The following is a 72,089-nucleotide window of genomic DNA, read 5'->3' as shown; positions in this document are numbered from 1 at the left end:
TTTAAATGTTTTCCATTTTCACTGTTATAAGCAATGTTGTAATTATCATGCCTGTAGATAAATCTCACTGCACATCGACAATGACTTCCTTGGGATAAAATCTTAATTATGAATTTACTAGGGCAAAGGATAGGCAATTAATAGGCCAAATTTCTTTCAAAAGTGGGGAATACTTTGCATTCTCATGATTTATGAATGTGGAAAGTTTTCTTAAATATTGGCCAACACTATATTTAGTTTTAAAATTTTTTTGTCAGTATGCTAGGTAACACAAACACACATACTTTACTCATTTAGGTAGAACTATTTAATGTGCTTATTAAATTTTATAATTTTATCTTAAAATGCCCCTTCCTAGTCTTTCTAATTTCCTTATGTGCTAAGGCTGATAATTCTACATTGTATATGTTAAGAATACTGTTTTCCAATATCTTATCTACCTTTTAATTTTGCCCATTCTATATTTAGCATAGTGTTTAAGAGCACAAACTCAATATTTAGACTTCCTGCGTACAAATCTAGATAGCCTAATGGCTATCTGATCTTGAGTGAGTAACAGAACAACTCTATGCCTCAGTTCACTCACCTGTAAAATGGGGTCAATAGTAGTATATACCTCATATGGTTCTGAGGATTATATGGGATGGCACTTGAAAAGTGTCTAGCGCAATCTCTTAAGATCATGAGATAAGGTCATTAGCTATATTTACGTTACTGGTTAGTTGAAAGGGTGCAAAATGGGACAGAAACTTCACCTTCTGACCTACTTGAACTTATGTAAGGTTGGAAATTGCCGATGAGTGAAAAGATTTGTGTGTATTCCCAGGCATCTCTGAAAGTTGTGCCCCTGTCCTTCTTAGTCTTAAAGTGATGTTAAGGACAAGCTAAGTTCCTGGTAAGGCCCCTCCTGGGGAAGAGTTAGGAGGAACTGTATAGTAGGATGAATCTACAAGCCCTTTCACTTTTCTGTGTTGCCAATTGTTGAGGCTTAATCATTTTGCATGTTTTATGATGAAAGATGTTGGCCCTGAGTGGAGAGGCAGTCGGCCAAGATTTGGAAATTATTGTGACAGTAAAAGAGAAAAGTTGATTAGAAATACTACAATAAATAGTCTAAACAGTAGGCCTGGCCAATCAGAGTCATTGATGCAGAGATAGCAAGTCAAAAGCAGGCCGATTCTATAAATGAGGGAATTAGCGCAACTCCCACAGTGTTGCACAGAATGTCATTTGTGTTTTAGAAGCATTTTAAAGTTCCTAGAGATTATAGTGATATATCAGTTGAAGTGCTTTTAAAAAGCCATAAAGTCTGAATTGCCTTAATTAGGGTTAGGGATGAGATCACAAAAGTGCTCAAAATGGCTGAATTGTTAGGAAGAATAAAAGGCTAATTTATTCCTAGGAATGCCTGTTGGTATCTGAAACTTGGTACAATAACAAGGGCTCCTTATATTTGGATAGCAACTATATCTGAAAAGCTCACGGTCATGGTAATGCCACTTTATACTCCTATTCTATGCAAGATGACAGATAAATTCCTGTTTCTTAGATGAGACAGTAAGAATGCAGAGAGATTATGTAATTTAGAATCAGATAATAAATACATCAATGGTGTTGCTAGCAAGAGAACCCACAGGGTCCTAGTTTCTTTTAAACATAGATAATTCAGGATTTAGCAAGTGTGCTGGCTACCACGCTAACAATAGAACTAAACTGATCTGGCAACAATTTTTTTCCCACAAACCATTTATTAATAGAGGTTTGCCAATAAAGACATGGATATTTCCTACAATATGCAAGGCACAACCCACATGAAGAATGATTATTTTAGCTGATTGGGAAGTAGATGCTATCTGACGGCAAAGAATCCTCACTAGCTAATTTTAAAACCTTAGTAAGAAAGAGTTAATACACAATATTAAAAGAGTTCTTTTATCTTACAAGTAAGATAAAATGTGCATTTTCCAATTAAAGTATGGACCAAGAATATAAACAGGCAAGTCAAAAGGAAGCAATATAAATGAACATAGTCTATGAAAAGATGAACCATCTCATTAATAGTAAAATTTACTTAAAAAATTCTCTTTTTACTTATCAAAATTGGCATTTAAAATGATATATATACTTTCTTGATAAGACAGTGATGAAAAGCATGTAAATGGTGGAATGTAAGGCATTTAAAGAGGATAATTTAGTAATGAATATCAAAATCTTAAAATGTATTAATATTACCCTTTTAATTCAGTGATTTCATTTCTGTGTAGCTATTTTTGTGTCTTAGTTTGGTTTCCTCCAGGAGCCATCTCAGAGATAAAAAATCAAATGGAAGTCATTTATTTGGGAGGTGTAGAGACCACCAGGAGAGAATTAGGGAAGTGAAATAGGGAGGAGAAGACAGCTAATAAGTGATGCATTAACCACAGCAGGCTGTTGGGGCTGGGGCTTGATCCCATGAGGAAACTCTTGAAAATAATACAGATTTGTGCCTTAGAATTATCCAACCTAAGAGAAGAAGGAATTGGGGCATTTGTATACCAACTCTCGAGTGTCATTGGTTCAGAAGTGCACTTGGGGGCATTAATTCCCTGGACTTCCAGCTTGCTATGAGCTTGGGCTTAATGGCTTCCACAGTTCTGGAGAAAAACACTCAGCCAGAGATGCAGAGAGTGACAGTTGGAAACAAATTATGCTCTTCAAGAAATGGGCAAGTGACCATGTGCTGTATTAAGAAAATAATCAAATTGCAAATATATGTGTATAGATGTATATTTACAAATTTATTCATTATAACATATATTACACATTAGAAACAATGTAAGTGACCAACACTTGAGGATACCATAAATAATAATACATATAATAATATATAATTTCTAAATAATATTTAATTAATAAAAATTATGTTGTAGAAGAATATGCTAGCATTTTATTCAGAGAAATAGGCAGGTTACAATGCAGCATGTACAGTATGATTACATTTCAGTTGAAAAAAATTACAGGTATATAGAAAAAGATTTGGAAGGACACAAAGCAAGATATTAATAGTAACTCCCTTTGGGTAATGCGATAATGAATGAGCATTTCTTCTCCTCCTCCTCCTGTTTCTTCTTATCTGTTCTTATTTCAAATTTTCTTACTGTAAACACTTATTGCTTCTGCCATAAGAAAATAGTTATTTGCAGATTTAAAAGTGAGTCACCAATGAGTTAAAAATAAAATGATTAAAAATGCCTCACTGAGTCTAGAAAATTAATTTTTAAGTGAATTAATTACTATTTACTTTTGTGAACTCAGTCAAGATTATGTATATGAATGTAATCTTTTTTTTCCTTATAGTCTGACTGATCATGCTTGTCAATGATCAGATATGGTATATGACAGTAGGCTGGATTTCAGCATGTGTACTTCAAAATCAGCATTACTTATTCAATTCATTATGTTGGCAATACAGAACTCGAATTCTAATGAAAATGTTCAAATTCAGGCACAGAGAATTCTATTTTTAAAAAACAAGTACTCTAATAAGCAATTACTAGGAATGAAAAAGTAACATTGAAAAATGAAAATGTCTCAATGTGTTCCCAAAGACAGAAGTGCTGGACTATAAAATTCTGTCCTAAAAGGGATTTAGAACTGCCCAGTTTGAATTACTAAGAGACACCTTTAGAACAAAGATGAGCTGAAGGCAAACTCTTTATGTTTTGCAACCTGAAGGTGCTAGTCATGGATGCTAATACAAATCTAATCAAATGTTAAGTAAATTAATTGTCTAGCACAGTGCTTTATGTACAGTAGGTCCACAGAGATACTTATCCAATAAACTAACCTTAGCTGTGGCAAAAAGTCTGCTAATCATTTACTGACTTGTTGGATGGTTCACATTAGTCAAATTGCCAGTTCTTTTTTGCATGAAGTTGTTTTTTTTCCCCCAGAAATCGTTGTTCTAATCTCTTTTTAAGAGCTCATCAATAATGCGCCAGATCAAAATTTAGAACAGGCTGTGTAACAATTGGCATATGGGGGATGAAGAAAATTAATTTGATAGAAGAGAACAACCAGGCATCTTCTTCTCAATAATCCTTCCACTTCTGCGCAGGGAAGATTTAGGAGGTGGTGAGGAGGGGTGAGAAGCAGATTTTTAAAATCTGCCGTATTTTATTAACCTCAGAAAGAGCAAACTGATGTGATTAAAATGGACTTTTTCTGCCCCCCTTCCAACTTGATAGCCAGTCAATTGTTTGTCATATTGATTCTAGCTCTGCAGTTTTGCTCAAATTTATCTTTTCCCCTCCATTTTGGCTGCCTTTCTCAGGTCCAGGCTTCCATTAGGTGTTTATGGCTTTATTCTACTGGGCTCTAACCGTTTTTTTCTTTTCCCACCTCCTGTCCTTCCCTAATTCATATCTATGTTTTTAATATTGTTGCCAGGTTAACCTCCAAAAACACAGTTCTCATCTTCATTCTGTTGTTGGGTAACATTTCACATTCCATTCTATATTGAGATGGTTTGCAATTTTTGTGTTCACTTTTCGTAGATCAAGGCTAAACTTAGGTTATTGGTTCAGAACAGCAAGGCTGGAGACAGGATACTGGTAGTGCAAAAATCCATATAAGAAAACTTGGAGGTTCACTATCCATAGGGCAGTACTTTAAAACATAACATCCATATGGGGTGAGACCCTTGAGGAAAAGCATCACTGTGTTGTAGACTTTCTGTGCTTGAATTCAAGTTTCACAGTATAATCCTACTGATTCCAGAGAGTCCTCAATTATTAGTAACAGATCAGGAATAAGAATCTTGGATTTTACTACCAATGTCTTTTCACAATAACCACAGCAGATTGAAAGATGAAAGGCTCATTCATTAATTTATCCTACAAATGTTTACTGAATGTCTCCTTGTTCCAGGAATCCTGTTAGTACTTAATAGGTTCCTAATAAAGGTTGAACTGATAGAGTTTAAGGCTCATTTGTCCACACCCTTCCTTTCAAAATGTGATCAATTAAGTGAACTGATCAAGATCACATGACAACCTCTAAAATAGTTATCATTTATACAGAAGGTAGAAAGTTCTTTCGGTGTTTTGGCCTGGGACTGTTAGTACACAGGATCTTCCCTCCTTCTGGAAACTCCATCAGTTACCTTTTAGCTCCTGCACAGCTCATAGATTTCCTTCAAATGTAATTTCCTCAGGGAAGTCTTCCCTTATTCACTGAGATTAGGTTTAGCCCTCACAAAATAAATTTTATAACATCCTACTTTCCCTTAATGGCACTTATCAGAATGTTTAATTATATAATTAATTCATAGCTCCCTGACTAGACTTTAAATACACAAGACCTTGAGTTTTGCCCATTGCTTTACTTAATGCCTGGAACAAGAATGTTCTCAGTGGACATTTGTAGGATGAATATATTATTATAATAAATGGATCCATTCATCTCCTAATATCTTACCATTATGGCAAAAAGAGATTGTCAGTGAAACCAAACAATATTAGTCTGTTACCAATAATTGAGGCTTCTCTGGGGTCACCACAGTCATACTGTGAAGCTTGAGGTTATGTATAGAGTCTGTAATACAGTGTTCACGGGTCTTGCCTTGGTCCACCCTGGCATACTGAGGCATGGCACTATGGAAAATAAGCATCTGAATGTTTCTTTTATATGGATTTTTGCACTGCAAGCATCCTGCCCCCAGCCTTACTTTTATGAACCCAGATATCCTGAACTTTAGCCTTGATCTATGATAAGGTAAACACAAAAATTGTAAACACTCAGTAGAAGTGAAATGTTACTCAGTAATTGAATATTATCTAGCTTCCCAAAGAGATCCCTCATATAATAGAACATAACTGAACAAAAAAGTAACCATTAAGGGGAGAGTGAAAATGTGGGCCAGAGTGGTGAAGTCTGCATCCAATGCAGAACTTTTCTGTCTTTCTTCCCTGTGCCCCACTCCAGGCAGTAAGTTTTGCCCCAAATTTGTTTTATTCTATTTTATGAGCCCTCTACACAAAATCTCTTTCCATTGCCACTGTGGAATCGTTGTCTTCACATTTGTTAAACAATCTATGTACATGGTTTGCACAGGCAATGGGAAAGTAATATAAAATCTTAAGAGGTTTCAGCAGTGATTCTTGGTAAAGACCCTTTCAAGGCATTAGGTAACAAAGCAGTGAACAGTGCAGATGAGCTCCTGACTCTTGTGGGTCTCATGTTACCATTGGCCAGGGAGAGACAGTCCATAAACACATAGATCAATAAATAGGATAATTTCTTAGAGTGAAATATATCTTGTTGTCTTTACTTAGGATGCTATAACAAAATACCATAGACTGAATAGCTTATGAACAATAGAAATTTATTTCTTATAGTTCTGGAGCCCTGAAAGTCCAAGATCAAGGTGTCAGCAGATTCCATGTCTGGTGAGGGCTGCTTCTGTGTGGTCACATGGAAGAAGGGGCAAGGCAGCTAATTATTCATAAGCCTTCATAAGGGCACTAATTCCACTCATGAGGGCTCCGTGCTGATGATCTGACCACCTCACAAAGGCTGCACTTCCTAATTCCATCACCTTAATGATTAGGTTTTCAGCATATGAATCTGGGAGAATGCAAACATTCAGACCTTAGAAGCTGTGGATAAAACTGAACAGGGTAATGTGGTGGAGGGTGACTGGGGCTGCTGGTTGTTGCTTGATACTGAGAGTCAAGGAGGGTTTTTATTTTTTCATTGTTTGCAGAGGTGCCATTTGGGCCTCTACCCTTTTCCCCTACAGCAGTGATTCTCAAGTAGGGAAGATTTTGCCCCTGAAAGGACATTGGTAACATCTGGAGACCCTTTTGGTTGCCACAACTTGGGGAGGCGGGGTGGGGGCGGGTGTTGCTACCTACATCTAGCAAGTAGAGGTCAGGGATGCTGCTAAATACTCTACATTGCACAGAACAGTGTCCAATAAAGAATTATCCAAAATGTCGACAGTGCCAAGGTTAAGAAACCCTGATATATGGCTTATTCTCATCATAACAGCCAGATTGATTCTTTAAAATACTGGATCAAATCACATTAATCATCTGTTCTAAGCCCTTCTATGAATCGTTGTGTCTCCCAGACTCTTCTCTGGCTTCCCATTCTCCCTCATCCTCTATTTTATTGCCTTCTCTCACTACACTCCAGCCTCAGGCCTCTGCACTGGCTGTTACCGCTGCCTGAAATGTTCTTCCTTCAGGTATCGGAATGACTGTTGCTTCACCTCTGTCAAATCTTTGCTCACGTGTCACTTTTTCAATGGTCAAAATTACAGCCCTCCACTTCTGACTGCCTTTCCGTGCTCCCCCTCCTCCATAGCACTTATCAACTCACATGCTATAGAGTTCACTTACACAGCATGATTATTGTTTATTGTCTGTCTCCCCCACTAGAAAGTGAGCTCCATAAACTCAGGGATTTATGATCATTTCTGGCACATAATGGGTGCCTTGTGAATATTTGTTGAATGAATGAATGAAGGAAAAAGCAGAAACTTCAATGATAAAAATACGGCTGCCAAGAAAAGGCATGGGGAATAAATCAAGTGCTGAGGCCCTAAAAGTGAATGAGTTTGGTGTGCTTAAGGGACAATAAGAAAGCCAGTTGTTGGAGTACAGCAAATGAGGGGCAGAGCATGCAATAGGAATCAGAGAAGTTGTCATGGTCAGATAACGTACAGCCTTGTAGAACACAATAGCGTCCAGTTGTATTTTGTAAAGGAAGAACTTTTGTTTCACATTTAAAAAAGGATATATGTGTGCATCTATACACAGACACATATTCATCTGTTTGTTCATTTTTATATCCAACTTAGATTATAAACATGAATGATCCAAATGACTTTTATCCATATGTTTTGAACTCCGTGGTTTTCCTTGGTATACTTTCCATCAGCCACATAATACCTTTGAGATGCTCAAAAGTCTGACTACTTGCAAAGTATTTTAACACTGACCCATTTAAAAAATGTTTTTGAATTGACAAGTAAAAATTATATATATTTATAGTACACACCATGATGTTTTGAAATATGCATGTACTATGAAATGGCTAAAATCAAGCTATTTAACGTTTGTATTCCCTCACATATTTATCATTTTTTTGTAGTGAGAATACTTAAAATCTATTCTCAGTGATTTTTAATATACAATATATCGTTATTAACTGTAGTCACCATGATGTGCAGTATATCTCTTAAATATTTTCCTCCTGTCTAACTGAAATTTGTGTCCTTTAACCAACATTTCCCTAATTCCCTCACCCTCCAACCTCTGGTCACCACCATTTTACTCTCTGCTTCTGTGAGTTCAACTTTTGTACGTTCTACAGATGAGTGAGATCATGGGGTATTTGTCTTAATTTTCCTGGCTTATATTATTTAACAGTGTCTTCCAGGTTCATCCATGTTATGAAAAATGACAGAATCCTTTTTTTTAAAGGTGGAATAGAATTCCATGATGTATATATAATACATTTTCTTTATCTGTTTATCCATTGGTGGACACTTAAGTTGATTCCATATCTTGGATATTGTGAATAATGCTGCGATGAACTTGAGATTACAACGCTTACCCGTTTTTTAAAAATGTTCATCATTGCTTTATACTTTAGCTATTGTTTCAGAGGCTGTTAGTCCAAAGCAAATATATAATTTGGATCATGTAACACATAATTCTACTAATACCTGTGATTTCATCAGCAACTGATTATGCCATCTTCTGAATAAGATAGAAGGAATGAAGGCAGAAGTGAGATCTTCTGAATGGAGGTATAACAAGAGGAGTTAAAAATGCCTTGGCAAGGGAAGAAAAATAGCATGTTTTGGTCAATTAGTATGCAACAAGTACTTTGTTAAGTAGTTTGCATGTGTTCTCTCATTTCAACATTAAAAAGATGTGTTATCTCATTTCAACAATGAAGAAATTAAGCTTCAGAGAAGTGAAGGAACTTGCTCAAGGTCATGCATCTAGTAAGAAGCCTAGCTGGAATTGGAATGAAAATGTTTCTGGGTCTAAGACTGTATTAGTCTCCTGGCTGCTATAACAAAATACCATAAACTGGAGGGCTTAAATGACATACATTTATTTCTCTCAGCTTTGGAGGCTGGAAAGTCTAAGATCAAGGTACCTGCTGATTTGGTTCCTGGGAAGGCTCTCTTCCTGCTTGACTATCTTCTTGCTTTGTCTTCACATGATGGAGAGGGAAGAAAAGAGATCTTTCTTGTGTCGTTTCTTATAAAAGACCTCATGAGGGCTCCACCTTCATGACCTAATTGTCCCAAAGGCCCAATCTCCAAATGCCATCATACAGGGGGTGAGGGCTTCAACACATGAATTTTAGAGGAGCACAATTCAGTCCATAACAGATGCCAATGCTCTTCCATGATACTAAGCTGCATTCCTACTAGAAAAATAAAAAGAAGACAAGAAAAGAAAAAGAAAAAAGAAGAAGATACCCACTTCAATATTTTGCCAAATATTGGCCCTTGATGAATCACCCCTGAGCCTAGGCCTAGATTTATTACCTTTAATTAAGTCAGTTCCTAAGATCTTTAGTTACTGCTTAGATAGTTTCTTTCATATACTTTTGTGAAAGAGGTTTTCATATAGTCCGAATGAGCCCTTTTATTCCTCAGTTCTCTAAAAAGTCAGAGGTTGTCCTAATATAACTTTTTTTCTGCTTGTTATAAAGGAAACATCTGGAGGCCAAACTCTTATATTTGGGCTTTTGGTACAGTTTTAGTGTCTGATAATAAAAGCTAAGATTTATATTGTTGACTAAAGAAATTCAGCCATTGCCCTTATATATCAAATGGACAAAGGGGCATTTGCAGCAGCCTGTGTTGGTTACATTTTCAAGTCCTTCCACATAAAGATGCAGAGACAGAATAATTTACACTTTTTAAAAGCTCCTGCTGAATGAGTTGTATGAGTTTGGACTATGCCAAAGAATTGCCCATCGATCTAAATAAGGAGCTGAAATAAATGTTTTATTGTTTAGAAGAAAAGAAAGTTCCCTTTTCCTCTTCAAACTTCCTTTGGAGGGCTTAGATTTTTCATTAGATCTATAATATAAATTTGTTTTAACTATGAAAATAACCTCCTTTCTATTAGCATAGATGAAGATTCTCTATCGATATGGATTACATGAATTGACTGCAGCTGAAATGTTCTTACTCAGAGATCCTTACAGTATACAAGACTATAATTTAACATAGAGAAACACATGTTAGAACCAGTTTGAGACATCCTTCTCCTGCCTCCCAACAATTCTGTTTTGTTATTTATCGGGGTATCTGGAACTCTAAAAAAATCTGTGTGCTGTCTATGGGTATGCTAAGCCAATTTGTAAAAGATTTTTCCCCCCTCAAAAATCAATTTATATTGGGTAACATTCTGACTCCCTCATCAAAAATCTAAATTTCTGCAGGCCTTGAATGACATAATGGTACACAGAATCCCAAGGCTTATAGTAAAAGCACTGTAAGTTTGAGAATGCCATCTTCTCATCCTGGGGAGAAGATGAGTAGTATAAGCTTTCATATGTGAGAGTGTACTCTATTTCAGAATTGTTAGAGTTAATGCATTATCTGAAATAGTTGCCTTTGGTTTTGTGCCAATTTTAATTGCCTATTTGAGCAGAAATGCACTTTGAGTTATTTTTAGCTCCAGAGATTGGATTTAGAATTCAGTGGATTTACTTTTCACCAATACAAATAACAAGATCTGTTATATTTGCAGCAAGCAGAGGGTGCAACATTCTATTTTTAACTTCATTGGTTCATCAAAATGATGCATGGCACTGGTTTAAGAAGCAACCAGTCAAGGAAACACAGTCTATGAAAACACACTCCAAGGAAACACAGTCTGCCTCTACAAAAAAATCACCACAACCCAGCATTTGTAAAATTCCAGCTTGGTAAATTTACACATTATCGTTAAATCTGGGAGAAGGAATGAAATGTCTTCCTTGGAAAATATGGCAGTTGTCATCAGGCTCATCTATTTCTTTGCATGAGAAAGACTGCCACTCACGTGTATGTCACAGTCTATGCCTGTCAGATAGGTTTAGACAGTTGTGGGTTGCAGTGAAAGCCTGTCACTCTGCAGGATATTTTTTCAGTACTTCATTTATATAATTCTGTTTTATTAAAAAATAAAGAAAATGCCTTGTCAGAGTGGATTCTTCCCGAACTGCTCCGATACAACATTTATGCTCCAAGAAATTCTAGGTTTTTGTAAAAGCAGGCGTATCTACAAGACTTGGGAACCTGGGAAGTGAGCATGAGCCTGATTCAATGATGTGGTAAGGTGGGTAGGCTGTCAATGTGTCATTGGAAATGTATGGAATTGATCATGACACATATGGAGTGAATAGCAAAAGTTGGATATAAGAATTGCACTTCTGGAATGGTGGCAGGAGGAGCTCCGTAGACCTGTTCTCCAGGGAAACAACACTATTTTTAACCATGGCTGGTGAAAATTATTTTAGAAAAAACCCAGCCATTTATTTAAAAGGACTTTTTGTAAGAACAGTAAATCTGTGACACTTGAGTCATGATATGCTGCTTCTCACACAGTCCCCCAGCTCAGCATAAACGAAGATTGCAGACAAGAGCAGCTGATAGGCTGGGGGCTCCCTTCTTCTACCCTGTTTGATTATAAAGTCTCTGACCTGGTTCATTTTAGGTCAGATACCTGCTTTTAGGTTTTGACATTGTTAGCTTTTCTTTCTTCCTGTTCCTCTTTGAATAGAGAGAAATACATTGCAATATTTTAGGCTTAATGTTGCTAATGTAGAGAAGATAGTAGTTAAATTCAGTCAGCAAGATGATTTTATGTTGGCAATATAAGTGTTTCATTCTTCATGTTTGCATTTTTGATGTTGAAGATTGATGACATTGAGGGTTATGTTGGAATTGAATATAAAATGTAATACTCCAAGTAATGAAACTAAAATGGAGAATATGGTATGATTACTAAGATTTTGCTGAACATTTGGAAACATGGTAAAAGAATTAACTCTACTTGATCACTGGATCCATCATAACTGTTTCTGAATGGGGCTTTAGATATATCAGAAATAATTTTAACAAAAAATCTGCAATTTCAGAATAGTGACAGCGATCGAACCTGTCTGTGCCATAATGTGCAAAGTACCTACAGCTGTGTGGTATATTTTCTGATAATTCATACCTATAGAATTGTATAATATATTCTATTATTTAATTAACAGCATATATTATCTTTCCAGCTTCTTTAGAAAGCATGGTAATTAATATAATCAACTGTTCTATAAACTGCGATGCATTACAAATGGAATCCTATTATGGGGCAATTTCAGTGTCATCCTTTAAGCTTAGCAGACTTCTAAAGTGAAACACGTCAATTGCTCTTTCCTGATATAAAATTTGAGATTTTTAAAATGTTTCAATTTTGTGTAGCTAGCTCTTTTTAACTGTTGTCATTTTAGTTATTTGGCTCAAAGTATATAGAATTCATTAAAAATAATTTGTCATGTACTTAAACCACTAAAACAGGAGACCAAAGGGAACTCATTTGAATGAAGTTTAAGAAGTAAAATGAACTTACATGCAAACCAAAACATAATCTGTTATATTTTAAAAAGGAAAATGTCCTATTCATACATAGTTTCTCTTTTCCTTCTGTAGTACATATCCTATCTCTATCCTTTGGTTTTCAGGGAAAGGGAAACCAATATTTATTTTCTATTTTATGACAAATATTTCTTTAAACACATCTGAAAAATTCTATGAGGTAGGATTATCACACCCACTTTACATAATAGATAATTCTACCTAAACAAGATGAAGTAATAGCTAATTGGATCTCCAGCAATCTCACATAATAAAATTAACTAATTGTCAGTACAGTTCCCCCATATTTAAAAATAATTTAAGAAATTAAAGAGAGAATACAAAACATAAGAAAGGAGAAGGTAGTATTTAAAAAGAAAGTCATATTTGAAAAAAATACTAGAAATTATAAAAAATATAGTCATTTAAATTAAAAATGCAAAGGATTGATTAAATAGCAGATGAGACACAACTGAATTGATCAACACCCATGTGCACATATGGCAGTAAAACTCAATGGAAACCAAGCAGGTGGAGGGGGGGTGGGTCAATGTGCACCTAATGAGTACAATGCACTCTATCTTGATGATGGGCACACTTATAACTTTGACTCAAACTGCACAAAAGCAAATCATGTAACCAAAATGTTTGTACCCTCCTAATATTTTGAGATAAAAAAATAAATAAAAATTAAAAAATAGACCTGAAGAATTCAGGATAGTAACATGAATAGATAAAAAGAATCTAAAATATGTATTCAAAAATATAGAACATGTAGATGGAGAAGATAAAATATATGTTTAATAGAAGTTCCAGAAGAAGAAGAAAGAGAATGTGAGAGAAAAACATGCAAAGAGATCAACAGTTAATAATTTTCTGATGTATCCTCAACTTCATCAGTTATAAGCATTCACAAAGAGAAAAGCTCAAAAGCAACCTGAGTAAAAACCTCAAATTACCAACAAGGGGATGGCAATTGGACAGTAAAAGAACTTCTCAATGAAAGATACAGTGACAGAAGCCAGAACACAGTGAAATTATATTAATATTTTCAAAGTTCTAAAAGAATATACATAACCTCTAATTTTATAACCAGCTAAGCTAAGTGAATAATGAGGGTAAAAAACCATATTTTCAGGTTTTACTAAACTAGTAGACATCACTTAGAGGAATGTTGAAAGAATATACTTCAAAAAGAAGGAAACTGATCCCAGAACAGAAGATCTGAGATAAAAGAATGACTACTGAGTAAAATACATATATACTATATGCATACAATTTTTTAAAAAAGGTAAACATGAAGGTACATTGGTACTAACACTGATCTTATAAAACAACAACAATAACTGATGAGGTTTGGGCAAAAAGGTCAAGATGTAACTTGATGGTTGGACAAAAATTATATGACTTTATTTGAGATAAAAATAGCACTACAGGAGTGCCTGTTTCCCTCTTTAATTATTCACTGATTGATTAATTCAATAATTATTGATTTCACACTTATTATGTACCAGACATTCTTTAGAAACTTTTCACAGAGCTGGAAGAAAAACAAAATCTGTCAAAAATTCCCACCATCACAGAGTTCATATTTTAGTGAGTGGAGCCAGGATATAAATATAATTAAAATGTAGCATATATAGTATTTTCATCAGTGATAAGTACTCCTGGGGTGGTTAGGAGAGAAGGGTGATTGTATGTACAGGCAGAGCATTTTTAATCATGTGATCAGGCAAGGTCTCAAGGAGGAGGGAACGCTTGAACAGACTCTGAAGCGAACCCAGGAGTGAGGCATGTAGTTATTTATGAGAGGATTCTTCCAACACAAGGATGAAAATGTAAAGTCCCATAGGCAAGGTGGAAGCATGCAAGATACATTTAAAAATAACAAAAACATTCCAATGTGTCTGGACCAAAGGGAGTGAGGAAAAGGGAAGATGAGATCAGCAAGGCACAGAGGGGCCAGGCAGTACACGGCCATAGGCATCATGAACCTGCCTTTTACAATGAATGAAAGGGGAGCCAGCGATGGGTTTTGAGCAGAGGAGAGATGTCATCTCTTCTACATTTTAAAGCAGACGTCCCCAACATTTTTGGCATCAGGGACCAGTTTCATGGAAGATAATTTTTCTGCAAATGAGGGTGAAGGGGTGAGAGGAAGTTTGGGGATGATTCAAGCATATTACATTTATTGTGCAGTCAAACCTCTCTGCTAATGATAATCTCTATTTGCAGTTGCTCCCCAGTGCTAGCATTACCCTCAGCTCCACCTCAGATCATGAGGCATTAGATTCTCATAAGGAGTGTGCAACCTAGATCCCTCGCATGCACAGTTTACAGTAGAATCTAATGCCCCTGCTGATCTGACAGGATGACAGGAGGCAGAGCTTATCCAGTAATGCAAGTGATGGGGAGTGGCTGTAAATACAGATGAAGCTTCTTCCCTGGCTTGCTTGCCCACTGCTCACCTCCTGTTGTGCAGCCTGGTCCTAGAAGTCCACAGATCAGTATTGGTCCACGACCAGGGGGTTGAGGACCACAGTTTTCAAGGGATCACTGTGCTATAACAAGGCAAGAATAAAAACAGGGAAACCAGTTAACTACTGCAAATAATCCAGAAGAAAGGTGATGGTGACTTGGATGTGGCAATGGAGGAGGTGAGAATTGTCTTGATTCTGGATATGTTTTGAAGTTGGAGGATATCCAGAGTGATTTGATGTAGAGAATGAAAGAAAAAGAGGTGTCAAAAGCAACCTCTTGGTTGAACAATGGGAAAAATGTAATTAACAATTGTGAGGAACACAATTGACGCGGGGGTGTGTGTGAGAGAGAGAAGAGAGAATACAAACTGGAAGGGAAAAGATCAAGAGTTCAGTTTACGATAGCTGGAGGTAGGTGATAATCCCTTAAAATGGATTCCATGCTGGATGACTCATAGATAAAAGTTTTAATGAATTAAATCAGCTTGATTTAAAAAAATGTATATAGTATTCTAAAGATATTTAGATTGGTATTACTTTTTCCAACATGTTTTATTGAATTTAATGAATATGACAAGGAACGAGAGGAAGAAAGACAGGGCAGGGGGCCAGAAAAGTAGAGGATTACAAGGAAAGAGAGGGAAAGAGAATCTCTAGTTCGACAAGCTCCTTCCTTGAGCTCCTGAGGCACCCACACAGATGGGTGGTGGCCCTTCCTCATGATTCTGAGCCCCAGGTCTGTGGAGATCTTTCTTTGAAACACTAGATTCTGATAACTCCAAATACAATACTTCTACTTCCTCCTCTAATCCAAGGCAGTGGTAGCTGTTTTCTAGTTATTATCTTTGTGGTTTTGCATTTTAAGTCTTCCAAAACCTGTTTCATCAATTCGCTGCGTTAAATTCTTTTTTTAAAATGCCTTGTATGGTTTCTGTTTTTGTGACTGGACTCTGGCTGATACACTCTATATATGTGATACAAACCCATCACAATATAAAACAAGCACATCCCTTTTCATTATTCTTAAAATTGATAGTCTTCAATTTTCCTCCACTGGCCATTTATTAAGAGGCAGTTTGCATAACAGACATATTGCATTCTATACCGATTGTATAATAGCTTTTAAAATATTTGAGCCATAACACAGCAACTATGTTAAAACAATGGATAGATATTACAACTGAGCTTTTAACTTTATTCCTTTTGTAAATTTTGGCATGTGAAATTTTTTAACATAGTATGGGGCTCACATTTTCCTAATGATACACAGTATTTTTGAACAGCTCTCAGGAGTTGAAATGCTATGTGGTTTTACATTTAAATGTGGACTTTTTGAGGGGGAAGACATCTCTCCCTTCTGTGGAGCTGAGTGACTGTTTTATTTCTTTGAAGTTGTTTTAAAATTCTCTTTATTTAATTAAATCTGACTTTCTTTTCTATGCAACTTTGAAAGAAAGAGTTGTTGATGTTCCTATAAATCTGCATTCTTCTTTAATGTACCCCATTAAATCCTGGTAATAAGGGAATCATTCCTACTGAAAAGTTAATCTTTCTAGATGGAATATAAATATTTAAAATTATACAAATTGCTATTTGGGATTTTGTGGAAAGATAACATTAAACACACAAAATCTTACAAGCTATGGGAAAATGGCTAGGCCTACATAAAACTTATAGTAGGTTTCCAAGTTAATTATAGCCAGGACCTTATTTAAAAACCCATGATAGTGAAATAACTTGCTTCTGACATCCTTTTGGTACTCAGGAGGACCCCCTATTTGATGTCATAAGAATTGGTCAAAACTAAAAGCATTAATCCAACAAATTCTTTATTTCTTTTTTTTTGACACCAAATTTACCAGTTGCTTTCAATGAATTAACCCAATTAACTAAATCTATTGTCATATAGATCTGGCAAAAAAAAAAGTCAAGATTTTACTAGAGTTTTAATTTCACACATTCTGTACCATTTTGGGGGTAGGAGTTATGATACTGTTTTAAATAGATCTCTGTGGCCTTAATTATCATAACTACACAAAAGGGATAATTTTCACAGTCTTTATTTCTTGTCTACAAAGATAAGCTCTTCTAGATTCCTAGGCTATGAAGACTGCCTGGCTATAGGGATACATCAGTTACAGCACGTGCTATTGGTTGCCTGTTCAGCAACAATTTAAACGTTTTCACTTAGTCTGAAAACCTGATTTTTATATATTTCAGGCAATAAAGTTATCCAATGAAAAAAAAGTACATGAGGCAAAACTTACAAGGATATGAGCCCTAGCGATGTGGCCATAATTTTGTGAGTATTAAAGGGTAAGAAACCAACATGCTGAGGCTCATTGTGAATGACAGAGTAGTAAGACAGAGAGACTTTGGGCTTTGGTGGTATTGCAGAACCACTGCAACAACCCTGGAACTTCCCTACTCTCAGGGCTCTTGACATACTAGATTATTAATATTTACTATTTAAATTGCTTTTCCTTGGCCATTCTTTGTTAGAACCAACTTCGAAAGAGTCTATTATATGACTGTATTTTAAAAAATTTATATGAATCCAAGGGGTACAGTGCAGTTGTTTTACATGGATATATTGCATAGTGGTGAAGTCTGGCCTTTGAGTATAACCACTCCTGAATGATGTTCATTGTGTTATATTGTAATTGATAATTTCTTATCCTTTGATTACAGGGCCAAACTAATGGCCAAAGCTGTTTATATCTCCTTTGCTGTCCATGTGTAAAAGTTATGTTACAATCCCCCAAGTACAAAACCCAACATCTGTCTTTTGCTTGCCCCCAATAGGGGACATCTCCACCTAACAATTTCCCGTTGCTATGGGAATAGAGGCTGTGGGCTATGCTGTCCCTTCATGTCTTCTGCCTATTGACCAAACCTGGTGCTTCACTATGTAGCCCTTCATGATGTAGCATGTCCTTTTCTCTTAAAATATAAGCAATATACTCTACTTTCAATGGCATTGACCTCTTCATGTCATCACTTAATCTTTTAATTAAAATCCTGTGGTTATAATTGAGACAGGTTACACAGCAAGCAGGATGACTCAGGGTTTGATGAAGGGACATGCCTCTAAATCGTTCTGTGCTTACTAACTAGATTCACCAAGCAGTGCTGTCTGGGAAGGCATGGCTGGCACCTGTGCTTTAACCACTACTGTGTTATGCTGTGTCTGCATGCTGCATGCTGCTATGGCGTTCCAACCTAAATTGTAAGAGGAACTCTAGGGCATGTGCCTCTATGGTACACCTCATATAATGTAATTGGGTTTTAGGGAAGGCTTAGCCACCTTCTGGGAAATAGAACTAGATCTATGAGGTCCCATTTGATGTCCTAGCTTGCACCAGGAAGGGGCAACTAGTTTGATTGAATAACATACAAGGCAAAGGATCTTTAAAAGGGGTAGAGGAGAGTCTTTCACTAGAAGTACTGAGTTGGGGGCAATTCAGGTCCACTGACCCAAAAACACTGAGATCGGTGTAAGGGTCACTTAGCCAGATTGGGTTTCTTTCTCCCTGTAAGCAAATTATTGCACTGGCCTGCCCTTTTGGAGGGCATCCCTTGGACAGAATTCACACATAGTATCCCCCAGGGAGTTATAGGGGCCTGCTGACAATGTGGTGAGGAGCACCCTCACAGAAGCCATAGCACCCAAAAGACTTAAATGTAGAGCCAAAGGCAAATCTCTGTGTTGTTGCTTGCCCTTTGCTGTCAGTTTGTCTCCTGATCTGGTAGGGTATGAGTGATACCATCCTTGGAGAATAGTGGCTCAATGCTTAATGAAAGAGGAAAAGGGGAAGGAACATTTTGTTCCCACTCTCCCTAAGACACCTGAGGATGTACTCTTAGCTCATCTGAGATTGCAAATCTCTTGGCCAATGTGCTTGGGCACTCTTAAGTGCTGCTTAGCAACATTCTAAGAGTCTCATCCTTAAAACTGAATTGTTACAAAGCAACATGAAAGGTAAAGCTGAAGTTACCATTACTATCCTAGATATAGACCCCAGCCCTTCTGATGTTGATTGGAATATGAGAGAGAGAGAGAGTGAGAGAGAGAGAGAGAGAGAGAGAGAGAGAGAGAGAGGTAGAGGCCTTTCAGGACCACTAGGAGTTTATCAGATAAACAACCCAAGAAAATAAAAGAGGGGCAAGAATATCTTGTAGTCATAAATTTTATTTTAAAAATTAAGTGGAGTAAAGAGATAGTGAGTGCCCTGAGGCTAGAGTGCTATTTTGTACAGTGCCTTTTAAGAGGTAACAATAAACAAATACTTACATAAGTAAGGCTAGGAACTAGGCATCTATCTGGGAAGAGCATTTCAGGTAGAGAAATTAGCATACGTAAAGACTTGATTTGTGATCTTTCTGTCTTTTGGATGAATTTGCCTCTCAGGACTGCTTTAACTGTATCGCACAGCTTTTGATAACTGTGTCCCCTTTATCATTTAGTTCAAAGAATCTTTTGATTTCCATCTTAGTTTTCTCCATAACCTGACTACCATTCAGCAGTAGGTTGTTTAGTTTCCATGACTTTGAGTAGAGATGGGTGTTTCTGTTGGAATTGATTTCTACTTTCATTCCACTGTGGTCAGAGAAGACGCATGGTATAAGTTCTGTTTTTTCAAATTTGTTGAGACATGCTTTGTGGCCTAGGATATGGTCAATCCTAGAAAATGTCCCATGAGCTGATAAGAAGAATATATATTCAGTGGTTTGTGGGTAGAATGTTCTGTAAATGTCTGTTAGGCCCATTTATTCTAGTGTTCTGTTTAGATCCATTGTTTCTTTATTTATTTTCTGTTTGGAGCATCTGTCATGTTCTGTCAGGGGTTGTTGAAGTTCCCGGTTATGACAGTGCTGCTGTTTATCATGTTGTTTAGATCAAGTAAGATTTGCTTAATGAATCTGGGCACACCTGTGTTCAGTGCATAAATATTTATAATTGTTATGTCTTCTTGTTGAATTGTTCCCTTCACCATTATATAATGACTATCTTTGTCTTTCATTACTTTTGTTGAGTTGAAGACTCAGTTATCTGATAAGAGAGCTGCTGCACCTGCTTTCTTTTGGTTTCCATTTGCACGGAATATTGCTTTCTATCCCTTCACTTTGCATCTGAATTAATCCTTGTGGGATAGATGTGTTTCCTGGAGACAGCAGATACTTGGCTTGTATATATTTATCCATTCAATGAGCCTATGTCTCCTTAGTGTACAGTTCAAGTCATTCACATTTATGGAAAGGATTGATAAGTGGGATGGATTTGTGTTCATCCTGCTGAATAGAACTCTGTTGCTTTGTTTTATCTCTGGAGCCATTGTGGGGCAGAGGCGATCAAACTGTTGCTCTTTGCTGATGGATCCATATGATCTTTATATCTAGATAACCCCAAAGATTCTGCCAAGAGACTACTGCAATTGATAAACAAATTCAGCAGTCTCAGGTTATAAAATCAGTATATACAAATCAGCAGTATTCACACATGCCAACAACAGTCAAGTTGAGAACTAAATCAAAGACTCAATACATTAAAAAATAGCAACAAAGAAAATAAAATACCTATGAACATATTTAACTAAGGAGATGAAAAACTTCTACAGGGCAAACTACAAAACACTGAGGAAGGAAATAGCAGAGAATGTAAATAGGTGGAAAACCATACTATGCTCATGTGTCAGCAGAATCAACATTGTTAAAATGCCTATACCACCCAAAGTGATCTACAGATTCAATATAATCCTTATTAAAATACCAACATCATTATTTGTAGATCTAGAAAAAACAACCCTATGCTTCATATGGAACCAGAGAAGACCCTGTATAGCAAAACCAAACTTAAGCAAACAGAACAAATTTGGAGGCATCAATTTACCAGACTTCAAGCTATATTATAAGGCTATAGTAACCAGAACAGCATGGTACTGGCACAAGAACAGAGACAGGTGCCAGTGGAACAGGACTGAGAACCCAGATATAAAACCATCCTCATATAGTTATCTGATCTTTGACAAAGCAGACAAAAACATACACTGGAGAAAAGAACCCCTATTCAATAAATGGTGCTAGGAAAATTGGATAGCCCCATATAGAAGACTGAATCAGAATTTGCACCTCTTACCGCTTACAAAAATCAACTCATCATGGGTAACAGACTTAAACCTAAGGCATTAAACCTTAAGAATTCTAGAAGCAAATGTTGGAAAAACTCTTATAGATATTGGCCTAGACAAAGAATTTATGACGAAGACCCCAAAAGCAATTACAGCAACAACAAAAATAAATAAATGGGACCCAGTCAAATATTTTTTATAGTTATAACAAATTATTTTATTTTTATCTATTTTTATTTCAGGGTATTATGAGTATACAAACATTTTGGTTACATTTTATGACTTTGCCTCACTCAAGTGAGGATTAGCTTCTATCAAAAAATCCCAAACAACAAATGCTCATGAGGATGTGGAGAGACAGGAACACTCTTACACTGCTGGTGGGACTGAAAATTAGTGTAACCTCTGTGGAAAAGAATTTGGGATACCCCAAAGAGCTAAAAATAGAAATACCATTCAATCCAGCAATAGCACTATTAGACATCTACCCAAAAGAGCAAAAGACATTCTATAATAAAGACATCTGCATCTGAATGTTTATGGCAGCACAATTTACTATTGCAAGGATGTGGAAACAACCCAAGTGTCTGTCAATTTATGAGTGGATTATCAAAATTTGGTATATGTATACAATGGAATATTACTCAATTATAGGAAACAACAGTGATCTAGGACCTCTTATATTTTCCTGGATAGAGCTTGAGCCCATCCTCCGAATTGAGGGAACCGAATCAAATTAAAAAGTTTCTGCACAGCCAAGGAAACTATTGCTAAAGTGAATAGACAACCTACAGAATGGGAGAAAATATCTGCATGTTCCACATCCAATAAAGCCTGATAACTAGAATCTATATAGAACTCAGGAAAATCAGCAAGAACAAAACAAACAACCCCGTTAATAAGAGGGCAAAGGACATGGACAGAAACCTATCAAAATAAGATAGACTTATGGGCAAGAAACGTATGAAAAAATGCTCAATATTTCTAATCATCAGGGAAATGCAAATCAAAACCACAATAAGGTATCACTTAACTCCAGTAAGAATGGCCTTTATCAAAAAGTCCCAAAACAGTAAATGTTGGCATGGATGCAGAGAGACAGGAACACTCATACACTGCTGGTGGGACTGCAAACTAGTGCAACCTCTGTGGAAAGCAATATGGAGGTACCTTAAACAGATACAAGTAGACCTACCATTTGATCCAGCAATCCCATTATTGGGCATCTACCCAAAAGAACAAAGACATTCTATAACAAAGACATCTGCACCCGAATGTTTATAGCAGCACAATTCACAATTGCAAAGATATAGAAACAACCCAAGTGCCCATCAATACAGAAATGGATTAAGAAAATGTGGTATATGTATGCCATGGAGTACTACTTATCTATAAAAAAAAATAGTGAACTACCTGTTGTATTATCCCGGATAGAGCTGGAGTCCATTCTTCTAAGTGAAGTATCACAAGAATGGAAAAACAAACACCACATGTACCCACCATTAAATTAAAACTAATTGTTCAACACTTATGTGTACATATGGAAAGTAACATTCATACGGTGTCAGGCAGATGGGAGTGGGGAGGAGTGGATGGGTAAATTCACACCTAATGGATGTGGTGCATGCTCTCTGGGGGATGGGCATGCTTGTAGCTCTGACTTGGGTGGTGCAAAGGCAATGTATGTTTCCAAAGCATTTCTATCATTGTAATACTCTGAAATTAAATATAAAGGAAAAACAAAAGACTTCAGATTTAGGTATAGCTGGAGCCATGGAATGAAGGGACAGGTGAGAGAAGACAAGATTCAGGAGTATGACTAGTGTAAGGGTTAAATGATATAATATACACAAAGCACTTAGCACAATGCCTTGTGTGTAGTAAATAATAAATGTTAACTATTATCCATTCCATTTTTTCCAACTTAGAACATACAATCTTGGTATTGGTTTAATCCACTGCATAATTCATTGGTCCACATTTTCTATGCAAAGTGGCTCCTTAGCCAAACTCTGTTGTCTTAGATTCAACCTTCTACAACTTTTTCCCCTGTCATTCATATGATAATCCTGACATTCACAGTTAATAGCTGAGCTTTTAATCTCACCAATGACATTTATTACACTCGTTAGAAAAAATGCAAATCCCCTTGAAGTCTGCATAGTTTTCCAATGACTTCTCTTCTTTATGGATCAGAGAGGTATATGTATGTTAATGTTCTAACCATTAGTATATTATGCCTAAAATTATTCACCAAAAAATGTGAAATATGGAAAGATATCCAAGACACATTAAGTGAAAAGAGTAGGTTGTTTAACCATATGCAGAGTATCCGTTATTTTAAAAACAAACAGTGTGTGTTTATGTATGCATGAAAAGATGCTAAAATGGTCTTGACTGGGAATTTTAGAGCTGAGTTCTGAGAGATGAGGAGAATAGATTTATACTTCCATATCTACATTGAAGTGGTTGACCATCAATGTAGGATATGATATATAATATAATGGGGGTGGCAAAAAAAATTCCTCCCAGGATTAGCCTATAACCCATGTCATGCCTTGGCTACGTAACAGACTCTTAGAAAGCTATGAGTTCTTGAGAGCAGTCAGAGTATGACTGATTTGGGACAGACTTGTGAGTGTACTGAGTGATTCCTGCATCCTGCTGAGAAGCAGTGCGGGACAGGCCTTCCCAACCTTGAAGCCAGGTGAAAGATTCTTTAAGAGAAAAATCTCGAGGGCTGGGCTTGTGTCGTTGAGATTTTTATGATGCAAGACCTGACATGTGACTCCTGCCTGAAGTGGTCTGTGGCAGTAGAGAAAGAGACAGAACTACACTCCAGACTTTGGCGGGAAATATGCATATGTAGACCCCAAGAGATAAAAGGAGGAGGGGATTCTCAAATGTCACCCAGAGAGACCACTTGGAGTGACAAGGAGGTCCCACAGAAGGGTGGGCCATCTGAAAACTGAAGCAGCAGGAGTAGGCATCAAGGAAGCTGCAATTAGAAATCCCCCAGAAGAGAGTCTAATTTAGATATAAATAAGCTTTCACTAAACCATCACTGAGGACTCCAATACAGATGATAACATCAGTCAAGCACGACCTTTCTTGACCCAAACTCCTTCTTTCCTTACTTCACTTATGGAGAAGGCTGAGAAGGCCTGGTGGTTAAAGGGAGGAATAGAAGAATTAGATGGGTAAATAATGAAGAGTCCACTACGCCCAAGGAGGAGGAGAGAAGCTTTAATTGTATGAGAGATAGCATTGATACAGACTGGATTTTATAATATTGTGTTAAAGGGTGGATTTAGAAAGGTAAAATCAGCCCTTTTTGCCCTTCCTTTGGCTCTCCCTTTGCTGAGACAATGGGTCTGGTTGTCATCTGTGGTGTATGTATCATGCTCTGTAAACCTGTGTCTTCCTCTTGTCCTATAATCCTATCTTTCTCTCCTTAATAAACCTCATTTTCATGCTTGCCTTAAAAAAAAAAAGTAAAACCAAAACTCCCGTACAAATGCAAAATGAAGCTTTTTCTAAGATTACTGTACATTTAATTTATAAATGAATAAGAAAAAATAGTAATATAGCCAGGTATAAGTTTTAAGAATACATATAACAAATGGTTCATTGTATGTCATCAGTCTTTATCATGTGCTCATGCCCATAGTTAGGGACAGATAAGCGCTAAGGACAGTGAATACAGTAAAAATTCAGGGGAAGGAAAAAGTACTTGAAGGCAGATAGATCTGGTCAGACTCTATAGAACAGGTACAGAGTGAGCTTGAGATAAACCAAGGGAAAACGGAGTGGTTCTTAGCAGGAATGGTTAAAATAGAGACTTAAAGATCATGTTTCCTGGCACTGAGGAAAAATTTAATTGCAACAGGATGAAGATTTTAGGAGTAATATGAAATGATGTTGAAAGTGTAGGTGAGAAGGGTGACACCTGCTTTGCTCAGCATTTTATTTCTAGCCTCTGGCTAGAGTAGTTGACATTTAGTATGTGATTAATAAATATTTTTAGTATGAATGATTGTTTGCATTATTCTAAAGTGAAAAAGGCCACTGAAGCTTTGGATCAGCCAACTAAGCAGAATGCTATTTTGGAAATATTATTAGAATAGTGGTCAGAGGCATTGGAATAAGAAAGATAGGGTTTGAAATACTGAGAGCCTGAAATGAGGGTATGGGACTCTGAAAATGCAAAGAAAGAAGCCTAAGTAAGGTATAAAATTTAAATAGGAGGAGTTAGTCGATATATACGTGTGTGTGTGTGTGTGTATATATATATACACACACACACACACACATTCAGACACATGCATATATATATGTGCTACTGTTGGCTAAAGTAAGCTGTGCTAAATTGTTCCTTTTTATTTTCGTTATAGGCCAAATATTTCAATTCATGTGATATTATTTGTAATATATCAATGTAAATATAAAGATTCCTCATATTTTTTGTAACTACTTAGCATCCAAGCTCTGTAGCAAAAGACAGTATAACAGAGTGAGTTCAAACGATTTGTAATTTCCACTTTTATCACTTGATATGTATTCTCATTAATTTTTTATTCATGTGTAAATCATCCCTATTCTTGGAGATTCCCCTTTTCCCTGGTTTTCAATTTCCATATGTAGGAAGCTCTACTGGAAAACCACTATTGGCCTCTCATCTGATGAGTGCTATGTTGCTCTGCCCACGTCTCCCCTTTAGGACCAAGGCTTTCATTTCTTCAACTGCAAGGCTGTTGACTGTCGACAGGTCACAGCCAAGTCACACTACAATAACAGTCTGCAACTGAAGGGAGCAGCCTTTTCCAAGTTATGTCACCTTCCAGGCTCAGCCTGCATCCAGTGACTAGTCAACATAGGGATACAAAGCCCAGACCTCTTGCCTCAACATAAGACAACTGTGGAGGGGCCTTTTGCTCCAGAGCTCCTTGGGGAATCTGCAGAAAACTCTGTTGCAATTGTATAACAGTTCAACTTCTCCCCGGCCCAATCCTGTGTCTCTCAAACCACACAGGTGTTGAGCCTCAGAGTATTTCCTGATAGACCTCCTACAGGTAAATCTTCATCTCAGAGTCTCTTTCCAGAGGACCAGACCTAAGACCGGGAACGTTTCTGACAGGTGAATAAGTAAGAAGGAAGGAGGCTTGCACGTACTGCTGAGCCCTTGGAAGATTCCCCTCATGGATCTTCCTGTCTTGAGGAAGCCTGTGTTCAGGCCTGGCTGTTGCTTTACCACTGAAGGGGCCTAACCCTCTGGGAGACAAGCATTGTGTAGTGAGGCCTGAGACTGGGTGGGGCTGGCTTGTTCCAGATTTAAAGTCATGTTCTTTGATCAGCTTGGTACATAATAATAATAATGATATTTTGATCTCCATATATCTGATTGCTTCATCCATCTTATAATTCTGAACTCAGGTATGACAAGACATTTGTGTAACTTATTGGGCACCTAAAACTCTAATGAATAGCTACATCAGGATTACCATGGTAATTAAATGAGATAATGCACTTAAATGTCTTAGCAAAGCACCTGGTATTTAATAAATGCTAAATAAATGTTAACTGTATTTAAAATAACATGACGTACAGCCACTTATATTTTAAAATTCATTCAGTTTATTCAAATCCAGATCATGTTGAATAGTCTTTGGAAGTCTTGACAGTAGTATGAAAAAATGAAGACAAAGGGGGGAATTGATATATTAAAACTTGAATTTTGGTCAACAGCCCCCAGACCAACCTAGATCTACCCACCTGACAATCCATTCACTTGCCTGTAATCTTCAATGTCTGCAGAAAAATAATTTGTATGTTTTGTCTGTGTGCTTATTAATAGCGCACATATTCGTAAGCCTTTCCAGACACGAGAATAAGTGTCTGAGATAATAATCTCTCTCTAAGTCTTTGAATCTTATTCATTCTTTTATTCACCTACCATGGAATGATCACTTACTCTGAGCCAAGCCTTGGGTTAAGTAAATCTTGCAAATACTATTCATTTAATCCTCCCAGGAAGATAACTCCTGTGCTACAACTGTCTCCAAATAGCATTGTTGAAATTATTCTATCTGGAGGCCTTAATAAAGGGAATGCACATCTTGACACAATTTAAAAACAATTATGTGCAAAAGCAGAGTAACGGGTTGCATCCATTTTCAGTGAGCATCCTTCTGCATGGAATTGGATAATAGGAATAATGCCAGCACTGAACTGTGAGGAGGGCTGATTTTAAAATCTACCCATGTGTAGAAATCTGGGTCATCACAAGAATACAATGTGAATCTTGAAATAATATAGGCCTTAGATGAAATCAAACACTAGCTATATGAATATTATTAGCTTTTCAAACACTTGAACATTATTGTGAATTAAGTAAAATAATGTATTTAGTATAGTGAATTGTCTGATAAAAAGTACTCCCTCAATGAAAGATATTGGTACTACTAGTAGTGGTAATAATAATAATGATAGCACTAATGATAGTTGTAAATATACCTGCAAAATAAAATTTACTTGTGGCAGATCCTGCTCAATAGTTACCATCTTTCTTTTCTTTTTTTTAAAAAGAGAATTCTTAAAAAAAATGTGTACAGTTAGCAGGCAGATGTTCTAGATCTCAGGAAAGTTAGCCTTTCTCACCCACCAGCTCAAGAATATCATCAGTATGACATTTGTTAAAATGTTGTCAATCTTCTTTATTTTTTGGCAATAATGACTGATAAGCAGTGACATTATGTAATTCAAGATAATTGTCATAGGATATTGAAGTGACCATTGATAAATGATCCTCCTTGTTACGGTGATTTCTACAAACATTGCAGCACTTTCTGCCACCCCAGTCTTTGGCTAGGTAAGCAGCTTCGCTGTGCTCTGTAGTTTTCCAGAAGTACTCTACTTTTGGAAGATCATATGGAGTCTATTAAATAACTTTGCCTCTGCAGGTTCATATCTGCCTAGATTAGAAGAGACCTCTTTGCAGGAAAGGTCCTTCCTGATTTACTCTGGAAGAAGAATAGGAGGTGCTGGAGTTCAAGATACCTCCCTTCTCTGCTTCTGTTCTCCACTGATACTGGCTGGGTGAGGGACAAGGTACACTTGGATTGCTGAGGCTGTCTCAGAGAAGGTGGGCTAGAATCCAAGGACTGGTGGACAACTAATGTTTACCTACTTGTCCTTACAGGGCAGGGCCAGACAGTCCTTATACCCGTGCTACCAAACCAGCTACTATTGGGGGCTCACTCTCAATGAGCCCTTTCTTTCATTCATCTCCTTTCTTCCTGCTCAGACTTCTGAGGCTGCAGAGAGAACATTGGTCCAAGGCTCACAGAGCTGCTATAAGTTAAAGCTATTGGTGAGTTTACAGAAATTTCTACTTATTGGGACTGTAAGTCACAGAATAAATATCAACTAGTTGGGGAAGTTGTTGGAATAGTTGATATGATTTATTACAATAAATTATGGCTGAGATAGTGACGTCCCTTCAGTAGTGACAGCTCTGTCAAAATTACATCAACAATTTCTAAAAGTCAACAAATGATTTGGAAATTATTGGAGGATATGACAAATGTATGTCACTTTGAAAATAGGTTACTTAGAGTTAAAAATAAATATATATTTAAATTGTTGAATCACATATTTGTATGCTTACTGTATTACCATCCTGGTTTGTATTTACTTGAAATATCATCTTTGCTTGCAAATAAGCATTTTTCTAACATATGAATTTTGATGGAAAAAAAGGAAGAATTATTTCATCCCAGGAGTAGGTTTAAAGAGTTGAATCTTTAGTAGAATTTTTGATTCTGGTAACAGATAAAAGCCAAATTCCATCCACATCGGTGAATTTCTGCATCTTTTGTAAATTGTCTTGTCACCACACTCCTTGCTGAGGCCTATGTCAAGTTTATTTGAACTTGTCTCGTGCTCAATCCAAAGTGAATGAGAAGACACAAAATCACATTTTCTATTAAATGTGAAGCACAGACATTGGTGGAATTCAATTACGAAATAAGCCGCCAGGGAAATTTTCCAGGTTTCATTCACCCTTAAATGAAAGAATTTCCATCACAAGTATAGCCTTTTTTGTAAGTAACCTTTGCCTTTTCCTGGATGCCAAGACTAATGTAGCTCAGATGTTACTTGTTGGGAAAACATTGCAGGCTGGTAATTTTATCTTTAACATCATTCTAGACTTTTTCCAAAAAATAATCTTTGTGGCATTAATTGTCTTTTTGAGATTTATTCAACTTAGTAATGTACATTATGATTAGATTCTATCGGCTATTATTCATATTGAAGAGAAATTTGGAAAGACTAAAAATAGCTAAATTTCTTTATGACCTTTCTTTATATAGACACTGTGGAGTATGGGTTTTCATTTTGGGTTCTGTCAAGTCCCTGTGATCCTTCCTGACTTCTTAAGGAACTTATGCATTCATACCAGACATTGAATCTCTGCTTTTATCTATTTATATATTAGGGTTCCACAGAAGATTAAACACTATTTTACTTAATAGTCAAGTTTATATATCTATGTACATATGTAAATATATACATTTATTGCATTCTAATATATACACTTATAGCATTCAATAAAACTTCCTATTTTAAGTGTGCAGTTTGTGAGTTTTTACAAATATATATAACTATATAACTACCACCCCAAACATAATAGCATTTCCATTGCCCTCAAAATTCCCCATGTGTGTTGCAGTCAATCTTTACCACTACTGGCTTTAGAAACCACTCTTCACCTTTCAGTTACTGCAGATTAGATTTTCCTGTTCAAGAATTTGTTATAAATGAGATGAAATAGTATGCATTCTTTTGTGCTGGCTTATTTCTCTCACCCATTTTTCTTTCCACATTCATCCAAGTGTTGCATGTGTGAGTAATTTTTTTTAAATTGACAAGTGTATAACAGTGTGTGAATATTGCCACAATGTGTTTAGCCATTTGCTGACTCATGAACATTAGTGCTTTTTTCAGTTTTTAGCTATTATGAATAAAGTTGTAATGGACATTTATGTAAAAGTCTTGATGTGGAGGTATTTTTTAAAATTTGGAGGGTGAATACTTAGAAATATCATAGCTGGGTAAAATGGTAATTATAGGTTTACCCTTATAAGAAACTGCCAAACTGTTTTCCAAAATGATTATTCCATTTTTATAATAATTCCTAACAGTTCCAGTTGTTCTAAATCCTCCCCAAGACATGATACTATAGACCTTGTTAATTTTAATCATTCTAATGGGTATGTAGACCTATCTTATTGTAGTTTTTTAATTGTTTGCATTTCCTTGATGATTAGTGAAATTGAGCATCTTTTCATGTACTTATTGACCATCTGTATATCTTCTTTGGAGAAATGTGTATTCAACTCCTTTGCCAATTGGGTTGTTTGTTTTTTAATTATTGCATTTTAGGAATTCACTGTATATTCTGGATATTAATATGTTATCAGATATATGATTTGAAAATATTTTCTCCCATTTGGTGAGTTGCCATTGTTGATATTATCTTTTGATGCACAAACTTTTAAATTTTAATGAAGTTCAACTTGCCTATTTATTCTTTGGTTGCTTGTGCCTTTGGTGTCCTATCCAAGAAATCATTGTAAAATCCAATGTTGTAAAGTTTTTGTTCTATATTTTCTTCTAAGATTTTTATAGTTTTAGGTCTTACATTTAGGTCTTTGATCCGTTATTAGTTAATTTTTATATATGGTGTTAGGTAAGGGTCCAAGTTTATTCTTTTCCATGTGAATATATAGTTTTGCTAGCATTTGGAAAAAGTATTTACTGAAAAACATTTGTTGAAAAAACTGTCTTTTTCCCATTGAATGGTCTTGGCATCCTCAGCAAAGACCATTTGACCTAATATGTGAGGGTTTATTTTCAGGCTGTCTATTCTATTCCATTGATATATATGTCTGTCTTCAGTACCACGCTGTTTTGATTACTGTAAGTTTGTAGTAAGTTTTGAAGTCAGAAAATGTGGGTCTTTCAGCTTTGTTCTTTGTCTTTCAAAAGTGAGATTATAATGTCTTGGTACGGGTCTCTTTGAGTTGTTCTTCCTTGGATCTCTTACTGCCATCCATTTTGTTAATTGCTTTCTGACTGTTTTATATTTCTTTTGTTCCATTTTCTTTTTTTGCTGTCTTCCTTTCTTGACCTTGATTATGTACAAAAACTCTAGACTTTTACATGCCTTTCCCCATTTTATATTATTGATGTCACAATTTACATCTTTTACATTTATGTATCCATTAAAAATTATTGTACCTAGTTATTTTCAAAATTTGTCTTTTAGCTTTTATTTCAGAGTTAAAAGGGATTTGTGCACCACAATTGCAGTATGAGAATATTGTGAATTTAACTATATTCTTACCCTTCCTTTGAGTTTTATACTTATATGTATGTTTTCTTTTTCTTAGTGTTCTTTTGTTTCAACGTGAAGAGCTAACTTTAGCATTTCTTGTAAGGAAGATATAGTGGTGATGAACTCCCACAGCTTTGGTTTACCTGTAAGTCGTTACATTTTCTTTATTTCTGAAGGGCAGCCTTGTCAGGTATAGTGTTCTTGATTGGAACTTTTTTCTTTCAGTACTTTGAATATATCATCCTACTCTCTACTTGCCCGCAAGATTTGTTGAAAAATCTGCTGATAGTCTTATGGAAGTCCTCTTGTCTGTTACAAATTGCGTTTTCTCTTACTGCTTTCAAAATTTTGTCTTTGACTTTTGAGCATTTAATCATAATGTGTCTCAGTGAAGATCTCTTTATATTTAATCTATTTGGGCTTCATGGATCTGGATATTCATTTCCTTCTCTGAATTTGGGAATTTTTTGACATTGTTTCTTTAAATAATTTTTTTGCCTCTTTCTTTTTCTCTGAAACTCCTGGGATGTGCATAATGCATATATTATTAATAATTCTTTTGATGGTATCACATAATGCCAGCAGGCTTTCTTTACTCTTTTTCTTTTTTCCTTTTTAGTCCTCTGATTGGGTAATTTTAAATAGTCTGTCTTCAAACTTACTGATTCTTTCTTCTACCTGATTGAGTGTACTGTGGAAGCTCTTTATGAAATTTTTCAATTCAACCGTTGTGTCATTTAGGTCAGGAATTTCTGATTTCTATTTGATTCTTTTTTTTATGGTTGTTATCTCTTTGGTTGATGTTCCCTTTTTGCTCATGAATTATTTTCCTGATTCCGTTTAGTTGTCTGTCTGTGTTCTTTTGTGGCTCAGTCAGTTTCTGTAAGGTGATTATTTTGAATTATTTTTTCAGCAGTGTGTAAATCTTCATTTCTTTTGCATTGGATATCAGTGTTTTGTTTTTTTGGTGGTATAATGTTTCCCTGTTCATGATTCTTCTGGGTATGCATTGGTGTTTGCACATTTGAAGAAGCAGACATTTATTCCAGTCTTTACAGACTGGCTTTGGCAGGGAAAGCTCTTCACCTGTCAGCGTATCTAGAGATTATGGGAAGGCCATCTGGCATGATTCATAATTGGGATTGAAAAGGCTGGCCTAGTGTTTGGGTAAGACAATTGTATTAAAGTTTTTTTCTAGTAGTTCTGTCATCAGGTCTTTTCCAGAATCAATTTATGCTGATTTTATTATTATTTTTTACTTTGAATGGGTTACACTTTCCTGTTTCTTTGTATGCCTTGTGATTTTTTTTTTTTATTTATTGAAAACTGGACATTTGAAGCTAATAATGTGGTAACTCTGGAAATCAAATTCTCCCTTTCCCCAGGGTTTGCTGGTTTTTTGTTGTTGTTGTTGTTGTTGTGCTTGTTTTTATTTTTTTGATTGTTGTAGTTTGGCTCTATGTCAAAGATCAGCCTTAGGTAGAAACTTAAGTTCTTCTCAGTTTTTTTTCTGAGCCCATGTCTTTCCATGAATATGCATGGTAACTTTCTAATCTCCCCCATATATCCAATTGCTTTTGAATGTTCTAGTCTATAATTTCTGGCTTCCAACCGAGGGAAAAGAAAAATGAAAGGAAGGGTAGAAGGGCTCTAGCCCTTTAAATTTGCAACAATGGGAGGAAGTACAAGAATAATGGCTACCACCTCTTTGACTTCTCTGTAATCTGAAGCAGATATCAGTGAACAGAGAACAGACTCCCAAAATTTGGAGGACAGGGCACATTTTGCCCACCCTGGCTCTCAAAAACTGTGTGCAAGTATTCCAGGATCATACGCATAGCAACACAGGGTTGGGGATGGAGGATGGGTGGCTGCAACTGTGTTAAGAACTCCATATTATCCTCCAAATTTGTTATTTTTCAGAATTAGTTTAGCTAATATATGTTCTTTGCATTTCCATGCAAAAAGTCTGCAGAGATTTTTATTGGGATTATTATCAGATATGTAACAAATTGTTTATTTGTCCAATTTTATCATTTTGGGGCCCATTGCTTATTTTTTATAGATTCATGTTCCTATCTGGTATTATTTTCTTCTGCTGAAAGATTTTCTTTCGTTATTTCTTGTAGGCCAGATCTGCTGGCAATGAATTCTCTTGGCTTTTGTTTGTCTGTCAAAGTCTTTATTTCACCTTCATTTTGAAGGATATTTTTGGCTGATATAATTTTTCAGTGCTTTTTGTATGTTTTTCTATTGTCATTTACCTTGTATTTTTTTGGGCTATGTTAATCATTCTCATTGATATTTCTTTGTATATAATTTTCCCTTTTCTATAGCTGCTTTTAAGAGCTTCCTTTATTAGTGGTTTATTTTCCTTGGTGTTCATTGAGAGGCTTATACATGAGAGTTTATAGTTTTTATAAATATTGAAAATTTCAGGCATTTTTGCCTCAAATATTTTTTTCTGTTCTTTTCCTTTCTTTTTTAGAACTCCACTTTTATGGATATTAAACTGCTTGATGTTTTTCCACTGGTCACTGAGGATCTATTCATTTTTTTCTTACCACTTTTAAGAATTATGTTTGTATTTTTGTGGGAACACTTAACATGAAATCTACCCTATGAACAAATTTTTAAGTGCAAAAGACAGTATAGTCAATTGTATGTACAATATTGTATGTAAGATCTCTAGAATATATTTATCTTGTATAATTGAAACTTTATGCCCTTTGAATAGCAACTCTCCATTTCCTGCTTCCCCCAACTTTTAGCAATCACCTAGCAAACAGAGAGTAGTAGTTCTATGAATCTGACTACTTTAGATATCTTACATAAGTGGAATTATGTAGTATTTATATTTCTGTGACTGACTCATTTCACTTAGAATTATGTCTTCCAGGTTCATCTGTGTCACATATGGCAAAATTTCCTTCTTTTTTAAGGCTGAATAATATTCCATTGTATGTATATATCACATTATCTTTATTCATTTGTCTGTTGATGGACACTTAGGTTGTTTTCACATCTTGCCTATTGCAAATAATGCTGCAGTGAACATGGAAATGCAGATATCTCTTTAACATGCTAATTTTATTTACGTTGGATATATACTCAGTAAATTATATATCCAATTTGAGATGTATAATTGCTGCATCATCATATCATAGTTCTACTGTAAATTTTTTGAGAAATCTCCATACTATTTTCCATAATGGCTGTACTAATTTTCATCCCCATCAATTTTCCACAAGGATTCCAATTTCTTCACATACTTGTAAGCATGTCACTGTTGTGTTTTTTCTTCCATTATTTACTTTTAATAATAGTCATCCTAACAGGTATGAGGTTATATCTCATTGTAGTTTTGATTTGGATTTATCTGATAGTTAATAATATTAAATATCTTTATATACACCAGTTGGCCATTTGTATGTTTCCTTTGTCAAAATGTCTATTCAAGTCCTTTGCCCATTTTTTTAATCAGGTTATTTATTTACTTTTTGTTACTGAGTCCTGTGAGTTCCTTTATATTTTACATATTAACTCCTTTCATATACATGGTTTGGAAATATTTTCTCCCATTTTATAGATTGCATTTTCACTCTGCTGATTGTTTCTGTTGCTGTGTAGAAGCTTTTTAGTTTGGTGTTGTCTCATTTGTCTATTTTTGCTTTTGTTAGTTGTGCTTTTGATGTTATATCCAAAAAATAATTGCTTAGCCCAATGTCATGAAGCTTTTCTCCTATGTTTTGTTCTAGGAGTTTTACAGTTTCAGTTCTTACATTTAAATCTTTAATCCATTTTATGTTTATATCTCCATGTGGCATAAGATAAGGGCCTAATTTTATTCTTTTATATGTGGATATCCAGTTTTCCTAAAACCATTTATTGAAAAAGCTATTTTTTGTTTTTTCTTGGCACCCTTATTGAAGACCAGATGGCCATGTATGCATGGGTTTATTTTGGGGCTCTCTATACTGTTCCATTGGTCTATATGTATGTTTTTATGCCAGTACCATGCTGTTTTAATTTCTATGTCTTTGTAATATATTTTAAAATAAAGAAGTGTGATACCTCTAGCTTTGTTTTTTCTTTCTCACTGGTGCTTTGGCTACTCATTGTCTTTTGTGGTTTCATATAAATTTTAGGATTTTTTTAGGTTGCTTTGGGGAGTATGGACATTTGTACAATATTACGTCTTCCAATTTATGAACACAAATGTCTTTCCCCTCATTTGTGACTTCTGTAATTGTTGATTATTTTCATCAGCGTTAGGTAGTTTTCAAGTCTTTTATCTCCTCAGTTAAGTTTATTCCTAAGGTTTTTTTTTTGATGCTTTTGTAAATAGAATTAACAATTTCTTAATTTACTTTTTTGATAATTTGTTGTTAGTAAATAGACATAACTGATTTCTGAATGTTGATTTTGTATCCTGTAACTTTACTGAACTTGTTTATTAGTTCTAACAGGTTTTTTTTTTTTATCTTCAGTGTTTTCTACATATAAGATCATGTCTCTGAAAACATATAATTTTACATCTTCCTTTATGATTTTGATGCTTATTGTTTCATTTTCTTGCTCAATTACTCTGGCTAGGTCTTTCAGTATTATGTTAAATAGAAGTATGGGGAGTGGACATCCTTGCCTTGTACCTAATCTTAGGGAACAAGTTCTCAGTTTTTCACTGTTAAATATGATGTTAGATGTGTTTCTACCAATTCATAATTGTATGCACTGGAAATAACTTATGGGATAAAAAAGATATTATGAAACCGACATGGAGATAAAGAATCATCCAGAAATAGACACAAAAATGTGTGTGTATGTGGCAGGGTGGGAGGTGTAAGGGTTGAGGAAAAGTACTGCAAATCTAATAGTGTCTGGAATCAGGCATACTGGTACAGAATCAGTTAAATATTCTAGGGAAACTAACTTTGTTGTGGCTATCTTGAGAATAAAATCCATTAATGAATTTGCTTCTGGACTATTTGTTCTATAATTTTAAGTGATTCTGTCAGTTGGAACCTCACTTGATGATGTAGTTGACCTTTAGTAAACCTCAGTGTACTCACTAATGTATTGAAAGAATTACTGGTAATGCATCCTCATGATAGATTAACACACTGTCATGAGCCACTGGGATAGAGTTATGTTCTTCTGAAGGACTGTCTAGGGAACAATAGGTCTTGAAGATGATTCCGTTTAATTATAGTCTGGAAAGTGCAATGATACCATGTACTATTTTAACCTTTTACATATAGGACAATTTGGAGATAGTCCTAGCATGGAGGAGTTAATATCTGTGGCCCCTTGAAAGAGATTGTCTTGTTCTCTGGAGTTTTGCAATAGGAAAGAGCTCATTTGGAATTACCTAGCTTTGAATATGTTCAGTAATCAATTTTGTTTTTTAAATTAGCAAATAACAATTGTGTGTGTGTGTATTACAACACTTAGTAATCAATTTGAGTGTGCTCTGTGCCTAGCAGTGGATTACAAGGATGTAACAGAGGTGTATATATTGGATGCGGTACAGTGTGTTAGTTTTATTCTATTTGCTAAGGGGTATGGGATGGAGAAATGGGGCTGACTAAATAATTCAGGAGTAAGACTGGGGGTGATGAACAGATTTCATTTTGTGTTCATTTCTGATAATTTGGTGGCAGTTACCTAAAAGGCTGTTTTGAAAGTATTCTGAGGTAATAGCCAGGCTCTGCAGGAAAGTATGCCATGATCAATTAATTAACGTTGGCTGCTCTGAGCCTGGGTAGAGCAGAGGAAAATAGAAACACTTTTTTTTGGCATCCCTTACAAGTGGAAATTAAGATGGCTATAATTTATATTATGAGAAAAGAGGGACAAAGTCATGGAGGCATGGGAAGAAAAGGGTCATATTTCTGTACTACACTGTCCTTGAGAATTCAGCTCTACTAAGTACAACAAGGGCCTGGAAAGAAGAAGAGATGCATATGTGCATTGGTGAGAAGAATAGAGAGAGTGTGGATGGCTTTATTGAATGAAAAGATATCAAAGTGAGGGTTTAAATTTCTTTGGAAGTGATTTTTGTGCATAGAAAATACTATGTTTGGTTATTTTAAAGTAATATTCAATTTATTAAAATTATCAATTCATAAACTTTATTTCTCCTTAAGATTCTTAGCTTACCTTATTATTCTATGGATAAATCTAGCACATAGCAAGTTTTGACTATCATTTTGATTAGTTTTGCTTTGTTTGCAAACTTTTCAAATATTTTAAACTGAATTCATCCTATTTCTTTTTTAAACAGTTCAAGTATATGAACAACAACCAAAACTTTTAGAAATACTTAAAAATTCCAGAAAAAAACTAACAAATTACATATGGTGACTTTAAAACCATTTACAAATATTAAATACCATTGTACTTTCAAACAGAAATATAACTCTATGATCAGTTACTCAATGAACACAAGGATAATCTGTTAGATCCTTTGAAATGTCACATTCTTTTAAACATTAGAGGCATTTAAACATAAAATATAGACTTCCAAGTTTAAGTTACATCCTTAGCTTATCATTTTGTAGCTCTTTTGGCTTAAAAGCGTATAAAGAGTGCTGTAAATATAAGAATTTCAAAAAACATATGGACAGTGAGCCATATGGCAGGTAGATATGAAATCTTACATGGGATAACAAGATGTGAAATAGAAAAGATAGCTGTCCCAAGATCCCGTGGGGTCATAAGTAACTAGGTTTCCATGAAACACAGTTTACAAACGTAACTTTTGTGCCAAAATTGTGCTATAACTATTAAAAATGACGGGGATGGAGTCTCGGCCCCTGGGACTTACTTTTTTTTTAAATTGAGGTAAAATTCACTTATCGTAGAATTAACTATTTTAAAGTGTACAATTCATTGGCATTTAGTATGTTCACAAAGTTATTCAACCATCACTTATACCTAGTGGCAAAACATTTTCAGTATCTGAAAAGGACACCCTAAAGCCATTAAGCAGTTACTCCCCATCCACTCCCCCAGCCTCTGGGATCATCCTTCCCCCAGTCTTTTCATCAACTATGCTTCTTTCTATCTCTCTGGGTTTACCTATTTTGGGTATTTCATATAAATTCAATTATAAAATACAATATGTGGCTTTTTGTATCTAGCTTCCTTCACTTAATAGTTTTGAGACTCATCCATGTTGTAGCATGTATCTATCTGTACTTTATTCCTTTTTATGGCTGAATAATATTCCATTGTGTACACATAGCACATGTTACTCATACATTCATCGGTTGATAAACATTTGTGTTGTTTCCACTTTTTAGCTATTGTGAATAGCACTGCCATAAACATTTGCACACAAGTTTTTTGGTTTATATACCTGTTGTTAACTACTTATTTTTGAGAAGATAAATAACTTATTTGGATTTTACAGTTAATACCAGAATTGGGATATGAATCAAAATCTTGCAGTCCGAAATCCACGTTTTTTCCAGAGAGAACAGTATGTCCCAAGGGCAAAACAGGCAGATAAATATCCACTGTCTTACAAGAGGATATGAAAGCTGCCTACTTGCTTACATAAAATAATTAAACGAAATTTTGTTATTTATCACATTCTAAAGAGGTCTATGATTAGGGAGGGATAGAAAAGGGTTAGAGAGGAAAAGGATATGACTGATTATAAATTATCCTCACATTTATAGATGGGCACTGTTTCGTCCACAGTCTTTCAAATTACCTAGGGTGACTTCTGCCTTATAAACATTATTGGCTAATATGTTAGTTAGTTTTAGCTTAGAAATTATTTGGAGGAAATAGGCTCTGAGAGCAAACAACACTGTGTTCTGTTGGTGTCCTTTTGTAAACGATTCCCTCTAGTGGTTTGAAAGTTTTGTCACTGTTGACAACATTTCTGTCTTCAAAACTGTAAGCAAGAGAGGCCCAGGGTATTTATTATTGATAGTAGTCAAAATCGTGACAACAATAATTCTGGATGTTTCTGGCTGTCACCAGGTGAGGGTGAGTTTTAAAAATATTTATCAGATCAGGATACATCCTGGCTTTACATTTTAATTAGAATAAACTCCACACTCTTTTCTATGCCTTTTAAAACCCTGAAGGCATGAAGCCTTCCTGTTGCTACAAACTTTTGCTGGAATGTCAACATAAGTGAAATATGAGCCTTTCTGTCTTCGCCATTGTTTTATCTCCAGTGCCTGAAATAGTGCCTAGTAAATGGTGGGTGCTCAGTAAAGGTGTGTGAATGACTGACTGAATGTCTTCTCATTCTACTCTTCTCCCAATAAAACTTTCTCCTCTCTTCTTTCAGTACCTTGTTTACATCAAACTCACCAACCCCAAATCAGGGTCTTGGCATTTATAATTCCCTCCAGCAGGAGTTTTCTCCCCAAGCCCTTCACATGTAGGGAAAACTTCTTCACATCCCTCAGGGGCCCAGGCTCCAAGAAGAGAGTGTAAAACAACCCTTCCCTCCTTCATTGTTCTCTGTCACATCACTCTGCATATTTCCTTCACAGTCACAGTTTGCAATCACTTATTGCTGTATTTGGTAACTTGTTTCTTGTTTGATTTCCTCCAAGATGGCAAAATGACAAAAGTCATTGCCCAAGTCTTGCCTATTCCTCAAAGTATGTTACATACCTGATGCAGTGTGTACCATGCTATAGTCCCTCATTAAGAATGTATTGAATGAATGAGCAAATAGCATAATATTGAGTGATTTTCAAAGTTTGTTTAAGTCTATTGGACTTACTAGTGCAACAGTCTATTAAGTCTGACTTAAACTTTGTTTGTTGGATTGTCACAACAGTCCCATTTCAGTGACCCAAGTATTTCTGATTTTATAATAAGTCTCTTTTGGGTCAGCATATCCATGAGTAAGAATAGGACAGAATTAGCTCTCGTGGCCTTCCTTTGCAATACTGTTGGGATGGATCATTTGATGGAAGGTATCCTAAGTACCTACGAAACTGCCTATATTTAAATAATATGAGGCCATAAAGCAGGAACTGTGATAAAAGTCTCATTTCTACAGAAGTAGAGACATAGCTAAAAGTTAACCAGGCATTGTTCCCTAACTTCCATTCCTGTAGTTGCTTACTGCTGTAACTGCTTACTGTGTCATGTAATGTGTCATGTATTCTTGACAGGGCAAGATTTGTGACATCTCCAATTGCTTCTGTAGATAACATTACTACTATAAAACCTAAGACTAGTCTTTTAGATAACTTTCAGTCTCTGCACTGGGAGTGAGGCAGGCTGATTTCAGCTGGTCCAGTGGCAGCCACACGTGGGAATTGATCCAACAGGTCCTGCGACCCTCTACCCAGGAACTGTCTCAGCCAAGAAGGCAATTCTGTTTTCCAAACCTATGAGTTCATCCCCAGCCAATCAGCAGACCCAATTTCCTAGCCCTTTGTTAGCCAAGCCACATTTAAAAATCGTAGCCCCCAAATTCTCAGGGAGATAGATTTGAGAAATTTTTCCTGTCTCCTCACTTGGCTCCTTGCGATATTAAACTCTTTCTCTGCTGCAACTCCTGCTGTCTCTGTGTATTGGCCTCTGTCTGGAGAGTGGGCAAGCAACCGGCTGAGTGGTAACAGCTAAATGGGGAGAGTTTCTTTCTTTCCTTGGCAGCACAAAACTTCAGTCTGTTTAAGAAAGACCTAAACCTAATGGCCTGAGATGCCCTAATTTTTAGTATTGAACTAACGAGCAGTAAGGGAAGGACTGGAAGTCCTTGATTTCTCTCCCCCCAATTTCGCTTTTTTTCTGTAAGAAAGCCCCCATACTGAGGCTGCAATTTGATGTTATCTAGGTTGGAGACAGCTTAGGTAAATGCAAAGAGCCTGAACTTTGGAGTTAGAACCCGATTTGAATTTGAGTTCAGCCACTCACTAGGAAGGGAACCCCGGACAACTGATTAAACCTTTTTGTACTTCAGAGTCCTTATCTAAAATGCATGGAGAGTAATGTGTACCATGCAGAATTGTGGAATCATGAAATTTAGGCCAAAGTGAAGGCCCCTGATAAATGGTGAAGATGCAGGATGAGGGATGGAGTGCAGTGGGGAGAGATACATTCCAGGAAATGAAAACAGAATGTGAAAAGACTCTGAGGTATGACAGAAATAATGGCCTATTAGAAAAATGGAAAAGGTGGTGGTGCTTGATCTAAACCAGGAAGCAAAGAGATGAGTGATAGGAGATGATGCTGCAGGGGCAGGAAAAGCAAATCATGACGGGGCTTAGGGTAATAAGGGTCCAGAAAATGGTCCCTGCATGTTGTTTTTGACCATAGCATAGCAAGTATCCCATGATACTTGAACTGCTGAGTTAGGTTTTGAACTCAGATCTTCTTGGCTTCAGAGTTTCACCCTTTTCCTGTAAACTACCCTATCACTCCAAATACATATCAACTTACCTAGATAAGCATTTGCCCTTTAATAAGGACCTTTCATGCTTAGTTCACTAGCTGTATGACCTCGGGTAAATTATTCAACCTTGCTATATATCTCTAGGACTATTGTGAGAATCAAATGAGATGTAAATACTTGGTACAAAGTATATACTCAATAACTATGAACTATAATAATGTTTTGTTTTAGGTGTAAGGTTAGGACAGATATAAGAGGCTTTAGCTAGCAAGCTGATAAGGGACCTATTTTTGTCAGAAGTGCATCTTTCTGTGTTTCTCACTTGAATTCTACCAAGCAAGCTGTTCCAATGGGGGCAGAAAGTCAAGAGATTTATGTCCTAATCTCACTTCCACTGGAAATTCACTTAGTCTTCCTGGACCAGTTATTTATCACTGATTCTCAGTTTCCCCATCTGTAATAGGGATTGGAGATTTTAGTACAAGTCTCTCTTTGGGATGCTATGAGGTCAAATAAGCTAAAAGGGATTAGAGCCCTTAGAAAGAAAATGCTAATATAACTTTAAGGAAGCTGGTGTCATTTTTAATGTTGTGGTTGAAAGGTGATGGATTTACCCAGCAAATTCCCCTTAGTAATTTGCACCATAACAGCAACATAAAATGGCCCTGAAAAAGTCTAGACATAGCTGGTCTCCCTGGTATCAGAACAGCTGAAGAAATGTCAATTAAGATAAATACCCCAAGGCAAAAAAGCCATTAGCTTTGAATCTAGGAAGAATCTAAATATCTTCCTCAGAACTCAGAATAGTTGTACATAAATTTTCTTCACTGCGTGCCTGTCACTTGGAGACAAGAATGCACTGCTTCCATTTTATGAAAGGAGAGTCTGAAACACAGAAAGGTTAAATGATTTGCCCAAGGTCACACTGTGAGTAGCCATAAGAATCTATTCGACACTGACCCTTGAGTCCAGTGCTTTACAGATTGATATGGGAATTCATTGGACTTTTCTATTAAGCCATGTCACAGACCATCATGGCAGGATAATTCTGAGATCTGTTTCCATTTAATCTACTAGTCACAGTCATTTACGTGATGAGCTTGCTATTTGCCAGTTACAATGCTATTTTAATGTTATGCAAATACTTGCTTTAGATCAAGTTGTGAAAGAGCCCAAGTTTGCTTTGCTGCTCAGGAACCCAACACCCCAGGTATTCCTGGCTTCCATTGTGCCCACTATTTCTTTATATCAAGCCCTGCTTTAGTTATTTCTTCCCTAGTTCTTTTATGTCCTAGCTTATCTGTCCGATGTTCTGTTCCCCAGGACCTATGGATGAATTCTTCTTAACATGATAATGGAGGTAATAGGTACCTGGCTGAACTACAACAAAAACTTTCTGGGCCTCAGATTTTTTATCCCTAAGGAGCATTTTATTTTTATATCCTCTGTGAATTTGCTGTTCTGAAAAAATTAGCTATTATGCCAACTGCATATATTAAGTAATAATTAATTTGTTTTCCCATTTTAATTAAGCAGGGACTTACACAGCTGCCAGATAGAGCTTCCGATCAGCATGAGATATAAGCTATGTGAACACCCTGAGATGATTATATCCAGTGAAAACCAAGAAAATTTCCAGCCTTGCCATATGTAAATGGAGAGCTTCAATTAGGCTTTAAAAATATCAAAAATTTGCTCTTGAAAATCTATTTTCCTCTGTTAAAAAAAAATACTTCAATTTTAGAGAACATAGGCTAGAAACCACTGACTTAACCTAAATCGCAGCTCTTGGGTTAAATTTTAAGATAAAACAATTTAGGTGGTTGCAAGGACTAGAGGAATGACTTTTATTTATTTTAAGTTTTTGGATAGGACACTTTCAGAATGACTTTGGTAACTTTAGGATGGGCTCCACATTAGCTAAATATCCAAGAAACATTTTTACCATGACACACAAATATTTGCAGGCACCTGCTAACTGCCAGAAATTAATGGGTTCAAGAGAAATGTATGTCTGCTCTTTGCCTCAATAAGATGACAGTGAGGGCTTTAAGCATTTCTTATTTAAGATCCTCTTTTGTTTTCTAACTTCTATTGCTGAATAAATGTGGTACAAAATATGTGATCAAAGAAAATGATGAGCAAAATGAAGAAATAAAATGGAAACTTCATTACCAAGAAAGAACCATAGAAAATTTCCTTCTAAAAATTTTCCACTGAGCTTCAGAAAAAGTTTAGTTTCAACCTTGATTAGGATTTCCTTTAGCATTGCTACAAGAAATGTTTATGCAATTTTTTTTTCTATCTAGACTGTTAATTTGTGAGAAAGACAATATTTTCTATCTCAAGTTTGATATATGGGAATGAAACACCATCATATCCCACACCAGCTGTTCCTTCTAAATTGCCTATTTTTCTCCTCTCCATCCTCCTAAGTCCTCAGATTTTTCCCCATTTAGTGGTGTACCACATTGTCAGATTTATTATCCAGGTATATCATATCATATTCACACTGTGACTCAAAAATACTGTTTCCATTAAGTATAGACTAGGCTCTTCAGCTGGACATAGAAGACCTATGATAATTAACCTCCAGCCTTAAATTCTTAGTCAGTTTAAATCAGAAAAATGCTTTTCCTTGTGACCCCTTATGGCATTTTGAATTTCTCTTACATGTTGCCTTAAATCATATCCAGGTGCTTATTTTATCTCTTCTACTAAATAGACTCCTTTAAGTGGGGGACTTTGTATAAGTCTATATTCACCAAAGGCCTAGATTAGAACTTTATAAAGAGAGAGTCCCAGGTTATAGGCAACTAATGAGTACGTGAATTAATTCAGTCCTCAGTTCTTAATATTGAGAAACTAAAGTACATATTTCTTTCTCAGTATTCAATGTATTATGAGTATATGTTTTGGGCCATAAGACATTTAGAAGAAAGGATCTGATTCCATTGAAAATGGTGATGGCGCTAATGAGGGCATTTAATTTTTTTTTTGTTTTGTTTAATAAAAAACTCGCCAAAAACAGTGGGAAGGAGAGAGAAAAGTTGCCATGACAACCTCCAACGCTGTACCTCTGAAGATTCAGCTTATACATTTAAAAAATGTGCCTTCATTTATTCTTTCCATAGAGATAGGGACTTAGTTAACTGCTAAAAGTTTTATGGAGGAGGTTTTAATGATACCTGTCAATTTCAGGTAAAGTAAAGAGGACAAAAAGCTTATCATAGCTGTTGAAATGCACTTAGACTTTTGTACTTTTTGACTTACCTGATTAAACATGTACGATGACTCATGGGGAGTGGGGTGGGGCTCAGATGTAGCCTAGAAGGTTTGCACTAGGCTGACCTAACATCATCTTCTGAACACAATTCCAACCCGATCACATTTTAAGCTGAAAAGAAAAGGAAATGAACCTTGGTAAAATCAAGTAGAATTGATCATCAAAGGCAATTTATTTTGGGTGGAGGAAAAGTAAAAATTCAATAAGTTGACAGATGTCTTTCAAGAGAAGCAGGGTATGTGAGGGGTGAAACCTGAAGTGGAACTTAGTTAAGAATTTCACCTGCTCTGGTATTTACTAGCCATATGGAATTGAAGATGTTATCTAATTTTCTACAAGCTTGTATTTGTTCACGTATAAAGTGAGGGCAAGTATCTACTTCAATGGGGTGTTGTGACATTTAAAAGATTAGAACAAGGATATGGTATACAATAAGAGCTCAGAAAATGTTAGGTGGTGATGAAGGCAGCGGTGATGATGACAGTGATTTCTTTCTGTGCATAGCACTATGTTATGGACCTAGGGTGGATCAGAAAGCTCTTACATAGAGATGGCTCAAGGAGATAGTGATTAAATTTGAGATATAAAACAGTCAAATGTTACCACTTAAATAACAGTAAGGTGCAAACTCCATAAGAAAACATCAAGGCCCCTGATTATGACTCCTCCTCTCCATCTCTTGCTCATCCCCTGCTGCTACCGTCAAGAGAAGCCAAACTAAAGCCATACCCGATACTTTCCCTCCTTTGAGCCATCATGTACCAAGCTCTCATTCCTCCTTCCTTTACACACACCGCTTCTTGGCATGACCTTCCCCTCCTCATCTATCTGCTGCCCCATCCTTCAGGCCTCAGCATTTGTAAAACTGCCCTAGATCTCTTTTCTGTCCTGGGTACTTAACATTAATCTCTATTAGGAAGCATTTCTTTTCACCAACATTTTTGATGCATGTGGCAGACACTAATAGGTACTGGGATACAAAGCTCAGGCAATCATGATATCTGCCCCCAGGGATATTTTTGTTTTTGTTGTTACCATTTTTTGCCCTAAACAGATTTGATGCATTTCTTTATCCTTTTTTTCTCACTCCAAAGGCTGAGTACGGGATCTGATATTTAGTAGATACTAAATGTTGATAAAATAAAATAAAGAGGTAAGGGGCACTGTGGTGCAGAGAGAACTTGAGCTAGAGATAGTCTTATGGTAGGAAGCAAGGAGAATTCTTATTATTTAAGTTAGATGGTAGAAGATGGAAATGACCTAAACAGAGACATTCATTAGGACATGGCTCTGCTCAATTTTAATGGATGAATAGTGGAATACTTCTTTCTCACAAACAAGTGGGCATAACAAATCTATGTTGTCCCATTTAATCTTGTATGCAACATTGGAAAGCAGAGGGACACAAGCCAATGGCTGCATAGAGAGACTATTACATGTATTTGAATGTGTCTTGATTCCATTTCAGAGCCAATTATATTTTTAGAATATTCATTGTTTTTATAATCAAGTAGAAGTTATTCTTCTATTTGTGTAGACAATGGAGGGGCGAATAAGATTAAAAGTCAATGTTTTTTATGCACAGTAAGTGACTGAATTGTACTTCTATTGCTTTATGCACAGTAAGCGATTATAAGTCTTTTAACAGAGAGGGGTATCCCAATAGAGAAAGAACAAGTCCTAATATTTGAAACACCAGATGTCTCCCTGGGGAAAGTGTCTCCTCCCAAGAAGAGTGGGTCTTTCATTTCTTGCCACTTGTGTGATGCTTATTTTTTTGTTGTTAATTTATTGATGAACTATTCAATAATATCAAAATATTTATTGATCCCACAGGCTGCACAAGACACCATGCCAGGCTTTAGGGATGAGGTGGGCTGGATGAAGTCTGTGCAGAGAAATTTAATGTAGATGACCAGTATTTCCAAAAGAAGATAATAGCAGATGTAAGGTTAGTCCGCTGTGTATACCCAGCCACAAAAATCTATTTATTCCCAGCCCATCTTTTCCAACCCCCAAAGCAATTTTACACCAAAGATGTGACCTATTTTGAACCTGAGTGGTTGGATGCATTTATCGTCGTTCTCTGTGTGAAAAAAGCATTCTGTTGGAGAGTTGTGAGAAACTCTTCCCAGACAAGAGGAAAAGTAATGACATCATCTCTCTCTCTGCCTCTCCCCCCCTCCTTTTCCCTCTCCCTCTCCCTCTCCCTCTCTCTCTCTCTCTCTCTCTCTCTCTCTCTCTCACTATCTCTACTACGAGACAAAAGAAAAATAAACCATTTTCCTTTCTTCCTATTTTATCAAATCTGGTGCTGTTACTTGCTATCAACAGAACTCATCCATTCTATCCTTAAGAAACCTTAACTAATGTCATCTCAAAAGAACCCAAGTAATGCAATTGTAGGAATTTGCAAGAGGCTTTAGGTTCTGCTTCTAGGAGACCTGTCCTAGGGGCAAAGTCCTATATGATCTGGCCACTGCATACCTTGTTAATCTCATTTCCTACTACTTCTTAAAATTTTTATACCAGCAGTGCTGGCTTCCTTGCTGTTTCTTTGCATGCTAAGCACCTGCCATTCTCAGGGTCTTAATACCTATTCTGCCCTCAACCTGAATTCTTGATTCTCTTAATAGCCACTAGACTTACTTCCTCACTTCATGAACATTTGTAATCAAATGCCACCTGTTTAGAGAAGCCTCTCTGAATTCTGAATGTCATTCTATCTAATGTAGTGCACTCTGCCCTTCTATCTCCTTGTTCTTCCTTATTTTTTCATATATCCTATTACGAGGTATGATCTGACATTGTACTATATATTTACTTCTTTATTTGTGTATTGTCTGCCACCCTGAATAGAATATAAACACCAAAATGATAGGGAATTTTCTATTCCATTTGCTGCAATATCCCCAGTGCTTATAACAATGTCAGGTACATGGTAGGTGTTCAGTAAAGAATATTATTTTATGACATTCAGTCTGCTCAATAAGTTGTGAACCTTGATTTCACACCAAAATCCATCTGGCTCCAAAGATCTTGTTTTCAGTCTTGAACCATGTCACTGCACATTCGTTCTTCCCAGTTCCTTCATTTGCCAAGTCACTTATTCCAACTCACTTGACATCAGAATTCCAGTGGGGCTAAAATTCTTGAAATTCCTATGTATTATTTAAGGCAATGCTATCTGCTATAAGTAATGGAATCCACAATTTCAGTGGCTTAACACAATAAAATTTATTTTTTGCTCACATAAAGCCCAATGAGTAGGGTTTGAGGAAAATGAGTTGGTGTTTTGTTCTATGTAGTCATTCAGAGTCCTAGGCTGATGGAGGCAGTCCATTCTTAACATGAGGCTTCTAAGGTTTCCCTGAGGTTCAATGAACCAGCACAATTAGAAGATGAGAGGGTGTGAAAAATATCACGCAGTATTTTTTTTATCTGCCAGGTCTAGAAGTGGTGTACATCACTTCCTCTGGCATTGAATTGGCCAGTAGTCAGTTATATTGCCCCAAATTAATGCAAGGCAAGTTATAAAATGTAGCACTTTGTCTGCCAGCCTATTCCTAGTGATAACTCTATACATGTAAGGAAGCAGGAGTCTTTGATGGACAACAAATTGTATCTACCACTCTCAACTGCCTCCAGTTATTCATGTGCACCTTTCTTTCCAAGACAGAACACACCATCCTTTCCCATGGAGGAAATATAATGTTCCATTTAGTTACTGCATTGAGATCACCCTAAAAACAGAATCTACCACTATTTGACTAACCTTGAGCCAGAAAAAAGAAGTGATGTAGGAGCTCTCTAATCCTGTGAGTTTTGTGGAGGAGCAAAGAGATTCTTGTCCACAATCTTCACTCCACTTGGGATGAATTTCTCTTTTGTAGTCATTATCTCTGTAAGCTTGAGACCCTGGCATTTCCCAGTAATATTTTTTTTCCTTTTACAAGAACAGATGACACTAAAAGTCCTAACCAGTGTCTTCCCAAGCAAAATATTCAAAAATTACCTTACCTCTCTAATTGATACTCTGTTTCTGATTATAATGCTTGCCAATCTTTGCTTAAAGTTTGTTTAGAAATATTTCTTGTTTTCTCCTTTGCTATATCACTACATACTAATTAGTGAAAAATATGTCCTTTGTATTTCAAATAAGACAAAGGGGAGTCATTATTTTGTTGAAACACATCACCTGCTGTTACTAGGGGAAGTGGCTACAGGCTGTGTGTTAGAATTCTCAGACATCCTCCCATTGCCAAGTGAGTTAGCGCCAGATCTAGCATTGAAGGATCCACTGGATAATTCAGTTGTCGTTTTTATGTTGACAGCAGTGAAGGAAATAGTTTTCACTTAGCCTTATATTTGATAATGAGTAAATTAGAGTGAAATCCTGTGATGATCGATGTTTTATGTTTTAGTATCCTGAAAATTTAGTTTCATTTTGATTGTAAGATTAATGCCTTTGGGAGGCATTGTGAAAAAGTTTTTTACATATATATACACACACACACACACAAACACACACACATGTGTGCACATACATACACACATGTATGTTCATTCTTTTGGCCATTATTATAGTAGATTATTACATCAATGAAACCCAACTAATGATACCTACCAATATCATCAATATCCTTACCCTTGTCCCCTCCTAAATTGACTCTGGGCTTGGTCCTTTGACTAGATTTGGCCAATAGGACACCAATAAACATAACATAAACAACAACCTATTAAGTTTTTGAATGTTGAGGATCACCCTTTGGAATGTTGTTACCACCAAGTTTGAAACCTAGGCTATCCTCCTGAAGAGGCCACACTGACTTACCAAAGTTTTTTGGCTGACAGACCCAGCTAGCCAATTGACATGTAGCTGAGGCCACATTGGACCATACAGATCCAGTTCAGTATCCAGATGATTACAGCTTCATGAAGGACTCCAGGAAAGACCCACCAAAAATCTTCCCAGCTGAAACTGCAGATTATTGAGCAAATAATTATATGAATCCTCTGAGTTTTGGGAGTTTGTTATATAGCAATAGATAACTGATACAGTTATGGCATATTTATCTGGATAAGATATATTCCAAACACGATAATTCTCAACATCTTTATTGCAACAACCCTAATCCTAGTCTCTGTCATCTGTCAATGGCTTCTTGCCACACTCAAATTAATTAAGAAACCAAGTCATTTGCTGCAGAGACTTCTGACTTCTACCTATGTTCTTTCGTCACTCTGTTTAAGTTTTCTGAGATATCCCATCTCCCTAACTAATTTCATCCTACTTTTTGTTCCCCACTTTGCACTATCTGCCCTTGATACCATGGTATTCTCAAGTTTCTTCCAGCTCTGTTGAAAGTTCAGACTTAGAAGTGTGGTTGAGTCAGAGGAGTAATTCAACAACCATAAGTAAATCTTACTTTGTAGAATGTAAAATCCATCCCTACCTCCTCCTCTCTCCCAATTACAGGAGAAGTACTTGTAATGAGAGAAAGAGCCTCCTTTCCTTTCTACTTGACATGGATATGGATTTAAAATTACAGAATTGAGAATCTCTTATAAATCGTCCTCTAACCCTCTCCTTAAATGTACAAAGAAATTGAGGCCAAGAGTGATTTTCATCACTCTTCTCATTGTTCAATGTCATTGTTTCATTCAGTCATTCACTCTTTCCTTGAACAAGGGTGGAAGCCTCCTAAGACAGTTTATATTCTCCACTAAAAAATATTGTTTCCCAGAGATCTGCGGGAGATTTCGGTCGATATTTCAGGACGTGAGGGCAACAGAGGCCTCACAGTCTGACACTAAGAGTGCTGTCATGTTACCATGACTTTTAAAATACCGCTATGACATTTTAAATAAAGTGACTCCTGAGGCCTTCCCCAAGCTTTTTGGTTTCCTATTTCTAAGGTGTTTTAAGACCCTTGAGTCACATCTTATTTCTAACAAAACAGTTTTTCTCAAATCCTAGTGTTTTTCAAAGGACATGTCAATTCATCTTACTCCTAGGGCAAAGGAAACTCAATGAGAGCTATTCAATGTATGCCATTTTGCTTAAGCCGTATTGCACTTGAAATTGATTCTCAGAAGGAGGGAGTAAGCATTTAAAACTATGGGCTTTGGGAAAAAATAATTCATTTTAAACAACTCACCAAAGGTCAGGTCATTTCAGAACTCCTGGGATCTAGTTGCCTATCATTACTTCAGCTATTTGAAATTTTCCATAGAGGAGTTTTCTACCTTATACTCCGACATAATGGAAGGGACAACAATGTTAAAGACACATTGCTTTCTTCTTTTCATCTGTACAAATCATTCATTTTCTTATAGTTTTAAGTTTTCAAGTTACTTTCTGAGATTCATTATTCTTAACTTGCATATGTAACGGAGTTTTTAAGTGTATTATCTCAGGGTAATTTAGTGCCACTGAGGCATACTCGCTATGTGAGAGCTTACTGTATGCTGGGGATTGTGCCAGGTATTTGAGATCCAAAGGTGAAAATATGGGAAAGGGTTCAATAGAATGATGGGAACTAAAAGTTTTGGATCATCTATTCTGGGCTAGACATTGTGTTGGACACTCCATGCATCCCCTTCTCAGCTGACTTTCCCAGCACTGTGGGGGATGTGCCATTCTTATTTTTCAGATATAGAGTTGAGACTCAAAGCTATGAACAAAGCTCATTCAGTTTAATAAATATGGCAGGGAGAAAATACAGTATAACAGTAATTATTTTATGTGTCTAAGTTATAAAATAGAATTATAAACAAATCATCTAGGAACACAGGAAAAAGCAAATTGTTCTCTTTGGAGTGTTGCCCCAGGAAATATTTTAGTTGGGCTTTGGGAGTTGTATGAAAAAGAGATGGGAGTAGAGGACTTTTTGATTGAAAGAATGAAAAGTTCTTAGAGAGGTGAAAGTACATGAAACAGGGAATAATTAGGTATCTCTAGGGTAGAGGGTATGTAGCAAGATACAGGGCAGAGTGGCTGTAGCACATGCTGTTAATGAACCAACCCATATCCTGGGTTGACTTCTGAGTTCACCTGAACTTCTTATAGACAGTTTTCCAATTTAAGCACCTGAGTCTCTCTACTTCTCTCCCTGGGGACTTTCTCTGGACCCGGGGAGTTTGCTCAACTGCAGATAGGTGCAACCTGGAAGCACGGGAGAGTGAACAACCCCAGGAGCAACTGCCAATGGGAGATGGAGTCAGTGGTTAGTGCTTTAACCCTTGGTCCATTGGTGAGGAGATCCTGAGGCACAATCTCCATAGTTTCACAGAAGCACAGCAGTAGAACTGAACTCAAGTTGTCTGGCTTTTTAATGCACATTGTATTGTCTTTTCTCACTTTCCTAGTCTTCTTTCCCCCACTTCCTGGGATCATCTCTCAAATGAATCATATCCATGTGAATTCTTGTTTCAGAGTCTGCTTTGTGGGTGGGTGGGGGCATTCACATTGAGAGGCCAGGAAAAGTGGAAGGCAGAGGAAGAGATAGAGTAGGTCTGTGGCTTCATATGCTAAGAGATGTTGACTTTAGCATGAATGAGATGGAATGTCACTAAAGGTTTAAAGAGGAAAATAATATCAGATTTGTAATTTAGAAAAATTACTCTGCTGCTGGGTGTATGATAAACTGGAAATGCTGACCATGGGTAATTGCTGCACTAGCCCAGAGGGCCTCAATTTGGGCCACTGGTGTAGGAATAGTGACAGAGTGAGACTTTAAGGTAATATATAAAATCTGGTTATTTCATATATGTATCAGTCAGGGTATCAGCAAGAAATAGACATAGTTTCAAAATAGGTTTATTTAAACAGGGCATAATTAAGGACCTATTAACAAAAACTTGTGCAGGGTAAAGTGAAAGCGTGAGAGAGTATGCCAAGGTAGATAAAAGCAGAGGAGCTAATACCACCCTAGGCCCAAAAGAACGTGGAGGAGTAGTTTCCAGAGGCTAAAGGAGAGAGTTGTAGGACGCCCTGGTGAGCAGCAGTGTCCTTTAGTCAAGAGATGGAACTAGTCCAGGGAGGCTTGGTGGGGAAGAAGCAGGAGAAATAAATATCCACTTTTTCTCCTCTCTTTAATATCCCGATAGAGCTGTCCACTGGCCAAACCAATTGGAAACCTGAGGGAAAAAGCCACAGGTTGCAATAAGTCACACACAGATCAGCCACCTGGGACAGAGGGTGAGGAAGCCCAGGTGTCTGGAAGGACAGTGAAAGACAGAATGCACTGATCATCCCCAGGATCTAGCGACTGCAAAGCAGAACAGAACAGAAACATTTAGGCAAAAATTAGAGGAAAAAGAAGGGAAGACCCTGGGTGCCTTGCAAAGGCATTCTGAGTGTGATCCATAAAGCATCATGTGTATGTCAAGTGCAGACAGGTATGCCTGGGTGGGGCCAAATAACAGGAGCACTGCAAAGAAGTAGACTGACAAGTGCGAGGATGTGCCAAGTGGGAGATGGGAACAATGTCCTCACTTGGTCCACAATGGCTGGGTCTAGGGCTTCTGAAACTGGTGCCTTTGAATAAAGCAAAGCTCTCTAAAAGTTATTTTTTCCTCTGAGAAATAACACTTCCACTTTCCGTAGCTCCACTTGTCAGTCCTGGAATGCATGTGAACACACGCATGCACACATACACATGCTCTTACACTTTCGTAATGTTGGAAAAGATGTTGGTTTTGATGATATTTCAGTTAAACATATGGTAATAGGTGCTACGGAAGTACACTATTCCTCTTCTTCAAGGATCCTTGTAGACCAGGGGACATTTAGCTGTCTGAGATCTTTCCATGCTATTGATGTGAATAGTTCAACTGGATGTAAGTGGAAACTGGACCAAGGTCAGGCTGATGGGATTTCTGAGCAATCAGTGCACTAGCTGAGATTCCTTCCATCGTGGACAACCCTAATTCATCAGAACCAAGTCTACCTTACCTTGCTGCACAGGTAATGTGTTTGTGATGAAAACCTTGATTCTGGAGTCAGAATCACCGGGTTTAAGTCCTGAGTTTATCACTTAACTATATGAGATTGAGTTAATTACAGGCACATTCAGTATCTTTTTTTTTTTTTTTAAGGCAAGCATGAAAATGAGGTTTATTGAGGAGGGAAAGATAGATTATAGGGCAAAAGCAAGATATAGGTTTACAGAGAGTGATGCATACACCACAGATGACGACCAGACCAACTGTCACAGCAAAAGGAGAGGAAGGGGAAGGGGCAGAAAAGGGCTCACCTTCAGTATCTTATCTGGAGCATGAGGAAAATGAGCCCTGCTTTTTGCAATTGTTAGGATAAGCCAATGTATGCAGAAGCACAATTGCTTGCTTTATATTTCTGTATGAAGTAAAATATCATTTTATTTTCTAACTTTCTACTAGAAAGAGAGAGTTCTGTGTTTCCATGGCCTGAAGACTTTTAGAGGAATATAGTAAATTATGGATGGAAACATTATTATGAGCATGGGTTTTGGTTCAGATGGATATGGGTTTTAAGCCTGTCTTCTCCACTTATCTGTGTGACTTTAGGCAACTTAACTTATATTCCACTCACTTTCTGTATCTGTAAATTGAGAATAGTAACATTTATTTTATAGGATTATTATAAGAATAAATTAGATAATGCACAAAAAGTAGTAGCATTTACCACAGATAGTGAACACTCTGCTAATGATAAGTATTATATTTTATCGGCTGGGTTAGTTTCTTTTCTTTTTCTTCCACTCTTTCTTCCCACCTTGCTTTGTTCCTTTTCCTTCTCCTCTTGCCTAAGCCTAAATTCTGAGGGATGCTAGAATAAGCATATATGACACTTTGCGCAGTGACATACCTAAAGGCTTTACATATATTAACCTATTTAATCCTCCTAGGAACCTTAGATATTGTCCCCATTTGGCACATGATTAACCAAGGCTCAGAGAGGTTAGGTAAGTGCCACAAAGTCACACAGCTAATAATTGGCAACACTGGAATTCAAACATGCATTCGACTAGCTTCACAGTTCTTTCCACAACTCTATTCTGGCACATTCACAATTAAGTGTGATAAGGTACTAAAGAGTTTGTAAATTTTGAAGTGCTTCCCAAATGTGAAATTCTATTATGATTGTTGTGGATTATTCAAATAACATTTGTACTGCTAGCATGGCTCAGAGGCCTTTAACATTTAGTGCGGTTCTCACTCATCTGCCAGATGGAGCTGTTTGGGTCCATATTGGCCAACATAGTGGGCTCAGAAAAAAACTCCAGGGGTCCATTCAGCTTTCCCTATCCTTCCAGGCACAGAGATATTAGGGATGGACAAATAGGACAGGCCAGCAGTCTGTTTCCTCCTCATTGTGGGGATGGGAACAAGCTTTGAGTAGTGAGGGGAGTGGGTTCACACACTACCCAAGATGCATTTTCCATTGATAAACAAGGTAGTTTCAAGGAATTGCAACCCCAGAATGGTTATGGAGAGTAATAATGGGAAGCATATGAGATATTGGGCTCAACAGGGCTATGGGATGACTGTTACTTGGGCCTGCACAAACCATTTATACAGCTGAGAGAGTATCGGAAATACCAGTTTGAAGAACTGATGAGTACAATGGATGGATTTTTAATTTAAAAAGAAATTCTTTACTAGCTGCTTTCCAAAAAAAAAAAAAAAACCCAAACCAATAACCTATTTTAAAACTCCCATGTTACTGACAGAGCAAGCATTCTGGTTAAGAAGCATTAATCTGACATTGGTACAGGTAATGAAGGAAGAAGATAATAGAGAATGTCTGAATAGAGAAACCTAACCAGGGACTCTTTGATTAATTTCATCCTTTGTTGCCTGCCTTCCATCCTTCCTTTCTTCCTTCTTCTTTCTTTTCTTCCTTCCTTGTTTTTCTATTAAGAAACAATAATTAATGTTTTCAGGAGAAAGGTGGATTTTTTTTTCTCCAAGACTAGGAGTGATATTGAAACTTCTTTCTAAGCAGTTCGGAAGGCCTAGGACAGCCCCATATGATCAACTCAGTGACTCTTTCAAAAATCTGCAGGTTTTTGTTTCTCCAGGGCATTGTCCAGAATCCAGCAGGGGGAATCTGAACATTTCTCCTCGAAGTTTCTTATAATCACTTACCTTCCTGCCTCCTACTTTTAAATTTACTTAAACAAATTTACCATTTTGCATAAGTTCCATATAACCCATGGTATTTTACAGTGAGTCCAATTATTCTTAATGAAAAATGGAAAGAAAATTGTCATTGAGATTAAACTCATAAGTGATTTTTACTGTGAATTTAATTGGAGTTTGTGATATTCTTGGTCATTTAATCTATTGAGCTACTACATTTTTACTTATCCATATGAATACATACATATATCAGAATATAAACCTTATTGTCGAGAATATAAACCTTACTGTTGGACTCTCAAAGTCTAATTGCCACTTTGTCTTGAGTGCCTGTTATGTGTTAGGTTCTATACTAAGTATTTCATATAAAGGGTCCTCACAATTTGTTCTCACAGTGATCTTGCAAGGTATGTATTGTTATTGTATTTTATAAAAGAAGGTTTAGTAAGTTTTCCAAGTCAGAAAGTAGTTCTTGTATCAGAATTAATTCCCAAGCCCAAGTTCTTTCAAATAGGCATGCTATTTGCCACTCCTTCTCCTTAGAAGACTAAAACTTACTATTTGTTAGCTAAGTGAACAAAGAAGGCATCAATACACCTGGTATAGATGAAAAAACAGATTTTAAAGTAACTGATTCAAGGCAGCATTGGAAACTATAGTGCAACTTTAGAAATTTTTTTAAGGTTGAGTATAAAAAATCCCTACATTTGTGAGATGGCGTGTATAATTACCAAAGCGAGAAAGAGAGAGAAATGGTTTAGCAGCAATGATGAATTGTTATATTTATCAAAATATTTTAGTAATTTAAATTAAAGAAAGGCTTTTATTCTTAGTCCAAGAAAACTCTCTATGGGAAAAGATGATTTTCAATGAAACCTGTGGCAATTCATAAGTGCAATAGGGAAGTGAAATGTAAATGCTTTTCCAGGATTGAGGACTATCTTCATTCTGCTCTGAACCGGGAGAGGACATTCATTTGTATTCTCCTGCTTAGTTTGCCTTTAACTTTGCTTCAATGAGTAGGTCTCTTTTTCTGTGATTACAACTTAAAATTACTGTAAACAATATCCCCACTCCCATTGCACTGTAGGAAGTCTAAAAAATTCTTACTGCCAATAGGACTGTTTTTCCTGTGACAATTTTCCATAGGTCTTCAAGGCAGGTTGTTAAGATGCCAACCAAAGCTCTGACAGACTCCATATATGATGTCCTCGTAGAAACTCTGATACTCAGCTCCCAGTCTCTCTCCATCCGGTCTTAGGCTTTACCACAGTACAGTTTCCTGGACCGTGTATCATTTTGATACATTGACTCAGCATGGCTGCAAATGAATCTCAACCTAGATTATTTGTTTCTGGCCTTTACCTATGAAAATGACTTGTCTACCTTGTCTCAGTGCTGCCTAATAGAGATGTAGTGTGAACCACTTATGTCATTTTAAACATTCTACTAATAACCTGCCCAAACAGTAGAGAGAAAAGGTAAAATTAATTTTAATATGTTTTGTTTGAACCAAAATATCATCATATAACATGTAACCAATGGAAAATGTTATTCATGAGATACTTTACATTCTTCATACCTAAGTGTGTGAAATTTGTCTGTTTATACGTAGACCGCATTTCAATTTGAAATAACTACAGTGAAGATGCTCTCTAGCTACAAATGGTTAGTGGACATTGGACAATGCAGGCCTGGACTTTGCAATGATGGATATAAAAGTAGGTTTTGTTTGATTAAAACTTACATTAAAGACTGTTATGGAAGCTGTCATAAAAATTACGAATCAGTCAATCAAATATTTGTGAAGTACCCACTATGTACTGTCTAGGGATGTGGTTAAACTAAGGTTGTTAGAAGGGAGTATAAAATGCAAATGATCTCTTATTATATCCCTGAGAAGCTTCAATGCCCCTAAATGGCTGCATCTGAGACAGGTAGTTAAGACAATGCAAATATTCTTTTGTCTACTAGGAATAAAATTAATATTGCAAAGAAATTTGTTGTAGCATTCATGTTTCTACCCAATGGGAGAGCTACTTTTCAGAGCCAGGACACTAATGAAGAAGTCACTCTCCAAGCACATCCCCTCACTGCCCCTCCAAAAGAGAACTAAATAAAATTCCTCCCATCAGGACAGCTTCAGAATAAGAAGTTCGGAAGCAGAGGAGCAGGCTGCCCCCAGCACTTCACGTGCCCAGGGAGAGCTGTGGAGACCTAGCACCGCACAAAAAGAAAATCTGGTTCTTGCAGCTAGGCATTTTGTCGGCTGTATGATTCAATAGACAGGAGATTTTTATTTTAAATCTCAACTTTGGACATTTTTGATGGGGTGAAAAGATGCCGCTGTCATTCCAATAATGGCCTTGGCTTGAGAAAGGGACACCCCTGCAAGGCCTGGCATGGGATAAGAACAACATAAGGGAAAGACAAAAAAATTCAACATAACTGGGAGAACCTCCCCAGCTAGATGAAACTTTCCTGGGTTAAGGGATGGCTTTTCAATAGCCCTTCACTAAGAAGAATCTGGAAATCTAAATAAGGACCTCCCTGCATACCATTGATAAGTCACAGTATAGTAAAATCCTTCTAGGGTTGGGTTTCAGAATGCTCTTTTATCATATCCTCTACCATAACCCTTATTATTTCACTTTCAGTAGTCTGAATTCCTTCAGAGCAGGGTCTGTATCTTCTACATTTATGTCAACAATGCCCAGTGCAGAGAAAATGTTCAATAAACACTTGCTGAATTACTGAATAAGCAGCACTTCTTTTTGTTGTTTACATCTTCATAAAGTCATGACTGAAAGCATCTCTCTGGACATTGTTGTAGACAGACATAGGTGAGCCTTAACTGGCAATTAAAGTCATGATTCTCATCCTCAGGACCATGTAAGCAGAGCCTTATACAGCAGCTGGCTTAACAAGATGTGTTTCTTTCTGGTGGGCTGTGAAGTACACTAATAGGCTAGATAAGATGACAAAAAATGGTCATAGAAGAAATAAATGCCAATGCAAGGCAATATGAGGAACAAATACGTGGAACAGAGAATGTGTGAGTTCAAAGGCAGGAGAGTGGATGTGGGTATTGTGGTCAGGAGGTGAGATATGAACTAGTCTCTAGAGAATGAGTGGACTGTGTATAATCGTAAGATGGAAAGTCATCAAGCAAAAAATAAGAAATTTTTGCTTGTTGTTTTTATTTATGGACCAAACATCCACTTTAGGGAGCCCACACAGCACTTTCACGGACATAGATAGTCTCAGGCTGGTCTTAAAGGTGCTGCAAAAAAAATGGCTTCAGACTCTTGCTCAGTTTTCCTCTCTGGCATTTTCCACTGTTTGGAGGAACTGGGAAAATACACCCAGCTCTCTGTACTCTAGAAGGTACCATGGGTATTGCTGTAATTCAATAAGTGTTATTACTGAAAAGAGTAATAAAACAGCAGGAGTAATAAAACAGAATGATAGCCCAGTACCTGAAGACAGAAGTGAGGCTACCCAGAAACAGCATGGCTTTTGATCCTTTTATCAAAGCACTTTTGGATTCAAGGCAGGGACTAAAAAAAAATCAGAAAAGGGTAATCCATATTTAGAATCCTTTAATAAATAAATCATTTTAAATGAAACAGGGGAGACTTGTTTCTTGGTTGCTTTTCTTTTGTTTGGCAATTCACCAGAGTCCAAACCCTATCAATCCATTCTAATGAGTTCTTGGTTTATATGTTTAATTAGTCCCTAATGTCATATTAGCAGTGGATTTGGGGAATCATATTATTTGTAAGAAAACGTGCAAAGAAGGAAGAAAAATATCTTTTGTCTAGAAATAAATCTCTACTGCTTAAAGAATCTAGATATTTTCCTTTCCCTTTCTCCTTTCTTCCCTTTTCCTTCCTCCCCGCCTCCCCTCCTTTCCTTCCTTCCTTCCTTCCTTCCTTCCTCTTTCTTTTCCCTTCTTTTCCTTTTTCTTCCTTTTCTTTTTTCTTTACTTTTTTCTTCTCCTTCCTCGCTCCCTCCCTCCCTCCCTCCTTCCCGTCCTTCCTTCCTTGCTTCCTACTGTTCATTGTTTTGATTTGGTTCCTTTTATTTGTTAGAAGACAATGATTTTGCTCAATCATAATAAAGAACTTAGGGTCATTTAAAAAATGTTTAATTATTCTTTGAAAATAGATTCAGATGTTCTTGATATATCATGTAAGTTGCATTTAGTTTAAAAAATACCAAAATCCCCACGCAATTAAGTATTCTATATAGTGTCTTTGATCCTGTATTATTTGTGAGAAGATCTGGATTCTATCCAGTTCCACTGCTGTGAAATTTCACTTTGTGAAATTGACAAAATCCCTTATTTCCTCTGTATCTAGATTCACACATGTATATGTAAGAACCAAATGCAACAATGTCTGCAAAAGTGCTCTAAAACATATTTAGCATCAATACTCACAGAAGGTGATAGTCATGCAAGACTTATATCTGAATTTTGTAGGTTAGGATAATGTTTTTTATTCTTTGATTGTTTGGCTTAAGAATAGTATATTTTTTCAGAAGTTAAAAGTTCTTTATATAACTGAGTCTGTTTCCTTTTTTTCATTATTTCATGTTTTGTTAATCAGTATCCAGATATTTTCTGCTGGGGGGTAATCCCTGTACCTCTGATTGCATAGGTTGAAAGGCCCAGGAACTCCCTCCTTGCCTTTGGAGAGCCAAACCAAAGATACATGACCTAAAATTAGTTGATTGGATGCTCCCACCAGGGATGGAAGTCTTGCAGGAGTAATGCAAATACCCAGTGACTGGAGTGCAGGGTAGAGGCCCAGGCCCTGAGTCTGTTTCTCAAAATTCTATTATATAAATAGTGTATTTGGAAACTTCGTAAAGATATAAACCATTAATTTTTTACTAATCAATTAGGTGGTTTAGGCAGTTGATATATCCCAGTTAACTATTTCAATACACATTCACGTCATAAAATTTAGACTTTGAACAAGGAAGAAGAAAATGAATTGCCTATAATCCCATGCATTTCTTAACCACAGTTAACATTCCAGCATATATACTTCTGGCAATTTTATATACATATGTAGATATATGCATTCCCATATATATGTATATGCCTGTACACCCATATAAATATATATAGCATATAAATATGTATATATTACATATAATATATCATAAAAGCATATATAGACATGAATATGTGTATATAAATCTATGCAATATGTAAATATGTATATTAGAAATATTACATATTAATATATAATTATATATGCATGCACATTAATATAAAGTTCAGCAACAAATAATTTACCATACAATATTTTCCTCTTAGTAATTTTTACTTACATGCAGGTTTTGAAGTTTTATTTTACAAAAAGTGAACTGTGGTGACCATTCCCATTGCTAAATTTTACAGATAGTAATTTTTTATGCAGTGTGCTATTTTCCAAGTCCTTTCTAAATCATATTTTAAACTATGCTGATTCTCTTTACAGCATGGGCAAAGAACCAAATGAAAACACATTTTAGCAAATCCAGCCCTATTCGCATAAAAAGTCCTGAACCCTGCTTTTGGTCTTTGATTCCACTCTGATTGCTTTTACTACCTCCAGACCTTCTTGGCTTTGTCTATCATTTCTGATACCAAAATTAGCCCTTGGTCCTGACAACAGATTTGGCTTCTATTCTCTAGTTTTAAAACTTGGCATTCTCCTCTGGATGCAGCTTACGCTCCCCAGCTGGCTTCATTCCCTCCTGACCATTTTGGTAAACTGTGAAACTCAATCAAGCCTAAGCTTGGCTGTGTCATTCAGTCTGGCTGCAATTTAAATGCATGGCAGGGATAGAACATTTACAGCAGGAGGTTGTGGTCAGATTACAGAGGCCTTGAGTGCCAAAATAAAGAGTGTAGACCCTTTTCTGTAGACATCGTGGCCCCAATAAAGATTTCTAAATAGGGTGTTCTTTAGAGAGATGAATTTGGCATTTGTGTACAAAATGAAACAAAGAGAGGGAAGCTTAGAACCTAGAGGTTGTTAGAGCTGACCAAGTGATAGATACCCTGGGTATGTTATAAGATAGAAACAGAGAGGAAGGGAGGATGTGACTTTTTTTTTTAATAGACTCAGTGGAACTTGTAAGCCACATGGATATTATTATTGGTAATAATATCAACAATAATATTATATAGACTTTACTGTGTGACAGGTACCACACTATGTATTTTATAAGTCTTAGGTCATTTAGTCCTTTCAACAATCTGAAGTAGATAAAAATATTTTCCTAATTTTATAAACAAAAACCAGAGGATTAGAAAGGTTAAGTAAGTTGCCTAGGATCATAGAGCTAACTGGCCTTCAAATCTACGTTTCTCAAACTTCAGTGTTTATGCTTTTAACTAAGTTAACCTGGAAGGTAATAACAGAAATAAGGAACACAGAACACTGAGTTGTTGGTATTGAATATACAGAGCAGTAACTTCTTGATTGCTTGACCTCCCTCCCTCCCTTCCTTCCTTCCGACAGGATCGCCCAGGCTAGAGTGCAGTGGCATCATCACAGCTCACTACAACCTCAAACTCCTGGGCTCAAGCAATTCTCCGGTCTCAGCCACCTGAGTAGCTGGGACTACAAATGTGAGCCACCACGCCTGGCTAATTTTTCTATTTTTTGAAGAGACGTTTTCTCACTCTTGCTCCGGCTGGTCTCAAACTCCTGACCTTAAGCAGGCCTCCCGCCTCGGCCTCCCAAAGTGCTAGGATTACAAGTGTGAGTCACTGCGCCAAGCCCAGAGGAGTGATTTCTTAGGGGTAATAAATCGTTTTGTCTATAAACTTCAGCGACTGCTTCTGATTTTCAGGAAATAATACTTTTTATTCTATAATAAGTTGGAATAATCAGCCCACCTTTTCTCTCCTTTTCCCTCACAGAGTTTCCTATTCCTGTTTACACGGAATGGAGCAGCTTGCATTGTTAGAGCTCTGCCTAAATTGTGATTGCAGAATTAGCCTCCTGCTGTTATAACTCTGGTGTTGTCAAATGAGATCTCATGATATAGTTACAGTCACCCAGTTGATGCTGATGCTTTTCGGTTGCTGTTTCTTCCCGTACAAATAAAACTGCTGCCAAAAAATATTTATTAGTTCCTGATATAAAGCATCCTTCTGAGTTTAATCCAATACAATGCACTAAGTTAGATGTTAAGGTGATGGCAATTTTGCCACTGAAGGGTATGGCCGTATAGGAGACCATACATGTCTGTTAGCTAAGTACAAAGGGTAGTTCAGGTTTGTAAATGCAATATAAAGGATGTCTTCTCCCTAACAGTAATTTCCATTGTAGCTGAATATATGCTACAAAATTTTCCAGCTAGCTGTACCAAAAATAATAAACATATATCACAAAGGTTAAATTATTGAGAACAAAGCCTTTATAGCTCTCCTGGTTGGAATATAAAATATATTACAGCCAGTTCTTTATCACTGCTAGCAATTGCTCTGTAAATAATTGGAGACTTGTCCACAGATTTTTTTGTTTTGTTTTGTTTTGTTTTTAAAATAACATTTCCTTCTCTAATTTCCTCCTCTTTCAAATGCTGGGAGTGACTTTTAGTCTTTTTTTCTTTTCTTTTTTATGTAAGCATCACCAACCCAAGGCACAAAGAGAGAAATGACCTGCAGGGTTTAGAGTTATCTGTGTGTGAGATTCACTTTCCTCTTTAAACCTGGTTGAAGCCACTCTAACCACATGGACAAAACAAGTCTGCCAAATACGAATTCCTCCTTTTTCGCTGAAGCTCAAGAATCAACAGCTTCTCCAGGAGCCTTTCCTTGATTCACTGAGTTACTAAACTAATGGAAAAATTAAGAACACCTATTTTAAAAGTTAGAATCTGGTGGTCAGGAGGATCGGAGTAATGTTTTAAATGGCCTAGTGAATATCAGAAATTGTTGGTGATTTACAACTTAATACCTCCGCAAACATTATAATTAAACAACTTATTTGATAGAGCTGGTTGGCTTTCTAGTAGGCATTTCAAACTTATTGTGATCAGCACTGAACTCTTAATATTTTCCTCTTAAACCTGTTCTTTCACTTTGTCATTCTTGTCTCAGTGAATTGCACTGCTATTGTTCAGGGCAAAACTAGATTTGGGCTTCTTTTAACTTTTCCCTCATAGCCCATTTTTAATTCAACATTAGGTCTTATTGCCTCTATCTTCCACATATATATGTAGAACTCTCTTAATCTTCCCTTTGTGTGGCTTCCCTAGAAAACTGTGTGTGAACTAAGATTTATTGCTAATTAGGACAATGAGGGCTCAGGTAGCAATCAAGCCAGCCAGCAAGGAGTCGGTTGTAATAGTGGTGACTTAGGGAACCCAGTGGCCACAGTTGAGTGAAGTAAAGTAAGACTGAGAGGACTGAGGGAATTTGAAGCAGAACATAAAATGTATTTGTTAGTCCATTCATAGACTGTTGAGATCCACCTGTGCTCTCCAATGTTTGGCTTTCATATTTAATAAGCAGGCAGTTACTATTTTGTACCCTAGGGTGGAAGGCATAGTATGCTTGTTAACCTCCAAGTGGGTGGGGGGAGATCCCTGATTTGTAGTGTTAGCCAATTTTTTCTAGTTCAAATACTTCTACCATGGTCAATTTTAAGGCACCAATAATCATTTATATGAATACGGAGTTGGGGAGAGATGTAAAGAATTGGCTGTCAAGTGCCAGCATGAGCTGGTGCCTCTGACATACTACTACTGGGGGTAATATTCTAATTAGTCGTAATAGCTCTTTAAGGTGGTGGCCAGTAGCTATCTCCTAAACAAGTTAAGGCAAGAGAGTTAATGAAACAAGTTACAATCTCATGCCATAACTGATATTCATCAATTTTTTACTCTATTACCCTTATTAGATTTTTCTTCCCTTGGCAAAGAGTTTAGAGACATTACCTGCCCATGAGGGCTTTCCCTTCAATTCAGTGTCTCATTTTTTTTAATCACCAAGGGGCTGTGAACATGGGCTGAAAATCCCTGTGGAAATCAACCTGTGGTTATGACTTTTCTCAGGCACTGTTCCATGCATTCCCTTAACCTGACTATCATTGTTTTCAACACCAAGGAAATTCTCCCAACATTACCCCAAGGAAGAAGGAGTGGGGATATTTAATTTTGGTCAGTCTTATATTTAAGGTATTATATTCTGATTTCCCCATTTTACTTGAGGAAAGGATGTCCATTTTAACTTTCTCCTTTACTGGGGCCTCTAGGCATTGATGTCTGAATCTCAGGGCTCATTAGGCAGTAAAAGGGAAGATCAGTTTCACTTGTTTTGCAAATGCCTTTCAGGAAAACACTGTTTCCATTCTCTGCTAAACTCTGAGATTTCTGCTTTTGCTTATATCAATGGTGGGAAAACTACTGGCTTTTTAAATAAAGTTTTATTTGAACACAGGCATGTGCACATTGATTTATATATTGTTTATAGCTGCTTTTACCATGATGGTGTTGAGTAATTGTGACAGAGATTGTATGGCCAACAAAACCTAAAATATTTACTAGCTAGTCCTTTACAGAAAACATTTGTCAACCCCTGGCTTAAATTATAAATTCTGAAATTCTTTTTACCGTTGGATTCCTTTACACTCTTTAAAATTATTGGGATCCCCAATATCTTTTTAAAAATATATATCTATTGTTATTTATAATATTAGAAACCAAAATTAATAAATTAAAAATGTATTTTAAAAAATGAATTCACGTTAACACAAATAATATATTTTTATAAAAAACAACTAAATTTCCAATGTAAAAATAGAAGAGTGATATTATCTTACAGTTTTGTAGTTCTCTTTAAGGTCTGGCTTAACTGAAGATAATTACATTCTCTTATTTGCTTTGCATTCAATTTGTTTTGATTTATTGTTTTGATTGAACTGTAGAAAGAAATTCTGGTATCACACAGATATATAGTTGGAAAAAAGGGCAATATTTTACAGCCTTTTTGGATGATTGTTGATATTCTCCTTTAATACTATACCTAAACTTGTGCAGTGATAACTTTTTAAAGGTTAATAGTAATATGAAGTTTTAATGCATACCAGTAAATTTTTTTACTCTGTAAATTAAAATATGCCTTGTTTTTTGAACAGATTTTTTACAATACATTTTGTAAAAATACATTTTATAACATTGTGCATTAGTAATTTGGAAAATATTGATTCATTGAGTTATGAAGATATTCCAAATGTTGACACAATTGTCTTTGTCATTTCAAGATGTTATAACAGAGTGCCGTAGATTGGGTGGCTTAAACAACAGATATTGATATTTATTTCTTACAATTCTAGATGCTGGGAAGTCTAAAATCAGGGTGCTGGCAGGTCTGGTATCTGGTGAGGGCTCTTTTCTTCATTTGTAGATGTCCATCTACTTGTATCCTCATATGGTACAGAGAGATAGGAATGAAGCCCTCTCACATCCCTTCTTATAAGGGCACTAATCCCATCATAAAGGTTCCACCTTTATGACCTAATTGCCTCCCAAATGCCTCATCTCTAAATACCATCAAATTAGTGGTTATAGTATTAACATATGAATCTTCAGGGACACAGACATTCATCCAATAATAACAACATTTAAAAATTATGGGCTGGGGGCGGTGGCTCATGCCTGTAATCCTAGCACTCTGGGAGGCCGAGGAGGGTGGATTGTTTGAGCTCAGGAGTTCGAGACTAGCCTGAGCAAGAGTGAGATCCCGTCTCTACTAAAAGTAGAATGAAATTATATGGACAGTTAAAAATATATGTAGAAAAATTAGCCAGGCATGGTGGCACATGCCTGTAGTCCCAGCTACTTGGGAGGCTGAGGCAAGAGGATTGCTTGAGCCTAGGAGTTTGAGGTTGCTGGGAGCTAGGCTGAGGCCATGGCACTCTAGCCTGGGCAACAAAATGAGACTCTGTCTCAATAAAAAACCAAAACAATTATGTTTGTTAAGAGCCACATAAATCAAAGGCAAGCAGAAAAAAAAAAAAAGAAAAAAGAAATAGTAAAACACTAGAGTGGAAATCAATGACATTGAGAGCAGGAAATCAATAAAAAAATTAGCAAAACCAAAACTACTTCTATGAAAAGTTTAGTAGAATTAATAAACTAGGCTAACCAAGTCTAAAAGAAAACACAAATTACTAATAACAGAAATGAAAGAGGATCTAATAGTACCAATCCCATGGTCATTAAAATAATTAAAATACTATGACCAACTCTATGTCCATAGATTTGATAACTGAGATAAATGAAATGGGCCAATTTCTTGAAAGACATACACTTTATCAAAATGCACACAAGGAGACATATATAGCCTGAATAACACTTATCTGTTAAAGAAATTGAATTTTTTAAAAATCAATAACCTTCTGAAAAAAAAAAAAAAAAAGAGCAAGGCCTAGATGGCTTCACAGGTGAATTCTACCAATCATTTAGGAAATAAAGGATTTCAATTTGCTAAAATCTCCTCCGGGAAATATTAATAGATACAGAGGGAGCACTTCCTAATGAATTCTATGAGACTAACATTATCTTAATAACAAAATCAAATAAAAACATTATAGGAAAGAAAAAGTACAGACAGATATCTCTTATGAACATAAATATGAAAATCTTTGACACTTATTAGCAAATTGAATCTAACAATTTATAGCAAGAATAATATAGCACAACCAATTGGGATTTATTGCAGGTATACAAAGCTGGCTCAACATTCAAAAATCAATTAATGTCAATAAGCTAAAGGAGAAAAATTATATGATCATATCAATAGATGCAGAAAAAACATATGGCAAAATTCAACACCCATTCATGATTCAAACTCTCATCAAACTAGGAATAGAGGAGAACTTTCACAATTTGTTACAGAAGCTACAAAAAAAAAAAAAAAAAACACCCTACAGTTAACATAATACTTAAAATTGAGAAACTAGATGCTTTCCCACTAAGATCAGAAACAAGGCACTCCCACCACTCCTATTCAACATTGTAGTAGAAACCCTAGCTAGTGCAATGAGACAAAAAGAAGAAAGCAGAAGGAAAGAAAGAAAAGTTATACAAAGTGGGAAAGAAGAAATAAAACTGTTTTTATTTGCAGATCATATGGTCATCTATGTAGAAAATCCCAAAGAATTGACAAATAAGTTGGAAGACTGACAGACTGACTCTATTTGACTTCAAGACTTATTATAAAGCCATAGTAATACAGACAGGATGGTTATGGATAAAGACTAGATAAATAAATCAATGGGAAAGAACAGAGGGTCTAGAAAGAGACTTACACAAATATAGTCATTTGATCTCTGACAAAGGAGCAAAGGCAATTCAATGGAGAAAGGCTAGTCTTATCAACAGTTGATGCTGGAACAACTGGACATCTACATTTATAAAAGTGAATATAGACCCATACTTATATGTTTCACAAAAATTAACTCAAAATGGATTGTTGATATAACTGCAAAGTACAAAACTATAAAATTTCTAGAAGATAATAAAGGAGAAAAATCTACATGGGCTTAGGTTTGGCTATGAGTTTTTAGGTATAACACCAAAAGCATGATCCCTGAAATAAAATTGATGTTAGACTTTATTAAAATTAAAAACTTCTATCCAACAGACACTGTTAAGAGAATGAAAAGCCAAACCACAGACTGGAAAAAAATATTTTTGTAAAACATATCTGATAAAAGACTTAGATCCCACAATTACAAAATTGGCAAGAGATATGAACAGATACCTTACCAAATAAGCATATAAAAACATGCTCAACATCACATGCCATTAGGGGATTGCAAATTAAAACAACAATGACATACCACTACACACCTATTAAAATGAATAAAATCCAAAAGCCTTATAATACCACATGCTGGGTAGGATGTAGAACAACAGGAATGCTCATTTGTTGTTGGTGTGAATGAGAAATGGTGCAACCCCTTTGGTGGAGAATTTGACAATTTCTTACAAAGCTAAACATAATTTTACCATACAAGCTAGCACTTGTGCTCCGAGGTATTTATCTACATGACCTGAAAATATGTCCACACCAAAACCTGCACACAAATGCTTATAACAGCTTTATTCATCATCACCAAAAATTGGAAGCAAACATCATGTCCCTTCAATAGGATAAAAAACTGTGGTCCATCTATAACATGGAATATTAGTGATAAAAAGAAATGAGCTATCTATCTGTGAAAAGACATGAAGGAAACTTAAGAGCATGCTGCCGAGTGAAAGATGCCAGTCTGAAAAGGCTAAGTACTATATGATTCTAACTATGCGACATTCTGGAAAAGGCAAAGGCAAAACTATAGAGACAATAAAAAGATCAGGAATTTAGGGGTAGCAGACAGGGATGAATAGGTGAAGCACAGGAAAGTTTTATGATGGTGAAACTATTCTCTATATTACTCTTATAATACTATAATGTATATACATAAAATTTTACATTTGTCCAAACACATACAACTGTACAACACAAAGAATGAACCCTAATATGCACTATGGAATTTAGTTAATAATAATGTATCAATTTGATTCATCAGCTTAACAAATGTACTGCTCTAATATAAGATGTTAATAATACAGGAAACCGTGGGGGCAAGGAGGGAGTACATAGAAACTCTGTCTACTCTTTGCTCAATTTCTCTATAAACCCCAAATTGCTAAAAAAAAAAAAAAAAAAAAAAAAAGTCTATCAATTAGTAAATCCATGTTTATTAATATTACCACTCATTTCCTCAGAAAAGTATGTATAGGGGAGCTGTCATTTCATGGTGGCAGATACAATTTTCCAAGATTTAAATTTTGCTTCAAGTTCAACTTTTATCATTGGTAACAAATACTGTCGGTTGTTTTCCTTTAAATGACAGGCTGAGTTCATTCATTTTTAAGAAAAATGTTGGAAAATACCCAAGTCTGAATAACCATGGTTTGTCTCTCAGTTGCTCTGTCAATTAAAAATGGTGCTCCATGCAAACAGTGGTTAGTAGAGCCCACTGAGGAGAGTTTGTCTTAAGGAAAAGCACACATACTTTTCCTCAAGACAAATATTATACTTTGGTGTGTAGCAGAAATGCTTTATCTGTCCGTTTTATCTCACAAAATATTAAAAAGACATGTACCCAATGGTTAATATTTTAAAAAATTAATTATTTTACTACACAGTTAAAGGTATTCTTAAGTGAAACTGGCTCTCCCTCACTTTTTTTTTTCTATGAGTCCATGATAGTCACAAACACTCTGAACACCAGTTCAGTTTGGGCTACTGCCTTGATTTTGACTAAGGAATTGGCCGTTTGTAAACTCCACTCCCCCAATTCTTTTTTCACCGTCAATGCAAATGTCAACCCAATAAAAAAGGCAAATAACATCTTATTATTCTTATGAAAATAGCTTGACGTCAAAGACCCCTGAATGGGGTCTCAGGGTCCCTCAGGCCTTGGTGGACCACAATTTGAGAAGCACTGGCTTAGATTTTTGGCCTTTATAATCTTCTTTATATTTTCAAGTTTTAAAATGTTTCTAAGGACATTTCAACATGATTTTTATCATTGTTTCAGCAGAGAATTGGTCTGAGTAACCTAGCTCACCACCTGAATAATTGAAAATTGAAATCTACTTGAACCTTTTTTTCATCTGCCTGATCATTTTTGATAGTATCTTGTTGCTTACATATTCTTTATTCTGTCTTTTAAGTTTTTTTAAATATTTCACGTACTTTGTATTCGGTGGTTATAATTCTAATTGAAGTCAAACAAATCTTATTTGGTTGAACTCAATATGTGGAAGTTGGAGGATATTAACTGGAGATGTTCTTCTTTAGGAGATATTTGTATTGTTGCTTCTTGCATAGAGCCAGCTGGTACCTCTCACTGGGGGGCCATCTTCTTATCCTTGAGGCTTCTGGTTTAATGCAGGGGTGAACACCATTCTGGCATCTTCTCGGAACAACTTCAGCCTTCTCTTCGGCATATTGATCACAATTCTAGTTTCAGTTTCCTTTTTTTTTTTTTTTTCATTATGTCATTTCCTTACTTCCTCATGAAGCAACTATATTAAGCATGTTTATTTTTCTCTATTCAGGGATCTAATCATATTTCATGGATGGGAGGTGATACGATTTGGAAGGAAGACACTGAGTTTGCCTGGGCTGTGGTTCCCCCCCCCATAAGTTTTCCCTGAAACTGCTAGCAATGGAAATCTTTATTGTTTTCACAGAACTTACTCCTAGCTAAAATTATATTTTAAAAATTTGCCTGTTTATTGTCTATCTCTTCCAACAGAATGTAAACTCCAAAAGGATGGGAATTTTAGTCTTGTTCTTTATTGTATCCCTATGCCTAGAGCAGTGCCTGGAACACAGTAGATTCCCAGTAAGTTTTTATCAAATAAATGACCATGTGAAGTTGATGGTAAAGTTAGTCAGTAAAACTGCTGCTCAGTTGGAGCTGGTTAACAATACCTAATATTCAGGGTTTTGACTCTTGGTTTGTCCCAAGAGCTTTTGTGCTTAATACCTTTATATATTCCTATAGGCATTTCAGTTGATAGTATCTAGTCTACCTTTTCTTATGAATTAGACAAGTGTAACCCAGAGAGTAAAAGTAG

Source organism: Lemur catta, chromosome 7 (genome assembly GCF_020740605.2).
Source record: "Lemur catta isolate mLemCat1 chromosome 7, mLemCat1.pri, whole genome shotgun sequence".
Lineage (NCBI taxonomy): Eukaryota > Metazoa > Chordata > Mammalia > Primates > Lemuridae > Lemur > Lemur catta.
The sequence above is the reverse complement of the archived record's forward strand: the minus strand, read 5'-3'. Positions refer to the sequence as shown.